Source organism: Lactuca saligna, chromosome 6 (genome assembly GCF_052625555.1).
Source record: "Lactuca saligna cultivar CGN05327 chromosome 6, ASM5262555v1, whole genome shotgun sequence".
NCBI lineage: Eukaryota > Viridiplantae > Streptophyta > Magnoliopsida > Asterales > Asteraceae > Lactuca > Lactuca saligna.
This window is the reverse complement of record NC_136422.1, coordinates 131,613,304-131,685,392: the sequence shown is the minus strand read 5'-3', so window position 1 is coordinate 131,685,392 and position 72,089 is coordinate 131,613,304. Positions and strand designations below refer to the sequence as shown.

Genomic DNA, 72,089 nt, shown 5'->3' with positions numbered 1-72,089 from the left:
GATCAGTCGATTTTTAACCAAAACAGTCTAAATGAGAATTTAAGATCTCGTTAATAGGAGCTCAATGATAAAAATACAGTAAAAAAACAAAGTTCGTATGCAAAAGATATGGACGAAACTTAGTCCCCACACTTCAAGCTCATGGCAAATTCAATACAGATTTGTAAATTCGAGATAGAACGAGAATTAGCCGATGGAGTCTAAATGAAAGTTGTAGTACTCATAAATACCAACATGTGGATATAAAGAACATTGAGAATAGAGCTCGTATGTTAAATATATAGAAAAAAAAAAACTTGGTCCCTACTCTTCGAGCGCGATAAATTCAATACAGTTTTGTAAATCTGAGATAGAATGAGAATTATCTGACGGCGTCTAAATGAAAGTTGTAGTACTCATAAATAAAAACGCGTGTATATAAATAACGTCAAAAATGGAGTTTGTATGAAAGAGTTATAATTTTTAATAGCACATTTATGTATTAAAATAAAGCGTAAATCATATATACGTCTACATATATATATATATATATATATATATATATATATATATATATATATATATATATATATATATATATGTCATTATAAAGGTATCGATAATGCGGTCGTTATAAGACTAATGTTGAGTACTTTTGACATTAGTTTAGAAAAAATATCATTAAATCTATTTAAAATAGTATCATAAATGGGTGTTTAGTCATTTAAGTAAATATAGAGGGTGGTTTTTGAAAATTCAATTACTATAAATAAGAGCCTATAGACTCTCATATTTCTTGCACGATTCTCTTGATTCAAGAATCTTTCTCTTCTTATCCCCCGAGCATTTAGGTCCCTCATGATTCAACTTCTTTTGCTGTAATTTTTTAGTATAGTAAGGTGACCGCAGAAGCGCTGCAAGAATTTTTTTTTATAAAGATTCTGCGACAAAGTTTTGCCCCTGCAGAGCTCGGCTCGTAGCTAAGTAAGTTATGCTACCTTACTATAAATATAGCATAAAATATCATTATTATAAACCTATAAATAAAATGTAACAGTGATTCAAAGTCGTTATATTGATTGATCTACTTACAGGGATGATGTCTAGGCTGTGATTTAGTGAGGTGTTTAAAGTGGGATTTCCAAATAGTATACTTCGTATACTAAACGGACCCTACCTCTGATATGATCCTACCTGGTTTTCCTTACTTAATAGATCATTAAGTAGACTTTGAGTTAATGATGAATCTACACTAATAATTAGACGCAATAAAGATTATACTAAAACTTAGCGATAATAATGCTAGGTTATGTCGAAGGAAAATAGAATCATTAAAAGCGAAGCACAGCCGGAGTTTGAAATCATCACTTTAACAAGTGAGTGCATAGTCCCTTTCATGAACATGATTTTAATACAAGTATTAATTAAGGTATTAAATATCTATTAAAGAGTTAAATATTTGTTAAATAATTTATGTGTAAGTGCATAGTCCCTATGAACGTGATTTTAATACAGTATTAATTAAAGTATTAAATATCTATTAAATAGTTAAATATTTTTTAAAGAGTTTATGTGTGAGTGCATAGTCCCTTTCATGAACATTATTTTAATACAAGTATTGATTGAAGTATTAAAATATGTTTATGTGCGGGTTATTTGATGTTGCCTGAAATATGTGTTAAGAAACATACCTGATTATATATGATGATTTAGGATAAAGAGTAAACCTAAATCAATTATGGGGAATATTGGGTAGTATCTTCTTATTAGTACGAGTGAGTTATACACAGAGAATAAAAATTTAAAATATGTCATTGATCCGAGAGCTTGGATTAGACATAGTCATTATCCCTAATCCGAGAGTATGGATTGGACATTGTCAATTGACATTAATCCGGGAGTATGGATTAAGACATAGTCAGATGTCATTAATCCGGGAGTATGGACTAAGACATAGTCAGTTGTCCTTAGTCTGGGAGTATGGATTGGACATAGTTATTTGACATTCTTTTGGGAGTATGGATTTAGACATTTTTCCCTAGTCTGAGAGTACAGAATAGGCACATGTATTGATCCGAGAGCGGACTAGATCCGGGAGTATGGATGAAGTAAAGAGATAAATTTTAAGGTCCGGTAGTATGGATAGTGTCGTTGTGAGGATCGACGGGGTAGGGTAAGATTTACTTTTATATATATATATATATATATATATATATATATATATATATATATATATATATATATATATATATATATATATATATGGTGAAATTGTATATTTTGTGAGTTCTCAGTTATATATATTTGATATAACATTGTGGGATTGAAACCCCTATGAACTCACCAGATTTTCCAACTGACCCACTCAGTTTATTTCTATCACATGTGTCGCTACGAAGCTACATTAATGAGATGTAGATCACTAGTGTAAATGAATGTAAAGTCTGTTTATGCTGATGTTTATGTATTAATGATGACATCCCAATGTTTTAAAAAGGAATAAAATACATTTCTTCATAAATGATTTGATAATATATTTATCGTGTTTTTCTGGGAACAAATTCCGCAACATATTTATTTAAAAGATACTCAAATTTTCAAAATAAAGCATAAACAAATCGGTATATTATGGCCGTGAAAATAGGGATGTCACATTGCTGGCCCTTCGACCTTTAGTCGAATCCCTTGTGTTTCTTCCCAAAAACTGTAACATACACATTTTGAAATTTTGTATTATTATTAGTAAAAGTGAATAAAATTGAGTATTGAGTTCTAATAGCAAGTTTTTACTAGAAATGAAGTAAAACTATGTTTAGAATCACTCATAAAATATTGGAAGTCTTATGAGATACCAATTGATAGCCAAATAATGAAAATTTAGCGAAAATATAAACTTTGAAATAAGTAAACTTTTATTATTTTATGTTGTAAATCATCTCGCTAGAAACTTGTAGGCGAAACCTCGTAGAAATCCGAGTTATAACGAATAAGTTATGACCAACCGAAGATTCGCGATAAAACTGACACGATGCCGAATGACGTAAAAAGTGAGTTTTTGATAAACTACTTTTTAGCCTTAGTGATTTAAATGAAAGTCTTAGTATTCGTTAAACCAATAAATTCGATAAAAAGAACGCCAAAATCTAACTTCGTATGAGGAAGTTATGATTTTTCGAAGTTTTAACTTAGCAGTAGACAGCTAAAAACTCGAATTTTAGATCGATCGATATTTGACCAATACATCCTAAATGAGAGTCGAAGGTCTCGTCATTTGTAGTACAACGGTAAAAAAAAGTCTGATGAAAACGGATGTCGAATGAAGAAGTTATGAATTTTTAACGGATTTTCCTGTCCCGGTCTGTTAAAAATAATAATATTAAAACTAAATTGAAAATTAGCCGACAAAGTCTAAACGAAAGTTGTAGAGCGTAATTTGAGGTACGCGTGCATATAAAGAACGTCAAAAACGGAGCTTGTATGCGAAAGTTATGGATTTTAGAAGTTCGGGGCTCAATTTCCGAGAAATTTCGCATGAATAGTGCCAGCCTCGCGAGAACTCACCTCGTGTCCGACACGCATCGCAGTTCGATTCGCCCAGAGCATCGGTCCAATACGTGTCCGACATTCGCCTCGCAGCCGAGTCCGCTTCGTGTCCTCTTCTGATTCGCCGAAGCCGAGGTCCAGTAAGAACTAGACATGTCTCGCATCGGTGGCCAATCCGACGCGAGACACATCTCGCCTACCTCTCGCATACGAAGCCACGTCCGAGCCTCGCAGCATCGTCGTGGCCCTCGCACTTCCTGTCGCGTGTCCGAAGCTTGCATGAGCTAGGTCTCCTCTCCGAACCCGAGCTTCGCTACGACGTGGAGCTTCCTCAGCCAAGCAATCCTCGGTCTCGCACCCTATAAAAGGGAGACCAGCGAGACTTGCCAACTAACTTTGAATTTTTGACACTTTTCACCCCTTTTCCATATTTTCTTCATTTTGACTTTCCCCAAAGCCCCGGTATCAATTTTAGCACCCGAAACGCGTCTCGGAGCTCCCGAGAAGCCCGGAAATTTTATTTTTTCGGTTTTGAAGCCCTACCTTCGCAGGGACCGGTTTTCAATTAAGCTCTTGGTTTTCAACATAGAAAGTCATATTTAAAGCCGAAATGTTGTTCAAATTACTATTTTAACCCCCGGTTAATTTATGGTGAGTTCAATATATAGGAACAATTGTATGTTATGTGTTATATGTGCTATGTGCTTCTCAGTGTTATTATTCCGAGTTATTTTTCCATGTTATTTTTATTCTGCTATTTTGATAGCAAAAGTAATACCTTTGACCATGTGATCAGTGAAAAGACTTAGATTCACATTGGTAATGGTACGAAGCCTCTGGCCATGTAGAGCATGTTCCGTAAGTGAATGACTTATATTTAAATGGCATTGGCAGAAGATTAAACAAAGTGTGAAAACCTGAAATCTACTGAAATTTTAAACAGGGCGTGAAAACCTGAAATTTACTGAAATGTTAAACAGGGCGTGAAAACCTGAAATCTACCGAAATGCTAAACAGGGCGTGAAAACCTGTAATATATCATATTGATAATCAGAAATTATATGTCTTCTAAGCCATTTGGGCCAAAACTTTATTGATGCATATCAAGTATTGAAATCATTATGTCTCATTGGTCGTAAATCTTTGAATCAAATCTTGAGTTGATATTGAAAGCCTGGCATATGATATGCATATGCTATTGTTTTTCTTGCTCCCTTTTTGCTTCTGACATATTAGTATATATAAGACATAAGATTATATTATATCTATTTATTGAATTCACTAAGCGTTATCGATTATTACTCTCAATGTTTAACAATTGCAGGTGATGAGTATCCAATATAGTCTTATACTGCTGAAAGATTTAGAATGGTTAATACTATTTCTCTGTATTTTAATGTTCATGTATGTATATGAATAGTAGATTCCGGGGTAGACATGAAATGTAATAAAACTTAGTCGGTTTGTATCCAATCTTTTGTAATCACTTTATCAATATAAAATATTGTTTTATAAATATGCATGTAGCATGTTTTGAGGAAGTAACATAAGAATAATGTTAGAATAGTATGAAAGTTTGGGTCTTTCATAAATACGAAAGTTGGGTTCTTTCAATCATGGTATCAGAGCAATGGTTTAACTGAACTAAATATCACGGATTAGTATTTAGACTTAAACTGTTAGAAGCTCAATATATGTGCTGATTCATAATAATTATATGGATACAAACAATATGAAATATTTAAGTGGGGGATTGCGTAGTGATAAACCCTAGTATTCTAAGATATTAAGTTACTTCATAATTTTAAGAAAATTAGTTTAAGTGAACTAGAAATTTTAAGAATTTCTAAACTTAAACAAGAATTATTAAGTAAAGATGATACGATATATTTTATGTTGAATACCTAATGGAGGCAAGCACTAGAATATTAAGAGGAGATATGCCTTATATTCTATTATGTGCTAAATGATAGATGAATATAGAGAGGAGATATGCTTTATATTCTATTATGTGTTATTATTTGAGAAAGCTTAAGGTCTGTTGTCGACCTTGGTTTAGAAAATTTTAAGAATTTTCATAATAGAATTTTTCGAAGTGATAAAGAGACTTATGATAGTTGAAATTGATAAGTTTATAAATAAACGATCGCGAGATATCGTAAAATAATAAATATGAATTATTATCGTAATAAGTGTATAAATACCAATAGAGTGGTAATATAAATTTAAATTATGTTTGATATATAATAACATCTTTGGAAGAAAGATGTGCGTTTGAAACACGTTTGGGCAAGATAAATGTGTTGGTACAAATACACAAAGTTGTTCTACCGTTATTTAGATTGAAGAAGTGATTGTTTAATAGAGTCAAAAGAATCGAAGATGGTGATAAGTACTTCGGCAGTATCACAATGAATGTTGTGCAAGATTTAGAAGAATTAAATGAAGATCAAAAGAAAGGCTAATGAAGTTTTCAGACTCAATAGGCCAAGACTTTGTGATGTAGTATGTAGTTCGAGTAGTAACCCTATAAAAGATGTTCAAACTTAGTATTTAATAATACTAAGTGATGATTGACTTCTATACCATCCTTACAGAAGTTCCATTGTGTGTTAAGCCGACTTTAACATACAAGATTGGGATGGTGAATTGAGTCATTTAGTGGTAAATGGTTAAGCACCTTACTTGTTTAAGTAAGGTAGAATGCTTAATTGAAGAAGAAATACACCCATAATATCGTATGAGAAGACATGTTGTAGTTAGGAATGACAGAGAACCAAGTTGAAGCTAGTAGAGCTTGCTGAGATGCAGCTAAGATGCAGACTTCTTAGGATAGACTCCTATAAAGTACACTTAGACTTAATCAGATACAAGAATAACGATGTCAAGGAAGAATAATGAAATGAACAAAAGTGCATGATGGATTTCATGAGTTAGAAGATGATGCAGGTAGTAGAAGACCGTTTGTCTCCATCCTGCTAAAGTAAATTTTGGAATAGTGTGTCTTGTAGAGTAGACACTATTCAAGAAAGAATTAATATGAAGAAATGGAAGTAAAATTTCTATCGACCTATGGAAAAGTATTAGGATATATTAAATTGAGCATATACATCAGAAGAATTCTAAAAAGCGAGTATAGGTAATCCAATATATGTTTGATAGAAACGTGAAAACCCTAGTTGAGTCTAGGAGAAACTGTTGTACGTATTTGATTGAACATATTCATGTGTGATAAGTTGCTTTGTGAAAACTTTTGAATGGTGACTCGGGAACTGCGAGACAATACTTGGGACGAGTATGAGTAGGTGTGAATAGTAGTAGAGGCCTATACTACTGGAAGCACAGGACTCACACTTGGATCAGGAAAAGTCACAAGGTTACCAAGAAGCTAGTAAATGATTCTGTTTTATTCATGTGTGTCGTTACCTTCGATTCGGTAATGACTAAGAAGACAAGTATTGTTCAACTCTTAAAGAATCGAGTCCGATTAGTACAAATCCACGAAAGGAGTTAATTGGTTCATAGAACCATGTCTTATATAGTGACAAAACTTCAGTAGGAATACTGAACAAGTAAATGGTCGAGATAGTCGATAGAAATATAACAATATTCATTAAAAAAATTGAGCAATCATTAGCCAAAGATGTGACTTGCTATGTGGTGTTACTGGCCACAAGTAATGTATCCGCCCTACTCTTACTAGTCAAATGGCGGCGAGTCAAGTTTCCGTTCAACAATCAAAGAGTACTCCAACTAAAAAGGAGGAGGTGTCAAAAGCTAAAAGATGTGTATATCCGAAAGCATGAATTAGATATACGTGATGCTATTCTTTCTATTCTTAAGCATCCACGTGTTGATCAAACTCTTTTTGTTTTCGCTATTCTATCAGCTTGATTTATTCAATCTGATTCTAATACAAGAGTTTGGATCGTTATGTGTCTTGTGTGAGATAAAATCAAAGGTCATTAGAATATGACCATTCGAGTTGTTGTTATAGCAAAAGTAAAGACCTTATCTTGGGTTTAGTCTATAAACCAAGAAGAAGCAGGAGTTTGCAATGAAAATTGAGTTTTAACTCAAACATTAGGATCGAATGTTCAATAGAGAATGAAGAGCGGGTGCAAATTTGAACACCGCCAGTAACTAGGAAGTTTGAAGAATTTGACAATCGTTTGGCAAACTAAAAGTTAAAAATCGTACATTTTAGATTACCACAAAGGAAGTAAGTTAAAACTCGAATGTTGTGACTAGTAATTTTCTTGTAAACTCTAGATCTACTCACATCTTATTTGATTTCAATGCCTCAGATTCTTCTGTACCTTATAAATTCACATATTCTTTTCAAAATTGCTTGTTACGCAATTATCCAATAATTTCATATAGATAACATAGGAAATATATCATTACTTGCTGATAAAACATATAGAGTTAGTGTTATAGGAATTGAAAGTTATAATCTTCCTGCTAACCTAATTCTTATCTTTGATATTATTCTCGACATGGATTGGTTGTTAAAGAACCATGCAGAGCTCTTGTGCTACAAAGAGATGATATGCATCCTTATCGAAAGGGAGGATTCTATTTATGTCTGCGGTGAAAATAATAAATTTCTTTCTTAAAAACTCGTAAATGATGTCGAAGGGATATTCTACTTATCTGGCTTATACAATTAATACCTTGAAATAGGAGAAGAAAACTGTGAATGATAACCTTTGGATAATTATCGACCGGCTGATGAAGAGTGAATATAGTCTTGCCACACGTGAAATGACTCCATTGGAGAAATACGCGTAAGTTACTTAGACGAAATCATCGTGAGACATAGTGTGCCACTAAAGATTTCTTTTTCCCGATCGTGATACTCGCTTCACTTTACACTTTTGGGCGAGTATGAAGAATGAATTGGGATCTCGAATTACTCCCAGCACAACTTATCATCCTCAGACAAATGAACAGAAGAAGAGAGCAATCCAAATAGTAGAAAATATACTGAAGGTATATAAAGTACTATATTAGCATAAACGTCACACTCAAATATGTTGGCGTGACGTAGGACAAAAGATCTTTGGAGGATCTGAAATGATTCAATACATCACTAATAAGATACAAATTTTTCGAGAAAGAATGAAAGCGGCCCAGGATCGACAAATGTCCTATGCAGAAAAGAGGAGATGACCCATAGAATTTCGGGTGGATGATTTACTAATACTGAAGGTATTTCATGAAAAGGCGTTATTCTACTTTGTAAGAAAGAACAGTTAGTAAGCAAGCTTACTACTTGGAATTGCCTGAAGATTTGACAGATATTCATGAAGTGTTTCATCACTTCATGTGAGCTATCTGTGTAAGGGTTAATCATATATGATGAAATGATTCTATTATCCGAGGTGAAAGTGGATAATAAATTAAGTAGAAGAGATCGTAAATGAAAGAACGACTAATCTACGTAATAAAGAAGTGAAGTTGGTGCTTCTCAAGTGGAAACACCATTAAGGCTCAAATTATACTTGAGAAAAATAAGAATGAAATAAGAGTGAAGTATCCCTAATTATTTTAATCATTATGATTTCAGGTACGAAATCCTCAAAATGAGGAGGTATTTGTAACATACACATTCTGAAATTTTGTATTGTTATTATTAAAAGTGAATAAAATTAAGTATTGAGTTCTAACAGCTAGTTTTTACTAGAAATGAAGTAAAACTATGTTTAGAATCACTCATAAAATATTGGAAGTCTTATGAGATTCCAATTAATAGCCAAATAATGAAAATTTAGCGAAAATATAAAATTTGAAATAAGTAAAATTTTATTATTTGATGTTGTAAATCATCTCGTTAGAAACTTGTAGGCGAAAACCTCGTCGAAATCCGAGTTATAACGAAGAACTTATGACCAATCGAAGATCCGCAATAAAACCGACACGATGCCGAATGACGTAAAAAGTGAGTTTTTGATAAACCAATTTTTAGCCCTAGTGATCTAAATGAAAGTTGTAGTATTCGTTAAAACGAGAAATTCGATAAAAAGAACGCCAAAATCAGACTTCGTATGAGGAAGTTATGATTTTTCGAAGTTTCAACTTAGCAGTAGACAGCTAAAGACTCGAATTTTAGATCGAGCGATATTTGACTAATACATCCTAAACGAAAATCGAAGGTCTCGTCATTTTTAGTACAACGGTAAAAAAAAGTCTAACGAAAATAGATGTTGGATGAAGAAGTTATGAATTTTTAACGGATTTTCCTGTCCCGGTCTGTTAAAAATAATAATATTAAAAATAAATTCAAAATTAGCCGACGAAGTCTAAACAAAAGTTGTAGAGCGTAATTTTAGCTATGCGTGCATATAAAGAACGTCAAAAACGGAGCTCGTATGCAAAAGTTATGGATTTTAGAAGTTCGGGGCTCAATTTCCGAGAAATTTCGCATGAATAGTGCCAGCCTCGCGAGATCTCGCCTCGTGTCCGACACACATCACAGTTCGATTCGCCCAGAGCATCAGTCCAATACGCGTCCGACATTCGCCTCGCAGCCGAGTCCGCTTCGTGTCCTCTTCTGATTCGCCGAGGCCGAGGTCCAGTAAGAACTAGACACATCTCGCATCGGTGGCCAATCCAACGCGAGACACGTCTCGCCTACCTCTCGCATACGAAGCCACGTCCGAGCCTCGCAGCGGCCTCGTGGCCCTCGCACTTCCTGCCGCGTGTCCGAAGCTCGCATGAGCCACGTCTCCCCTCTGGATCCGAGCTTCGTAGCTACGACGTGGAGCTTCCTCAGCCAAGCAATCCTCGATCTCGCACCCTATAAAAGGGAGACCGGCGAAACTTGCCAACTAACTTTGAATTTTTGACACTTTTCACCTATTTTTACATTTTTTTCTTCATTTTGACTTTCCCCGAAGCCCCGGTATCAATTTTAGCACCCAAAACACGTCCCGAAGCTCCAGAGAAGCCCAAAAATTTTATCTTTTCGGTTTTGAAGCCCTACCTTCGCAGAGCCCGGTTTTCAACATAGAAAGTCATATTTAAAGCCGAAATGTTGTTCAAATTACTATTTTAACCCCCGGTTAATTTAAGGTGAGTTCAATATATAGGAACAATTGTATATTATGTGTTATATGTGCTATGTGCTTCTCAGTGTTATTATTTCGAGTTATTTTTTCGTGTTATTTTTATTCTGCTATTTTGATAGCAAAAGTAATACCTTTGACCATGTGATCAGTGAAAAGACTTAGATTCACATTGGTAATGGTACTAAGCCTTTGGCCATGTAGAGCATGTTCCGTAAGTGAATGACTTATATTTAAATGGCATTCCCAGAAGATTAAACATGGCGTGAAAACCTGAAATCTACTGAAATGTTAAACAGGGCGTGAAAACCTGAAATCTACCGAAATGCTAAACAGGGCGTGAAAACCAGAAATATATCATATTGATAATCAGAAATTATATGTCTTATGTGCCAATTGGGCCAAAACTTTATTGATGCATATCAAGTATTGAAATCATTATGTCTCATTGATCGTAAATCTTTGAATTAAATCTTGAGTTGATATTGAAAGTCTGACATATGATACGCATATTCTATTGTTTTTCTTGTTCCCTTTTTGCTCCTGTCATATTAGTATATATAAGGCATAAGATTATATTGTATCTATTTATTGAATTCACTAAGCGTTATCGCTTATTACTCTCAATGTTTAACAATTGCAGGTGATGAGTATCCAATATAGTTTTATACTACTGAAAGATTTAGAATAGTTAATACTTTTTTCTGTATTTTAATGTTCATGTATGTATATGAATAGTAGATTCCTGGGTAGACATGAAATGTAATAAAACTTAGTCCGTTTGTATACAATCTTTTGTAATCACTTTATCAATATAAAATATTGTTTTATAAACATGCATGTAGCATGGTTTGATGAAGTAACTTAAGAATAATGTTAGAATAGTATGAAAGTTTGGGTCTTTCATAAATACAAAAGTTGAGATCTTTCAAAAACCCTAGTCGTCTGCCCAATCTCCGCCTTCCTCTTCCTGATGTGCTATATATCAATCTCCCTCTCTTGTTCCATTGTTATCATATCATCCAAGGTCAGGCATGCTGAGTAGCTGACATATTTCTGAATGTCAGCTCTAAGCATATCAAGGTACTGGATTTTCTTCATCTCCTCATCACCCGCGTATTGAGGCACAAACAAAGTCCTCCCCCTGAATTTGGCGGTAATCTACGCCACTGTCTCAGTAGTCTATCTCATATCCAAAAACTCCCTGGCCAACTATTGAACCTCCACAGTTAGCACAAACTCTGCTCGAAATCTGGTCACAAAATCCAACGATGTCATAGACTCAATTGATGGGGCTCCCAAAGTATCACTGACTACCTCCTACCAGTCTCTAGCCCACTCTCTCAAACAACTAGCAGCAAACCTGACCTTCGACCACTCAGGGTAGAAGCTCATCACCTACACAGACTAATTGTCTACGATCCATCGTCTTGCCATAATAGGGTCATTCACCCTACTGAAGTATGGTGCTCTGTATCCCTTAAAATCCTTGAAGGAGAGTGTGCGAGTCCCTGACTTATCAGGTATCATGTCATTCTCGAATTCCGTAAGATGATCCTCCATCAGCTCAATGATACCCTCCTTGATTGACCCGGAAATCACCGGGGTGGCCTCAAGGATGGCTCTCGTAATCTTAGATGCAATGAACTCGTGCAATCTATCGTCAACTAGCTCGGAACCTGTACCCAAACCTGACCCAGACCCATAAACCTCCTGCTCCATGACATGTCATCACCATTCTGGAAAAAAAAAATCACACAATCATCAGAGTCATACATAATATCGAGAGACCTCACACACACTACAAGTTCCCTGGTTTAATCTCTGCTCTCCTTAATTCGAGTACGGATCATCTACTTTCAGTAGTACGGGCCCATACTACCTTCAACATCTATCCGTACTTTCTTCAAGGATTTCCTTGACTCCACCAAGTCCCTTTCAGTACTACTGCTCTCAACACTAATCTCATCCTAAGCTTGCCTTAGGGTAGTCTCCAACCCACTCTCCGCCATCAGCTGCATAAGAAGTCCCTGCTACATTTCCCTAACTAGCTCGTGAATACCATTACATATTACTAAGACCAGATAATTCTTCGAACAAGAGGTCTCTCCCTACAACGGTTAGACTCAAACGAGAGCGGTGAACTAGGGCTAAACCTAACCTTCTGAAATTATTTAGTCCTCGTAACATGTAACTTAACATATTCGTTTACTAGTTAGTTAAAGGTAACTAGAACTCCTAAGAGCACAAAGCAAGAAGCATTCGGGCATTGAGTAACCAAAACCACGCATATCCTAATCAGGCCATCATATCACTGACTGATCAGTACTAGCATCCAGTTTAATAAGTAGATATAGCGGCATATAAGGCATCTTTCTAGATCCTTAGCCCTAATCTAGCATGCAATTCTCCTACACATATAGTAGGCATATAAGGCATCCTTCTTATATCCTTATCCTTATTCTCGGATGCGGTTCTTATAATCCTATCATATATCATAGAAAACATGTGTGGTATCTTGGGGAAACTTACTTGAGCTTGGATGATCGCATGCATCACACTCCTTGTTCTTTCTAAAAAAAGAATTATAAATTTTATTTTTCTTGTGAAAACCTTTCAAACCCTCGATTTGAGTGCAGACACACTCGAGAGTGTACCCGAATCGCTCAAACCAAGGCTTTGATACCAACTTATAACATCCCAAAATTTAAGACCAAAAATTTCATTTTTAAACTATAATTCTAAAACCAATTGTCTGAAAACATTCATAGTATCAAATCATATCAAAATCAATGTATCAATAGTCAAAACATGTCATGATAAAACAACATCAGAGTATAACTCCCAAAGATATCGTGTGCGGAAATCATGGTGTGATGCGCTGCAATCATGTCGTCTCCTTTCCTTTTGAAGAATAAGTACCTGAAACCAAAACTGAAAACCATAAGCACAAAGCTTAGTGAGTTCCCCTATCATAACATATACCATACAATAACATACTGCCTAGCATATTCGGGTGATGGCCTACCCATTCGGTCTCTTTCAACCAGTAACTGCCTAGTATATTTGGGTGTTGGCCTACCCCATCGGTCCTTTCAACCGGCTACGGGGACTATTTCACCCCTACCACTACCACGTAATAATATAGCATACGAGCACATAAATCTCAACAGATAGTGTCATGCCAGACAATTATCACAAAGACAATCATCTCTACTATAAACAGCTACTAATGGGCCAACATTGGTGCTTGCGACCCACTTATACTAGGAAGGTGACTCGCCTCAAATGTTGTAAAGTAGCTGAACAGTCCCCAGCTCTGAAATCAAGCCCACTCAAACTCTTACACATAAAAGATTTCCTTTAATTACCCTTACATACTCATAACCACTTAAGGGTCAAATTTGTTCAAAGTCGAAGTCAAAGTCAAAATCATCACCCCAGTCAAAGTCAAAGTTAACATTCCGAGTTGACCAAACTCGCCGAACTTCTCTTCAACTCGTCGAGTTTCCATAATCATTAAATCGCGATTCAACTCGTCGAGTTCCTCCTATCAATAGAATCGGGACTTTCCAAATCAACTCGTCGAGTCTGTACTTGAACTCGTCAAGTCCTTTATCTTAACAGAATCGGGACACTTCGACTCAACACGCCGAGTTCCTCTATGAACTCGCCGAGTTCTTCAGTCTGTTAAGCATTCTTAATGCATTGAGCCATTATTCTTCAAATCTAAGTCTCAGATTCTATATTTGGGCTAAATACACATCTAGGAGGGTAACGTTTCTGACATTAGCCATTAAAACCCATCCTAAAAGTGTAACGACCAAAATTTTCAACAAATTTTAACTTTTCAAAACAACCCAATTACTTTAAGTTTTTACAAAAAGGTTTTCAATACATTTATTATCAGAGTATTCCCAGAAACATAACATAAAACATAAACACGAGGAGCGGTACGATCACGCCTTCTCTTTGCCACGGTCTCCTGAAGAACCTGAAAAAAATTAAACCGCAACTGTAAGCCCGAAAGCTTAGTGAGATACCCCCAAAATACCAACCACATATAACATGTCATATCATAACTGATCACAGAACAGCCATGCACATCGGGTCTACTGGGTGACTGGTCCGCCGTATCGGGCCTTCAGTCGGCCTGGTCCACTCTCCGAGCCTCGGCACGTCTGGTGCGCCCTCGTGGGGCCTACAGCCTATCCGGACCGCTCGTTGGGCCTTCGGAACAACCGGTCCGCCATGGGTATCTTGGCCTACAGCACAAAGCAGGACCCACCTCAACCCAACTCCAGTCCAAACAACCATGTGCACATAAACATACAATCATATAACATTTCATAGTCAACAAGCCGATCAAACAGATCACATAACATATCATCATCCTAACCAGGATACCGACCTAACCGGTCACTAGCATATACCATCCTAGCTACCAGGATGCAAACATATCAAAGCAATAACATAACAACAAATACCCGGATCTCAATCCGATAAAGGGCCGGCCTTGGTGCCTTACACCCTGTTGATATAGTGAGGATAACTCACCCCGCGATTGCCGATACTTTGAACTGAAGAAGCAGATTCTCGAATCACCAACTCACCGCAAATCCCGAACTAGCCCACATAGAACAAATAACCATTAGGCCAAGCATACATCCACTTATCGGGCCAAGGCCAAAGTCCAAATCTTATACAAAGTCCAATATTGGCCCAATTTACCAAATTGGGCCCACCTCACCAAACGGTCCTAGATCCAAGGTCCATAACAATAATTGGGCCCAAAATATCCTATCCATAAATTTCAAGTCATGGCCCATAAACCAACAACCCACAAATGGACCAAACTCTAAGGCCCAACATGAAAGTCCAATCAGGGGGAGTACGTTGGGCGTACCCTCCTTGGTACATGGGGCGTACACGTTGAATCATAGTTGAGGATCGGGGCACTGGCCCGCTACGCGGGGCGTAACCTTGCCACTCATTAAGACCACATAACTTCTTAATGGCTTAGGCTCTTAAGCCCAAACTTCAGATCCTTAGGCCAAACATGCCTAAGATTCATAAAGTCTCAAACTTTATCACTTGGGATGTCCAAAAGCTCTTAATCCAAGGTCTTAATCTATTAAGACCTATATTTCTCACACATGGAACAACTACAGCCCTTGGGACCTCATTTTTCTCACTCAAGACCTCTCCAAAGGTCTGAAAGGATAGATAATCTCGGCTAACACAAAGCATGAATCAAGATGAGGACTTTTGGGACAAGAAAGATGCTAAAACTTCACAACACTTAGATCTATGAAAAATAATTGGCAAGCAAGAAGCTTTATACCTCAAATAAGCTCCAAAGGATGATATCTTTCCAGATCTATAAGCTCCAATCGTTCCTCTCCTTCTTTGACAACTTCTCCTTCCTTCTTCTAGCTTCTCTTTTGCCTAAATGAGCTTTCCAAGACCAAACACACCCAACAATGGAGGGAATACAGGTTTCTAGGGTTTCTGAGGTTAAGGGTGAGCTTATGGAGGCTAGGGTATGAACCAACATGTTCCTTATATAGTGGTTGACCCTAAAATTAGGGTTTGGGGTTTCTGAGAGTACGCTGGGCGTACTCACCCTTGCCCCCCGCGTTTTTCCTTTACTACGTTGGGCATACATCCAGCTGACGATGGGCGTACCCAGCCAACTTCAAGTATGCATGCCATGCATGCATGGGATCTTTTTCTCTAGTTACTCCTAAGGAGCTATGATTGCTATTACCTTCGAAACGCCGCAACTCCTCAACTCTAAACCCACTCTCACTAAACTTTACATTCACCCGAGGGTGGTGAGAAGCCTTATGCTTCTAACAACATACACCAGTCCGAAACCTTCTCGGATAAAACCCATTTCCCGAAAAAGGACCAGAATTACCCTTCCTCTTAAATCTCAGGGACTTATAATTAAATACTTTAAGAACGGGGTGTTACAATTCTCCCCCACTTAAATTAGGCTTCGTCCTCGAAGCGTGCGACAACTCTACTCCAGAACTACCCCCGCAACGCACCACCTGGCATTCACCGAACCAGGTTCCTCAAGACTCGACCATCGAAATCCGAAACCCAACTTTACCTTTCTTGCTGACAGGATGACACATGCTTCAGCCTCAGAGCAACTCCCACGAGTTCTCCACCGCAATCTCATAACCACACTGAACTGGCCCTGGTGTCCTCAGGTTAGGAAAAACCCGATACACTGATGACACTTCCAAACATCCTTCAGGATGAATTTCCACCACATAAAACAAGGTCTAACTGGAAATCTGAGATTCCATCCATGCATTCCTGCCGAGCCTCAGCAACCATCCAACCCGGATGTGATCCCATACCACTGCCGCAATCACGTTGCTCAATAACCATAATTGGACCACCCCAATCATAACTCTGCATTGCTGCTTTCACTTCCGTGAACCTACTCTCCGTCTCGGAGCTACATTCCTCTTTCTTTCCTTATCAAGGAAATCCACTTGGCCGCCTTGCCACTACGACAAGTGCCACAGTGCTCGCCCAACGCTACACCACTCCCTTATAGAATAACTGCTAACCATGCAACACACATGCTCAGAATCTGTTCACAAGGACTCTCGAGTCCATGCACCATCTCCACCGATCAAGATCAATACCCGGGGCCAGACCTTCTAATGCTAACACATCACGACATACTCAACCCATTTCCTCGAACCGGTCTAATAATACCTGCAGAGTCTTCAGCATGACTGGACCACCTTACCAGGCCTTCAGCCAATCTGGACCACTCTCAAAACCTTCAGCCAATCTGGACCGCCCTCCAGGGCCTTCAGTCTGGCTGGACCGTCCTCCGATCCTTCGGTCTGACTGGTACGCCTACCGGCCTTCAGTCTATCCAGACCGCTCGACTAGCATTCATCACTCCGAGTTATCTCTCCGAGAAATCCTCCCATGCATACTGTTCTAGCCCTCTAGGGGTTCCGAACTCTATCTCCATCATACATACTCGGTCCCGGCCTGATCCCAGGCCCTCCACAATCAAATGCCATAGGTCTGTATCCCACCCCGCACGCCTTCCACTTACTCATACCAGCCTGCTCTCGGCTGACACAAACATTGCTGAATCCCATGCAGCTAAACGACCTCCCAAACTCGTCGATCTCCCGGAGAATTCTCCAATTCTCCCCCACTTAGAGCACTGACTATCAACCACCGGTCGCCATTGTCGACCTTCCTCAACAAACCTTCCACAAACACTTACACGCGAACCGATTCCCACCAACACGAGCAACCTTCACAAAAAATCACATTTCCACACTGACCATCCCGCTCGAAAGAAACTCAATCTGCAGCTAACCACTCCTTACAATGCAGATGCTACCCAATATTCAAACCAGATGCTACCTAATATTCAAACCAGATGCCAGATTTCCACTAATAACCCCCATGAAAGATAACCAACGAGATTCCCAAAACTAAACCCATAACCATACCAACCCTCAAAGAACAACGAAAATCCAACCAAAGACCACACAACAAGACTAGCAGATAACAATACTCCACAATAATCACAAGATAACAAGATATCAAGAAAGGAACATACCTGCAGCTACATCCGACACTACTTTGACCTCTGCTGTAAGCTGAAAAGCACGACCCTGAGCCCTTGGGGGCTCCGCTCCACCCTGACCTCCACCCGTGATCCTCAAGGTGGCCGGTGCTGGAGCCTGCACCGGTCATGCAGCAAGCTGTGGACATTGACCCTCAAGTGCCCAACCTGATGACAATGATAACAGATCCTCAAATCCCGACCCGGGGCTTCCTGCTGATAATCCCTCGCATAGTGTCCCTCCTTCCCGCACTTGCGGCATACACCACCGGACCTACAAACTCCGATGTGACCCCTCCCACACTTCCCACAAGTGTGGCTGCTCAGATCTCCCACCCTGGAATCAACGGTCTTGGACCGTTTCGATGCCGGCTGCGACTGCACCGGAACCTGCCTCAACTCACGCAACTGCAACTCAATCTCTAACTCACGCCACCTAGCGGCCTCCTACAACTCCAACAAAGTCTCGCACCTCTGCGTAGACACAAACTGTCTGATATCTCTCTTGAGCATACTCAGATATCGGGACATCTGAGCCTGCTCCGAAGCAAACTCGGGGCAAAACATCACCCTCTCAGTGAACATCTTGGTGATCTCCGTCACCGACTCCGAATCCTACTTCAGCTCAAGGAACTCCTGAGCCAATCTCTCCCTCTCAACCCGTGGAACATAACGAGTGCTGAACATCTCTCTGAACTGGTCCCATGAAACCGCAGCCCTCTGTGCATCCGAATATGACCCCGTGGTCAATCTCCACCAATCCTTTGCCCCGAGCCTCAACAGGTTCAGAGCACACCTCACCCTCTGATCAGCAGGGCATGAACACATGAAGAAACACCCGTCCACGTCCGATAACCATCTCATAGCAACAATCGGGTCCTGAACTCCATCAAAGGTGGGAGGCTTCGTATTATCGAAGTCCCGATACAGAAAACCTCAACCGGCTCCTCCCCCTACCGCTGCTACTGCCGCGGCAGCTGTCTCAGTGAGAGCTGCATAACGCTCATCAAAATACTCCACCATGGCGGTTTTGATCGACCCAAACAGTTCTGGCAACTCGGCCCGGAACAACGCAGCAACCTCATCATGCAGAATCTCGTGAATCCTCGCATCTAACTCGCACGTGCTCATCTGACCGATAACCTCGGGCGGTACTGACCCGCCCGGAACTCCCTCTCCTACTCCCGATCCTAACCCGGATCCACTCCCAGCATGCCTCGAAATCTCCATACTGAAAATAAACCACAAAATCTCAGACATTTCCCACTATCACGGGAACCAACTCTCAACCCAACCCTAGAGGTCATGGTTCCCCTGATACGCGTATGGGTCCTATGCTTTTAGTAGTACGTGCCCATACTACCTTCCACGCCTACCCATATTTGTATGAAGTACTACCACAACACCCAAGTGACAAATATACATAACAAGCGCTCAATCCTCACTCCTAGAGGAACACTGGAAATCTCATATAGAAGGAAACCCTAGGCTAGCAGGCATCATAAAACAAGCAACATTATCATGAAATCCTGAAGATCCCTAGCCTAGTACTAGCATGTTGTTCTATCAAAGCTCGAAAACAAATATCATGTATGGTATTTTGGGGTTACTTACTGGCTCCGGCTGATCGTACCTCCGCGTCCTCTTTTTACTTAATTTGAAAACCATTTTAAATTCTCTTTTAAAAACTCTCCTTGATTTGAGACTCGGTTCACACGAATGTTCCTCCAATTCACTCAAACCAAGGCTCTGATACCAACTTGTAACGACCAAAATTTTCAACAAATTTTAACTTTTCAACACAACCCAATTACTTTAAGTTTTTACAAAAATATTTTCAATACATTTATTATCAGAGTATTCCCAGAAACATAACATAAAACATAAACACGAGGAGCGGTACGATCACGCCTTCGCCTTGCCACGGTCTCCTGAAGAACCTGAAAAACATTAAACCAAAACTGTAAGCCCGAAAGCTTAGTGAGATACCCCCAAAATACCAACCACATATACCATACACATATAACATCTCATATCATAACCGATCACAGAACAACCATGCACATCGGGTCTACTGGGTGACTGGTCCGCCGTATCGGGCCTTCAGTCGGCCTGGTCCACTCTCCGAGCCTCGGCACGTCTGGTGCGCCCTCGTGGGGCCTACAGCCTATCCAGACCGCTCGTTGGGCCTTCGGAACAACCGGTCCGCCATGGGTATCTTGGCCTACAGCACAAAGCAGGACCCGCCTCAACCCAACTCCAGTCCAAACAACCATGTGCACATAAACATACAATCATATAACATTTCATAGTCAACAAGCCGATCAAACAGATCACATAACATATCATCATCCTAACCAGGATACCGACCTAACCGGTCACTAGCATATACCATCCTAGCTACCAGGATGCAAACATATCAAAGCAATAACATAACAACAAATACCCGGATCTCAATCCGATAAAGGGCCGACCTTGGTGCCTTAGACCCTGTTGATATAGTGAGGATAACTCACCTTGTGTTTGCCGATACTTTGAACTGAAGAAGCAGATTCTCGAATCACCAACTCACCGCAAATCCCGAACTAGCCCAGATAGCACAAATACCCATTAGGCCAAGCATACATCCACTTATCAGGACAAGGCCAAAGTCTAAATCTTATACAAAGTCCAATATTGGCCCAATTTACCAAATTGGGCCCACCTCACCAAACGGTCCTAGATCCAAGGTCCATAACAATAATTGGGCCCAAAATATCCTATCCATAAATTTCAAGTCATGGCCCATAAACCAACAACCCACAAGTGGCCCAAACTCTAAGGCCCAACATGAAAGTCCAATCAGGGGGGAGTACACTGGGCGTACCCTCCTTGGTACGGGGGGCGTACACGCTGAATCATAGTTGAGGATCGGGGCACTGGCCCGCTACGCGGGGCGTAACCTTGCCACTCATTAATACCACATAACTTCTTAATGGCTTAGGCTCTTAAGCCCAAACTTCAGATCCTTATGCCAAACATGCCTAAGATTCATAAAGTCTCAAACTTTATCACTTGGGATGTCCAAAAGCTCTTACTCCAAGGTCTTAATCTATTAAGACCTATATTTCTCACACATGGAACAACTACAGCCCTTGGGACCTCATTTTTCTCACTCAAGACCTCTCCAAAGGTCTGAAAGGACAGATAATCTCGGCCAACACAAAGCATGAATCAATATGAGGACTTTTAGGACAAGAAAGATGCTAAAACTTCACAACACTTAGATCTATGCAAGATAATTGGCAAGCAAGAAGCTTTATACCTCAAATAAGCTCCAAAGGATGATATCTTTCCAGATCTATAAGCTCCAATCGTTCCTCTCCTTCTTTGACAACTTTTCCTTTCTTCTAGCTTCTCTTTTGCCTAAATGAGCTTTCCAAGACCAAACACACCCAACAATGGAGGGAATACGGGTTTCTAGGGTTTCTGAGGTTAAGGATGAGCTTATGGAGGCTAAGGTATGAACCAACATGTTCCTTATATAGTGGCTGACCCTAAAATTAGGGTTTATGGTTTCTAAGAGTACGCTGGGCGTACTTCTAGTACGTTGGGCGTACTCACCCTTGCCCCCCGCGTTTTTCCTTTACTACGTTGGGTGTACGTCCAGTTTACGCTGGGCGTACCCAGCCAACTTCAAGTATGCATGCCATGCATGCATGGGATCTTTTTCTCTAGTTACTCCTAAGGAGCTATGATTGCTATTACCTTCGAAACGCTGCAACTCGTCAACTCTAAACTGGCTCTCACTAAACTTTACATTCACCCGAGGGTGGCGAGAAGCCCTGTGCTTCTAACAATATACACTAGTCCGAAACATTCTCGGATAAAACCCATTTCCCATAAAAGGACCAACACTGCCCTTTCTCTTAAATCTCAGGGACTCATAATTAAATACTTTAAGAACAAGGTGTTACAAAAAGAAATGAGCTCTAACCCTAACTCAAAATGGCTTATATCCAACTCCAAAAGCCATCAAAACTTCAAGATAGACCATAATGTCATAGATCTAGACCCTAGGGATGATTTTGTCACGTAAAGTTCCAATCTTTACTTGCATGCATGACCTACTTGGCTCAAAAGACCAAAAAGATGGTCTAAAAGTTGCATGGGACTTCCATGGCCATAAAGTTGGCACCTTAATGCCATTAAGTCCCCTCAAGACCTGAGATCTGAAGGGTTTATCCACATAGGACGTCCAAATCCTAACAACCAATATACTTAGACCAAAACATGAAGAAACCATCCTAAAGCTAGATCTAAGCATGTTATAGACAAGGTAGGAGCTTTATACATCAGATGAACCAGAAATGAAGCCCAACTTCTGGATCTACTCTCCTTCTACACCTCCTTGGCTCAAAAGACCAAAAAGATGGTCTAAAAGTTGCATGGGACTTCCATGGCCATAAAGTTGGCACCTTTATGCCATGAAGTCCCCTCAAGACCCAGGATCTGAAGGGTTTGTCCACATAGGACGTCCAAATCCTAAAAACCAATATACTTAGACCAAAACATGAAGAAAGCATCCTAAAGCTAGATCTAAGCATGTTATAGACAAGGTAGGAGGTTTATACATCAGATGAACCAGAAATGAAACCCAACTTCTGGATCTACTCTCCTTCTACACCTCCTTGCTCCATCTTCAAGTACCTTTTTCTACAAAATCACCAAGAATGCACAAAAGTTGGCTCAAAACTCTCAAAAGTGAATTAGGGTTTCGAGGCAAGGGTTTAAGACAATGGAGGTTGGAAATGAGGTCAGCTTATGGGGGTTAATGTATTTAAATAGGGTGCAAAACTATGAAAATTAGGGTTTCATTCTGCCAGCCTACTTATTGAGGTAAGTTTTCTCAACTCTTCGAGTAGGCTTCTTAACCTGCGTCCCAATCCATCTCTACTCGACGAGTTTGGGGCCTCCAACTCATTGAGTTTCTATACAAAAATGAATAAATTATGATTTTAAATACATACCAGAAACCAAGTGTTACAGGAGGCCTGGAAGTTAATGGAGAATATGGAACCTTTGAGACACCAACAAGGTGTCATCTTGATTTAAGATGCTAGTCTTGTAAGAAAACTCTTAACTCTTAAGCTTGAAGTTCATAACCAAATTATGAACTTCAAGAGAGTATAAAATCAAGTAATATCTTCAAGAGGATGAACAAAATGGAGAGAGTATGCATACTCTCTCCAACTCATGGATTTGTGTCCAAAAAAGAGAAAAAATGAAAGTCTCATGAAGCTAGTATTTATAGCATGAAGAAAAAGCCCATAAGTCCCTAACCATTTAGCACTTTAGACAAACATATCTCCCATGATTGTAAGACTAGCCATGCTTTCATTTCTTTTTATTAAACAATTATGAAAGCCATGCTTTTATTTAAATAATCAAAAGGTATATCTTGTTTTTGTAATACTTTATTCCCATACTTGTTCCCTAGATTAAAATAAGCTACAAACCGTACCTTTGTTTCTTCTTCCTCAATTTCGAAACTAAGAAGTCAAAAGAGTAAAAAAAAACTTTATATTTTAAAAACAAAGTTTATAAAATATAAACTTTAACTTTTTGGTAAAATACAAAAGAATTTATATAGTCCAAAATATTGTGCATAACTTATTAATTCATACCATATGAATTATGTAATGTTACTTGTTAATGAAAAGTATTATTTCCTAGAAATAAATTATTTTCAATTTAATTATAAGAGTTTATTTGAATATTTATTACAATCAATTTCTAATAAATAATCAATTATATCAAGTTGTTGTTAGTGTGACTCATTAGTATCATATATCAATTAGCAATATCACTTTAATATGATTCTTGAGCATACTAGATCTTTCAAATATCATGTTGAATTTTGAACACGAACACGACTAGTGCTTTTAATTTGACATGAATATGAATTTAAGTTTTAATTTTATCAATTTAATTTTATGTTGTTTATTTTTATTGTATTGTGTTATTGAATGTCACCCTATATTTAATACATATCCAAACTTCACATCTTGATAAGATCGATATTGTTTTATAAGCGGTATACACATGTCAACGATGATTAGCTTCGTCTAAAGTCATTTAATTATATTTGCATCTCTTTGTTAAATAAAATATAACAAAATAATATATGTATATTAGTGAAATACAAAATTACATAAATGGTCCATAGGTTTTACCAAAGGTCACGGATCAGTCTGCTAATTTTTTTGATAAACCCGGTATGTATGGTTTCTAAAGCTTACATGGAAAGTCCTTTAGAATTTAAAATGACTTCTTTGCCTTTTGTTATATTCTTTTATGTTTTTTCTTTTCTAATTATAACTTAAAAAGAAAAGAAATTAAAATACCTCCACCCAACCCCACTTCTTTCTTCTTATTCTATCTCTTATCTCTCTCTCTCTCTCTCTCTCTCTCTCTTTCTCTCTCTCCCTCTCTCTCTCTCTCAAACACATAGATGAACACCACCATAATCCTTAAAATAGTAAACTTGTTCTAAATAATGGGTTCTTAAATCGATGTATAGGAACGGAAGAAAGAACATTCATGGTTACTTCAAATCTAGTTGCAGATGGGTGGATGAATCAGGCAATCAACGCCACCAAATGGGTTAAATCCCATTTGAACATTGCTTGAATCAACTGTCACCAATTGGTGGAAGATGACCGATGTCGATGGTTGTGAGATGATGGTGATGAATTGGTGCTAATACTAGTGGGGCCATGGTGATAAATAGGGAATCATATGTGGAAATCTATGTGTGTTGCATGTAATAGATCAGAAGGTTGGGGTTAGTGGTGGGCTCATCTAATAAAAACAAATTCAGTTACACAAAAAGATATTGGGCTAACGATATTCTCATCGGCTATCTTCCACTAAATCATTATGTTTCCGTTGTTGCATCGCTATTGTAAACCCTAAACAGCTAAGATCTTTAAAACTCGAGCATCTATTGAATTCGAACCCATTATTTGTAATTTATCATATAATTTAGCACGATCTTCAACGTTATCTACTTCAACATCCTCATATTCATTTGATTTGATGAGAGCAACCTTTTCCCAAAGCTCGTTAAGCTCTTTGTTTGAAGAAACAACTGCTTCAATGGTGGTTCTCATTATTGACTATTTATTGATCTACCAATTCGACGTCTATGTTTTTAGGTCTAGGAATGTTCTCCCATTTCAAAAGCATTAAAAGCGTTGATTTCCTCTTTCCATTGGGTCTGATCAATCCGTACCTTTCTCCATGAGATATTTTCACAGATGTATTCTCGAACAACTCTTTCCCACAAACAAGAACAGATAAATCATTGGTTGTCATGTCTTTTATGTAACGCCCGCAAATCTTGGCTAGTCAATTTAGAGACAATAAGCATCAAAAATGATTTTTTGATGGAAGATTATTTAGAAGTATTAATCTTAACCAAGTTGTAGCATATGTTACAAGGGTTCAGTACATATAAAGAACGCTGAAATCCGAGTTATAACAAAGAAGTTATGACCCATCGAAGTTTTTCAGCAAAACCGGTACGGCACTAGGAGACGTAAATAGTGAATTTACAATAAAGGACTTTTTAGCCTTAGTAATCTAAACAAAAGTTGTAGAATATGTTAAACTGAGAGAATCCATAAAATGAACACCCAAATCTGACTTCGTATGAGTAAGTTATGAATTTTCTAACATTTGGCATAGCAGTGCACGACCCAAAATTCGAATTTTAGTTCGAGCGGTTTTTGGCCTACGCGACCTAAACGAGAGTTGAATATCTCATTAATAGGAACTCAACGGTAAAAATACATACGAAAAAGGAGTCTGTATGTAAAAGTTATGAATTTTACGTGGACATTTAACAGTATAATCTCCTCCTACTGTTAAATTTAAGATCGGTCGAGAATTAGCCGACGGAGTCTAAATGAAAGTTTTAGATCTTGTTTTTACCTATGCACAGATATAAAAATTTCTAGAGTAGAGATCGTATGTTAAAGATATGGACGAAACTTAGTCCCTACTCTTCGAGCGCGATAAATTTGATACAGTTTTGTAAACTTGAGATAGAATGAGAATTAGCTGATGGCGTCTAAATGAAAGTTTTAGTACTCGTAAATACCAACGCGAGGATATAAAGAACGTCAAAAATGGAGTTTGTATGAACGAGTTACAAATAATAATAGCATATTTATGTATTAAAATAAAGTATAAATCATATATACGTACACACACACACACACACACACACATATATATATATATATATATGTATATCATTAGAAAGGTATCGACGATACGGTTATTATAAGACTAGTGTTGAGTAATTTCGAAATTAGTTTAGTACAAATATCGTTAAATCTATTTAAAATAGTATTATGATGGGGTGTTTAGTCGTTTATATAACTATAAGGCCATAAAGTAATTATGGATGGTAGTTTTTTGTAAATTCAATTACTATAAATAAGAGGCTTGGGCTCTCATATTTCTTGCACCATCCTCTTGATTCAAGAGTCTTTCTCATCTTATCCCCCCGAGTATTTCGGTCCCTCATGATTCGACTTCTCTTTCTGTAGTTTTAGTATAGTAAGGTGAGCACTGAAGCGTTGCACGAATCTTTCTCAGAAAGATTCAGCGATGAAGTTCTGCCCGTGCAGAGCCAGACTCCTAGCTAAAACCTCAATGTAAGTAAGTTATGCTTACACTATTTTAATATAGCTTATATTTAAATTTAGTATTGTTATTCTGAACTTATAATAAATATTTGAGCTATTATTATACAAGTGTCGTTATAATATCTTTTTAACTACTCACGGTATGGAAAATATGGTTTAAAGGGCTGCATAGGGTTGTTGGATTTCAGAAGTGCTATATGCCAAAATGGTCCTGCCCTCCGGTGTTTTATGTCTGGCCCCTGTCTGTACATAGTGGTTGGAAAGTATTGTTTAAACGTTTATGTAATAATAATAATAATAATAATAATAATAATAATAATAATAATAATAATAATAATAATAATAATAATAATAATAATAATTAGTCATGGTAAATATTAGACTAAAATCTACTAGTAATACTAGGTTTCATCGAAGAAAATTATTTTAAAGTAAACAAAACGCTATTCGAGTACCGAGTCACCGCCTTATCAAGTGAGTGCATGGTCCCTTTCATCTTACACATAGATATGAAGTATTTAATATAAATTACGTGTTGTGAGTGCATAGTTACTTTCATCTTACACATAGATATGAAGTATTTATATAAATTACGTGTTATGTGTGCATATAACATGTATACTTGCTATTTATATTGGATGAACGATTTTATACATGTTTTAAATAATTTAAATTGTATATGTATTTTATATTTACAAATATGTTGGATAAAACATGGGTAGATGAATGATGAGAGATGAAGGATGATATGAGTGAACATTGATAGCTATAGACTTAGTGTCTAATAAATAACATCAGCAGCTATGGACTTAGTGTCTATTGGATAAACGTTAGTAGCTATGGACTTATTACCTCTTAGATATATGTTGGTAGCTATGGACTTAGTACCTGTTAGATAAACGTTGTTAGGTATGACTTAGTACCTATTAGATAAACACTGGTAGCTATGGATTTAGTACCCGATGAATGAACTTTAGTAGCTATGGAATTAGTGCTTTATGAATGAGCATTGACAGCTATGGACTTAGTGTCTTTCGTATAAACCCTAGAAGCAATGGACTTCGGTTTGAAGGAATATAGGATAAATAATTCTTAGGGTAGACCCTTAAGAATAAAGAAGATATTAGGGATGGGTAATTTAGATAATTGTTTGATGATGAAACATAATAATTATATTATTGTGGGTTGAAAATCTTATGTACTCACCAGGTTTTCCAACCTGACCCACTCAAATTATTTATATCACAGGTGTTGATATGAAGTCACATTACACTGAGAGATTAAGGAGATATAAATCACTAGTGATAATGAATGTAAGTTTTGTTTATGTATTGACGATGACATCCCAAATGTTTTAAAATGAATAAAAATACTTTTCTTCGGAAATGCCTTGATAACGTATTTATCATGTTTTACTTGGAACAAATTCCGCAACATTTTTATTAAAAAAAGTTACTCTGATTTTTATAAAAAGCATAAATAAAATCAGTCTGTTCTGGCCGTGAAAATGGGGATGTCATATTTTACATTAACATTTGCTTCATCTTCACCATCAAGAATGGAAGCCCGAACACCAATCACCATTATAATGCATCTGGATTGTCTTTTAGAGCTTCGTCTTTCGCTTGTTCTACAATTGAGCAACAAGTAGGGGTTGGGGTTACTCTCTTGTGTTATGCAATATCATCCTATAATTTCCTCTTACTTATCCTCATAGTAAATGGTGACAAGTGGATTAAAATATTATTAAGAAAAATTAAATGTGACACATGGCCATAGTAAATGGTGACAAGTGGATTAAAATATTATTAAGAAAAATTAAATGTGACACATGGCATCATTTAACATGGGTAGGAGGATAGTAGGAAGATATTGTAGGAGGATATTTAGTGGGATTTTCTATAAGACCATCTCCAACCCACTTCCATTTTTTTCCTGAAAAATGGAGTAAAAAATGGGATAAATATTGTTTCATCTCCAACCTTACTCCATTTTTTACTCTATTTTTACCTCCAAAAAGTATATTCCATTCTTTTAACTTATATAAATTGTTAAATACACCCCTTCTATTAATTTGGTTTTAACAAATACATAATCTATATTTTTTTCATTACAATAATATTAAATAAATAATATTATATTTATAATACGTAATTATAAGCCTTTGTAAAATACATTATTGTGTTTTAAAATTTCAATATGTATTTAAATTTTAATATGAAAATTTATATGTATAATTAATCAATATAATTTAATATATAACACAATATTATAAGTATTAAATATCACATTTAAATAATAATTAGTAGGTAAAAAACCAAAAATTTATAAATATATAAAAAGTGACTAAAACTGATAACCTAAAGTTCATCCCCATTTTGGGGGAAATGAATAGTATAACACCAAATATGATTTTATACTATTCATTTCCTCCAAAATGAGGGAAGAAATGGGGTAAGATTGGAGAGGAATGGGGCAAGAAATGAAGAAATAATAGAGAATGGAAGTGGGTTGGATATGCTGTAAGTACCACCCTCATTTTCCAATTCCACCATTCTGATTTTATTTTTTGTCTTTTGTTGTTTTTTTCCTATTTTGTTTTTTTGTTATTTTTAATTCTTTTTATTATTATTATTATTATTATTATTATTATTATTATTATTATTATATTTTAGTATTATTGTTGTTATAAATTCTGCATATAATTTTAGCATTCGGACGATATTATAAATTCGAACGGTTATATAAAATCGGTTTTTAAATATTTTTTTATATTTTAATATTAATATTTTTATTTTTATTATTATTAAAAATTACAAACGACATTTTATAAATCGAACATTATAAATTTGAACGACTATATAAAATCGGAACAAAAGCAAAGTTTGTCCCTATTAATTATGGATATTAATTGGTAAGATATTCCAATTGTGTGGTGCTTTATACGGATTGAAAACATTTAGTCGAGCACTATACAAAGTTTCTGATTTTTATATAACAATTCGAATTTATAATGTCTGATTTATAAAATGTTGCTCGAAATTTGTAACAACAATAATATTAATATTAAAATATAAAAAAAATATTTAAAAACCAATTTTATATAGCTGTTCGAATTTATATTGTCGTTCGGATGTTAAAATTTTGTACGAAATTTATAACAATAATAATAATAATAATAATAATAATAATAATAATAATAATATAAATTTAAAAAGAGTTAAAAAACAAAACAAAAAAAAGCAACAAAAGACAAAAAAGAAAAAAAAATGTTAACTCAAATGTCAAAATTTTAATTTTATTGATTTTAAGGGGGTAAAATGGTTAATGAGGGTACTTATAGCACAACCCTATTTAATTTCTCTTGAGAGATTGATCACGATAGAAAGATTGATTACAAATGAGAGTTGATATCATAAAGAGAAAAAGAGAGATTATAACCGAGAGAGGGAGAAGGAGAGAGAGAGAGATCATTATTGAGTAATAGATCATTATTAAGAAAGTGATTATTATTAGAATTGATAAGAGGATATAAGAATACCACTAAATGTTGTAACTTATTTGTTACATATTAGTGATGATTACTTGATTATGATATATGTGATTTATGTGATTATGTTATTGTAGTTGTTGTTCACTATACCATGAGGCTTACGTTTTTTGTGATGATTATTTTGCAGGTAGATTATTGTGACGTTCAGCTCAATCTTGTACTTGAGACCAATACAATCTTTATGATAACTTTTTGTATACCAGAGTGCTAGTGTACACCAAAAGTACCTATAAATTTTAAACGAGAAACGAAAATTTTAGGGTGTACTTGATATGAAAACTAGGGCGTTACATTAATACCCTCTGAAACTCTCGAAACCATAACTATTAGTCTAAATTGTAGGTAACTTAATCTCGTCTACGGTTTGGTTGACTATTTTTGGCTATCAAGTGAAACACTTTAGCAATTTTGGCTACATTAGTAATTTTGTCTGATTCCACATCTTTACGATTTTCTTCTTGACTTATCTTGAATAAATTTTCTCTTGGTTCACAGGGTGTCAGAATGCCTTTATGAATACGGAATACCTAGGATATATTCTATTTAAAATGTAATACCCAAACTTATATTTGTATCCATTCACTCAGAAAAGAGAATTTGATGCCTTTCCTGACAAAATATCATTGAATATTGGTGATCGATCAAGAACATCAATGTCATTGTTGGAATCTACAACCCCCAAAAAAAACATGTCAAATCCACAAATCTTGGGAACCATCAACCTATAATACCAATAAAGGCATTTTATGATGACCACTTGCAAATTGCCCCCTCTATGCATGTGGATAATTCCCCAATATCAATGTATGAAATCAATGCTTCCAACCATACCAGGAAAACCATGTCTCTCTTTATGTGTCGTGTATAGCTGTATATAATTCAACGAATGCTTCAACAAATAAACGCCACCTAATGTTTCAACACCACTTTTTGACAATGTATACAGATTTTCTCTTGTAGTTATTTCAGACATTCTCATATAATTGTTAATAGAATTGGGTGACTCCTTGTAAACCATTAGCCGAATTGACGCAAATTATTTCTACAATCTTGTGAATCATCGCCTACCTCTAGCATCATATCTCAATTCAAAAAAGCTATACGTAAACATATATTCAATATGTAAAAATATGTATTTATTTTGCATAAAAATATTTAACATATATAAATATGAAAGAAATGAAACCTGATTTCCAAGACGTTGACTATTCGAATAAACACATTTCTACTCAAACGAAACCTTTTTTGAAATTATTTTCCACAAAGTAATCATGATATAGATGTTTGTGTCCCTCCTCATGATTTTTGTTTAACCTCACGTTTTTCTAGTTAGTAGAGGAGCTACATTTTCTTCTAGTACTCATTAGTTTAGTACTTATACATTACGATGATGAACATATCATTATCATCCGAAGACAAGTCAAATAGATGCATAATAAAAAGAATTCGAACATTTGTATAAAAATATAAGAGTTGTGTGTAAAAAATGAATGTGTATTGTGTTATATATATATATATATATATATATATATATATATATATATATATATATATATATATATATATACATACGCGCACTAGGTGTGTAAGACTCGTGTACTATACAGGTTGATTAAAAATAGTTAAACATCAAATATTTAAGTATTAAACATTTTTTAATGTAAAATTTTGAAATAAATACAAACGAAATGATGAATAACTAATTACATCAATCTATACCAATAAAAATACTATTGACGTATTTAAATAATTATGTTGAATATCATAATGTAAACATTAAATATTTTATTAAAGTAAACTTTCAAAAAAATGCAAACTAAAAGATGAATACATATCTAATTCAATCTACACTAACCTTATAAAAACAGTATTAAAACTATACTTATTTATTTAAGCAATCGGACACAACACATACACATATACAAAAAGTGTTGTGCATGCCTGTTTATTTATGGTTGTGTGTATACAATGATGTAAAACAAAACTCATGTGACATGGAAATGTTAAATATCATATTCATGGATGTAACATACTTTTAAAGAACGGTGCTTTGATATGTAAAATTAAAGTGCTTTGATATGTAAAATTAAACAAAATTATACGAAATCATCAAATATGAAAAAATATTAATGTCAAAATCTCCTTTGTAACTCCCTAAATGGCTAACTCTACCTCCCAAATAGGCTATTGTGCGTGTACTTATATGAACCACCAAATTTATATATGAAAAATATTTATTTTAATGTAATAAGATGATCCACAATAAACTATGTATATATGTAACTCTCCCATATGAAACAATTTGATAACACTTCAAAGATCAAATGTACAACCACCAAAATCAAAACAACCAAGTAAAAGAAAACATAAACTACCCTTAGAAAGCCAATTAATCACCATAATTACATTCATAACATCCATCCCTAGACCATATATGCTGACCACTCTTTAAAAAATTTCATTATGGCGTATATGTATTAACTATCAAACCAATGAAATATTTATAAGAAATCAAGAAACAAAAGCTTTTAAAGCCTTCTACTCCAATTATTGTTATGTATCAAGAGATAAATTTGAACCGAAAATTTTCAAATCTAAAAATCATCAAGTGAGTGTTCACATGTGTTCTGTGACAATCTAGAACCTCGTATGCCTCTCTGTTGTTTTGGATGATAGGCTAAGATTTGAAATTCTGGAATCATAAAAAGGGACCAGACAACACCATGATCACAACGTCATATAGGCTAATACTTTTAAGCTCCAGACCAATTTGTAGCAGAAACAGAGAGGTAAGTGATAATCTGAAAGAGTTTTTAGTCGACTACATGGATTTGAATATTCAAATTTTGAATTAGTATTAGTATTATTCACATGTGATTTAGTTTCCAATACTGAGGAAGATAAAAGGGGATTGTGTGCCGAAAGGAAATGGAAAGCAGAGAAAAATCAGGGAAAAAACTATAAATTGAATCTATTCATTTATATAGTATTAAATATAATTAGTATTGTTAGTTATCATTTTATTAAAATTGAAAAACACAAAAAAAAATGACAAACGGAAAATAATTAGTTCAAAATTATAAGAAATTAGCATGTGGCAAATTAAAGTAAAAGAGGACATATGACAAAAAAATATTCATTTATTAGCTAGGATTAGGATATATTTTTTTGGAAACGGCAAATATATTAAAATAGGTAACCCTCCTCTAGCAAGGAATTTTTATTATTATTCCAATTTGACCTTTCCAAGCGATCATATGATTTGAATTCACACGTTAAGATATACGTTGAGATTGCAATGAGGCTTAGGTTATGTTTGGCGGACTAGCTGAAAAACTAACTGTTAGTTGAAAAGCTAGATGATGGCTGAAAAGCTAGCTGTTAAATAAAAAGTTAGCTGATAACTGAAAAGCTAGCTGATAAAAAATAACGTTTGGTAAAACTAGTTGAAAAGCTAGCTGAAATATATAAAATTATATAAAATGACATGTAAGCATAAGTGTTTTTATAATTAATTAAGTGGTGTATTTGTAAAATTTAAAAAAAGCTCATAAAAAGCTAATCTAAATAGTTTTTCAAAAAGCTAGCTTATCAGCTACTTTTTGCTTACCAAATATGACAACATAAAAAAACTCAAAAAATAAGCTAATTTATCAGCTAGTTGTGGTGCGCCAAACACAACCTCAACACAACATGATTGAGTGATGTTCCTCGACCCTCTCACTATTGAGTTTGTCCAAGTCAACATCTCAACTATATTGAGAGGCTCACACCGTACATCCTTAACATTTTTAATGCATGGAAGTTCAAAGAGATTTTCTTTGTTGGGTTTTATTTTGAATCTTGGACATAAGACTTTAAAAATCATACATATTAACCATTTCTAATGAAAATTAGTCTGTTTATATTTTATAAGTATCTATTCTAGCTGATTTTGATTTTTTTTTTCAATTTTGCCAAAAAAAATATTATATTAACAAAAATATTTAGAATAATCATGGGCTTGAGTATATTCATGAATTGCCGACCAAAGATTCATGCGGTTTTTGTCATAAAAAGTATTTTCATGTTAGAAAAAGTAACATTGCAAGCTTACGGATCCTTTTTCGTAAATAGATAATTGTCTTGTGAAAAAATATATATATAAACATATGATCATAAGAAATATAACTAACATCCAAATATGGAAATTGAATTCCTAAACCTAAGTCCGACATTAGATGAAGAACAAATCATGATTAAAGATCAATCATGGTGGTTATGATTTTTTGACATATAAACAATTTATGTTTTAAACCTTATAAAACATAAAATTATTATGTATTACAAAAAAAATATTAATACATACGATATCAAGTCCCCTCACAAAAATAAAATAAAATAATAAGAAACACGCCCGGACCACCCATTTTTAATGATCGTTATTATTCTTTTATTTTGTCATATGAATATTTTCCAAATAAAAACTAAAAACCAACCCAAATTGAAATTTTGATAGGTAGATTTCTTGAAAAAAATTTACGGTTTTGTTCCTTGAACTATGGAATTTTGGTCATTAAGAACTTGAATTCGTTAAAGTGTTGCATTCAACTATCATATTCAAAAATTGGGTTAATGAACTAGAAAGGTAGCAAACTTTGATCTTTGTTCTCAATAAAGTAATTGTGTTTTTTTTTTCATACACATTTAACTATTAAACTTGTTTGACCTTTTCAAAATAAGTTAATATGACTGATAATTAACTGTAACATTACCCTATTATGAACACATCAAACAAGTTACTGGTCAAATGTGTACGAAAAAAACATGATTACCCAAATATGAACAAAAACCAAAGTTCCTAACCCATTTTGGTAATATTGGGTTCTTTATGTTCAATGCAAATAGTCATAAGATCCATTGATATGACATGAAATTGGATTGTCCCGTCTTTGTGTATGAGGAGATGGTTAAGTCTTGAGTCAACCCAGTTTAGGCCCAACTAGTTAGGGGGTAGGTTGTATAAGCTTAAAGGGTTAGGTTGTATATGTTTTAGAGACCTAGCAACATAGCCTAGCCCATGAATAGCTGAGACTGAACTTGGTTAGACCAAGCCTAATCTAATTGTTCATTGACTGTCGGAGCCTGATCCCAGTGCACAGTCCCTGAGACGGTTCTTGTCTAATATTACCAAAACGGGTAAGAAACTTTGGTTTTTGTTAATATTTAAGTAATCATGTTTTTTCCGTACACATTTGATCAATAAACTTGTTTGACTTGTTCATAATAGGGTAATATTGCCGTAATTACCGGTCATATTACCCTAATTTGAACAGGTCAAACAAGTTTAATGATCAGATGCGAACTAAAAAAACATGATCACCTAAATGTAGATAAATACCAAAGTTCGTTACCTTTCTAGATCATTAACCCTCAAAACTTGTAGGACAAAAGTTCTAAACTTGGCAATAAATTCATAAAGAAGACAAACAATTTTGGCCAAACATTATTATGGTTAAATAATATTGTTTATGTTATGATCCTCGATCTTGGATTTACTTATAATCGATTTTTCTTAAGCCTAAAGTACACTTGAAAAACACTAAATAAACTATTATATCTTGTTACAAATTTGATATGAATTATTTTACAAATTTTCAACTTTTTTTTTACAACATAAAATCTTTTAATTTAGGTTTTTGTTTTAATCTTTTTACAATTTCTTTTAAAATAACTTTTACAATTCTCGTTATATATTTTTAACGAATGTTATTTTTTACGAATTAATCTAAACATTATTTACAAATTTTACACAACTTTTTTTTTTTAATTTGCTTTTTTTAATCGGACAACTTCTTTTACATCTTCTTTTACAATTTTGCTTTTCTAGAATTTCACATCTTACTTTTTTTCAATTTGGTTCAAGTAGGAGATACCTAAATTAAATCATATACCATTAACCTGAACCAAATTCAACAAAATAGACATTTTTCTGATGTAAAACATGTTAGTTAATTTAAGTATCTCTCCTACTTAAATATCCTCGATCATACTAATTAATATTCCTCCCTGTTCACATGCCCTATTTTAACCAAAGTTAAAAAAAGATTCATCATTTCAACATCTACTTAATTACGTTTGACCTCGTGATCTCAAAAAGACAACGACTCAACATGTGGACCATAATCTCACAACAAAAATCAAAATTTAGCATCATAAACCTTCAATCCTCATCATATAAAAACATCTACACCCATGACACTTTTTCACCATATTATCTTCTTTTTCATTGATCACTTGATACTTTCATAACAAAAAAAGATGTGGAGATTAAAAACAGCAGAAGGAGGCAATGATCCGTATCTCTTTTCCACAAACAACTTTATTGGGAGACAAACATGGGAGTTTGACCCGAACCATGGAACCCCAGAAGACCGAGCCGCTGTCGAACAGGCTCGAACCGATTTCTGGAACCATCGGCACCGGGTTAAGCCCAGTAGTGATGTCCTTTGGCGCATGCAGGTTGAAAGAAAATTCTAAAATCATTAATACTTGTTTTGGTATTGTTTACTAAATATGTGGATAATATTTATATAATGTGTGTAGTTTTTGAAAGAGAAAGAATTCAAACAGACAATAGCCCAGGTGAAAATAGAAGATTCCGAAGAGATATCATATGAAAAAGCTACGACCACACTGAGGAGGTGTGTCAGCTTTTTTGCAGCTTTGCAGGCCAGTGATGGTCACTGGCCTGCTGAAAATGCGGGCCCACTCTATTTCATGCAGCCGTTGGTTATCTGTTTGTATATTACTGGTCATCTTAATGTTGTTTTCCCCGAAGAATATCGAAAAGAAATTCTACGGTATTTATATTGTCATCAGGTATGTTTTTTTTTTTTTTTTTTTTAAATTGGATCAAATGTAAGAATTAGCAATGTATACCTTCATTTCCTTTTGCGTTAAAGCAGTTTCTTTTCAATTTTTTCTTCTTAGAGCATTATACCGTGAAAAATCTATTTTATAAATAGCATTTCATTTTGGAATTAATACATTATACTTTACAAAATCACCCTAATTATATAGCAGTGGAAACTGTTTTTCATTTGGATGATGATCATAAACTAGGCAAATTTATAAAACTACAATGTTGCTATTTATTTCATTTAATTACCTCTTTTCAATTCTAAAATGTATATATGGAATTGACAGAATGAAGATGGCGGATGGGGATTTCACATAGAGGGACATAGCACGATGTTTGGGACAACTTTAAGTTACATTTGCATGCGGCTTTTGGGTGAAGGTCTGGATGGTGGTCTGAATGGGGCATGCACCAAAGCCCGCAAATGGATCTTGGATCATGGCACTGTCACCACCATCCCATCGTGGGGCAAAACATGGCTTTCTGTAAGATATTTAAGTTTTTCTTTTTTCATTTTGTATGTATATTTAATATTTATATATTCTTTAGTTTCTATATATATATGTTACAAACTTATAAAAATATTATTTGTTTTAGATACTTGGTGTGTGCGAGTGGGCAGGAACCAACCCTATGCCACCGGAGTTCTGGCTCCTTCCCTCTTTTCTTCCAATGTATCCAGGTTAGTGTCTGACTTCTTCTGACTTAATAGGCTTAATGGATACATCATATATGACCTGATTCATTCAGATATAAGGTAGATTCGCAATCTTGTTTCTTGTATATTTAGTTATTTATATAAAACTAATACTATATATATTTTTAACTTTTAATATAAATGCAGCGAAGATGTGGTGCTATTGTCGGCTGGTATACATGCCGATGTCGTATCTCTATGGAAAAAGATTTGTGGGTCCCATTACTCCTTTAATTCTACAACTTAGAGATGAACTTTACTTACAACCCTACAATGAAATCAACTGGAAGAGTATAAGGCATTTGTGTGCAAAGGTGAAATTTTTACTACAAATATATGAAAGAAATAGCAAATGTACTTTTATTTATTTGTGTATTATAGCACCCCCTACTTTCATTTCTTTCTATTACATTTTGTTTCCAAAATGCTTGCCTGATTTTCTAATTATAAGCCTAAAGTATTCATCTAACTTATGATTTCAGGAAGATTTATACTATCCTCATCCATTACTACAAGATTTAATGTGGGATAGTCTCAACATTTTCACAGAGCCTTTACTAAATCGTTGGCCATTAAATAAATTGAGACAGAAAGCACTTGATACAACAATGAATCATATCCATTATGAAGATGAAAATAGCCGATATATCACAATTGGTTCAGTGGAAAAGGTCAGTTAATCTAACAACTTAATCAACCACACACCACCACATACATACACAATAAGAATAATCAAACAACAATGCTTTCTTTATAAGGAAAAATATTGTAATACTAAGAATGAAAGTAGGATACTATGATACACATAAATAGAAAGAAGGATTGAGAAAGACAAGTGCTAAATATTTCACCTTTGTGTATAGGCGTTGTGTATGCTTGCATGCTGGGTTGAAGATCCAAATGGTGTTTGTTTCAAAAAACATCTTGCAAGAATCCCGGATTATCTTTGGGTTGCTGAAGATGGAATGAAAATGCAGGTTATATAAAATTAAAATCCAACTTTAAAAAAAAAACATAATTTTTATAATTCTAAAAGTTGATTGTTATAATTTATATGAAATAGAGCTTTGGTAGCCAAGAATGGGATGCTGGTTTTGCCATTCAAGCTCTACTGGCTGCTGATCTTACAGAAGAAATCGGTTCGACTTTAATGAAAGGACATGAATTCATTAAAGCTTCACAGGTTTCTAATTAAAACTCATAACACATTTTTGTAACTTTTTTACTTGATTACTTATTCTTTAATTCTTGTTTTAGGTTAAAGATAATCCTTCTGGAGACTTTAAAAGCATGCATAGACATATCTCTAAAGGGTCATGGACTTTCTCAGATCAAGATCATGGATGGCAAGTTTCTGATTGTACTGCTGAAGGATTAAAGGTGTAATACAATATTTCTAGATGTCCAAAATTGAAAATATTCAAAAGGGTTGTCTTAACTCTTAGTTATAATCAAATTACTATCTTGTCCTCAGTGTTGTCTACTATTCTCAACAATGCCACCAGAAATTGTTGGTGAAAAAATGAAACCTGAGCAACTGAATGATGCTGTCAATGTAATACTTTCGTTACAGGTTAGTGTACATATACATATTTGATCTTATTTCCATTTCTTGGAAACTAATTAAAATAAAATCATTTTAATAATAAATTAATTTGATCTTGATGATGATATAGAGCAAAAACGGTGGGCTAGCTGCATGGGAACCAGCTGGATCATCAGAATGGTTGGAGATTCTGAATCCTACAGAGTTCTTTGCTGACATTGTCATTGAGCATGAGTAAGATTGTTTCTTTTCTAAACTGAATGAAAGTAAATGACAATTTTACCCTTACGAAATGTCTTAACTAGGTATGTTGAGTGCACATCATCAGCAATCCAAGCACTCGTTTTGTTTAAGAAGTTATACCCTGGACATAGAAGGAAAGAGATAGAGACTTTCCTTACACATGCAAGTGGATACTTGGAGAAAATACAAATGCAAGATGGATCATGGTTTGTTTTTGTTTTTTGTGTTTTTTTCATTATAATAAGACTTATTTTCTTTGTTTTAAACATGAGAAACTTATGGGTAGTGTTAATTAGGTATGGAAATTGGGGTGTGTGTTTTACATATGGTACTTGGTTTGCTCTTGGAGGATTGACAGCTGTCAATAAGACATTTGAAAATTGTCACGCAATTCGAAAAGGTGTTAAATTTTTACTTGAAACTCAGTTGGAAGATGGTGGTTGGGGAGAAAGCTATAAATCATGTCCTGAAAAGGTAACACTAAAGTTGATGTATAAATCATAATCACGTAACATAAAGTTGTTTCAAGAATAATAATAATGATAACATAATACGATAAGTTAAATAATCATTTGTTGATGAATGAATAGAAATACGTACCCCTTGAAGGAGGTCGATCGAATTTGGTACATACTGCATGGGCTATGATGGGGTTGATTCATTCTAGACAGGTTAGTTTTTTTTTTTTTTTTTGTGTGTGTGTGTGTTTTTAATTCTATATATAATTATAATGTTCGTTTTTTTATGTATGTAGTTTGTAATATTTGAATGGATTTGTTTAAAATATATAGATGGAGAGAGATGTGACACCTTTACACAAAGCAGCCAAGTTATTGATCAATTCCCAGTTGGAAAATGGTGATTTTCCACAACAGGTGACAAAAAAATGAAGTTAAATTAAATTTAAAAAATGGGAAAATAGCAGTAAATGATGAAAACAAGTGTTACGTTACTTTTTTTTCAGGAAATAGCTGGAGTGTTCATGAAGAACTGCATGCTGCACTATGCTCTATACAGGAATATATACCCGATGTGGGCTCTTGCTGATTATCGCAAGCTCGTTCTCAAAGGCATCTAAGTGGGCAAATCAGTCATTTCAATGTGTATATATATAAAGAATAAGTTACATTAATAAACTAAGAAAACAAATTATTATTAATTCTCTTCATTATTTATCGGTATATATAAGCAAAGGTTCATGTGTTCAAGAAAGAGGAAGGATGCTAAAGAGGGAATATAAGGTGGTCAAGAGAGAAATGTAAAGACTAAAGAGCCCTTGTCTTTTTTTGTTAATTCTGTTTATTTTGTTTTGTTCCTCAGTTCAATTTATGTAATGGTCCCTAAATAAATATATGAGTTATCATGAAATAATATGTGTGTTTTGTACTTCATGAATAATAAAGTTTCCAAAGAAATTACTCTCGTAAAGATTGAATGAAAATGGACAATTTTATGATATTTTCATAGATGACATCATTTCATCTGCAAAAAGACCACATAATACTTGAAGCATGAATTTTAGGGTACTTGAAGCATGAATTTTAGGGACGACATGTGTGAAATTGACGACTATTTTGATGAATGAGCTAATTTTCTATTATTTGATTTTTTTTTTCTCTTCAAAATAATATAATGTTTAATATTAACCTTTTAAATATAGTATAAAAATTATTAGGGATCCCAAAGTATTATTTCACTTATTTCTAACATACATTTCTTTATATTTAACTTTATAAGTTAGAAATGTCATAAATTACCAAAATGATGGCTAATGCGTCATTTCCTAGAACCAGAGGGGTTCCATCTTCACATTAAATAAATCTAAAGGGTCTGCTACTCTCCTTTTGCTATGATCCTAAAATAAGAACTCCATCACTCATCAGCCCATCTCCTTTCTACATCTTGATCTTCTTCACACGCCAATATACAAAATGAAGGTCGGTTGATTTTGTTCTTGACTTTTGTTTTCCATCGGTTGTAAGGAGTAAAATGAATAAAAGCATCTTTCTTATTTCAGGTTTGAAGAAGATTCATACTTGTACCCTAAATCAAAGAAACTAGTTTGCACTTCCAGGTAAATCTGATCACTCTCCCGTTTCCGAAATAATTTCTCGTTATTCATCTGAAGAGAAAAATCGATTGGTTTGACGGGGGTTTTGAATAACGCGTTCAAGGTGTTCGATGAATTGCCTGTTCACTACTCATTGAATTCAATAAATTGGATGCCTTTCAAGCAATTATCAACACTCAGCGATTTTTCTTCAAAGTAGATTTATCTGTTCATCTGATATTATCTCTGCTTCCAGTTGTTTCATGGACTATCATCTGAAATTGGGAATCGTATTGTCTCTGCTTGTTGGTATTATCGATTCCACACATTCCTCTTCATATTCTTCTGAGGTGAGAGAATTCTATTTCCTTCCATTTTCATATATAATTCGTCTTTAATTGCTCCTCTTTATCAGTTGGGAAGCCATAGATACATCACAGAAGCATACTTTCATAAACACAACACCATAATCGATCACCTTTTCCAAGATTTCATAACCAATAACCTCCCTCATGGATCCTGTGAAATGCTTCAAACTAAACACAATTTCATCCCAAAACTATCACTTTTAGGGCGAAATTTAATCGGTGAAGGTTCTCACAGGCGTCTAACTTCTTCCATTAAAATCAAAATCCATCAAGAAATTTCATCTAATCTCCCATCACTCTCCTGTAATGCCATAGTTATTGAAAGACTCCCCTCTGGAGTATTCGCTGACCCATTCGAGCTTCAACATCTTACTCAACGTGGTGGTAAATTACACTCATACCCTTCAACTAACTCTTGTACTCAAAAAGCTAAACCATGTTCTTTTTCTCTTCTTTTTTTGCAGTGTTTACTGATGCTTCTGCATTCGGGGACACTGATCTAGAATCACCTACCATAAGGGCAAATCGGTCAATTATTGAAATTCACATGGATTTGAACCCTAAAAACAAGAACAATTGGGATCTCAAGATTCAGCTTCCATTACATGCGCGTTATGCAGTATGTGAATCTAAAATTCTAAACACATTTGTGTTTTTTTACATCAATTGATTGAATTACATTTATTTTTTTTATTTTTTTTTTCAGCCTTTGGGTGAATATGGTTATACAAGAATCGAATTTGGGTCTCCTGATTTGTTTCTACAATGCACTATTGAAGGGGACCCACATAACAAAAGCTGTTTAATTTCAACCAATGACAATGATGTCAGTCTTACGTCATCAAATGTTGCTTCTATTTTATGGGAAGTACCTTCAGGAATTGTGGAACATACAAAAATTGTCTCTATGATTACTTTTATTTCAGCTTTTGTATCTGCTTTCTCAATTTTCATTGCATGTGTTTATTATCCAAACACTGAAAGCTACATTAATTTTAAACAATCTTAATATGTTACAAGTTTCATTACATCAAAACTTTTTCAGTTTTATTTCTTTATATCTTTAGCAATTAGCAACACCTTCTTGCGATAATCAGCTAGGGCCCACATTGGGTATATATTCCTGTACAATGCATAGTGCAACATGCAGTTCTTCATAAAGACTCCAGTTATTTCCTGTATTATGTAAACAAAAACGATAAATGTAACATCTTTTTTTTTTTTTTTTCGTTTAATTTTACTTGATTCAACTTTTTTTTTTGTTACCTGTTGTGGAAAATCACCGTTTTCTAACTGGGAATTGATCAATAACTTAGCTGCTTTGTGTAGGGGTGTTGAATCTGTTTCCATCTATATATATGTTTTGAACAAATTAATTAATGTATTACAAACTACAAAAGAAAATGAATATTATAATTGAATTTGGAATTTAGAATTTAGAATAAAAATAAAAAAGTGACCTGTTGAGAATGAATCAATCCCATCATAGCCCATGCAGTATGCACCAAGTTAGATCTGCCTCCTTCAAGGGGTATGTATTTCTGTTTATAAAGCAACAAAAAGATTATTCATTTTATTATTATTATTATTTTTTAAAACAAGTTTTTATCTCATATTCTCATTGAATTATTACCTTTTCTGGACATGATTTGTAGCTTTCACCCCAACCACCATCTTCAAGCTGTGTTTCAAGTAAAAATTTGACAGCTTTTCGAATTGAGTGACAATTTTCAAATGTTTTATTGACAGCTGTCAATCCTCCAAGAGCAAACCAAGTACCATATGTAAAACACACACCCCAGTTTCCATACCTAATATACACAAATTCCCTCATCTGTTAAAAACTACAAAAAAGTTGATTTTAATTAAAAAACAAAAAAGAAAAAAACAAAAACAAAAAACAAACCATGATCCCTCTTGCATTTGTATTTTCTCCAAGTAAGGAAACCTTCTATTTCTTTTCTTCTATGTTGAGGGTATAACTTTTTAAACAAAACTAGTGCTTGCATTGCTGATGATGTGCACTCAACATACCTAGTCAAGACATTTTGTAAGTCTCTTGAAGGGTAAAATGGTCATTTACGTCTTTGTTAATACAAAGACATAGTAGTTTAAAATAAGATATTGAAATGGTAACGTATGTAGTAATCTTACTCGTGTTCAATGACAATGTGAGCAAAGAACTCCGTAGGATTGAAAATCTATGATGAAGGAGTATAAAATATAAAATCAAATCTTTTGTAACTTAACAATATATATATATATATATATATATATATATATATATATATATATATATATATATATATATATATATATATATATATATATTTTGTTAAAATACCTCCAACCATTCTGATGATCCTGATGGTTCCCATGATGCCACCCCACCATTTTTGCTCTATAATATTATCGTCACAATCAAGTTAAAATGTTTAGAAATTAAATTAAAATGTGTATTGAAGAATCCAGATATTTGTGTCTATTTTTATTTTAGGAATGAAATAGACCTGTAGAGAAAGTATTATGTTGACAGCATCTTGCAGTTTCTCTGGTTTCATTTTTTCACCAACAATTTCCGGTGGCATTGTTGAGAGTAGGAGACAACACTGGGGGCAAAACAGTAATTTGACCATAAGAACAAACGCGATTTATTAAATTACGATTATGGGCTTCTCACATCATACCTTCAATGCTTCAGCAGTAGTGTCTGAACCTTGCCATCCATGATCTTGATCTGAAAAAGTCCACGACCCTTTTGAAATATGTCTGTGCATTTTCTTAAATTCTCCAGAAGGATTATCTTTAACCTAAAACAATAAATAATGATTAAACAATCCAGTAGAAAAAAGTAAAAAATGTTTTTTAAGAGTTTTAAAGACCTGTGAAGCTTTAATAAATTCATGTCCTTTCATCAAAGTAGTCCCAATTTCTTCTGTAAGATCAGTAGCTAATAAAGCTTGGATGGATAAACTAGCATCCCACCCTTGACTTCCAAAACTCTGTTTCAAATTTATAACAATCAATTTCTAGAATTATAAAATTTATTATGTTTAGATTTTTATATAACCTGCATTTTCATTCCATCTTCAGCAACCCAGAGATAATCAGGGATTCTTGCAAGATGCTTTTTGAAACAAGCACCATTTGGATCTTCAACCCAACATGCAAGCATACACAACGCCTACATAAAGGATTGTAGTTTGAAATAATTGAGTAGATTTTTCAAATATAATTGAGCTATTAGATATTTAGATTATGAGATTATGTAACCTTTACAACTGAACCAATGGTGATATATCGACTATTCTCATCTTCATAATGGATATGTTTCATTGTTGTCTCCAATGCTTTCTTTCTTAATTTATTAAATGGCCAACGATTTAATAAAGGCTCAGTGCAAATATATAAACTATCCCACATTAAATCTTGTAGCAACGGATGAGGATAGTATAAATCTTCCTGAAATAATAAGTTTCTGCAAAAGGGTAAGTAAGTATTACGCAAACTAAACTTTTTATAAATAGTAAAAAATGCCACCTTTGCACACAAATGCCTTATACTCTTCCAATTGATTTCATTGTAGGGTTGTGAGTAAAGTTCATCTCTAAGTTGTAGAATCAAAGGAGTGATAGGACCTACAAATCTTTTTCCATAGAGATACGACATTGGCATGTATACAAGCCGACAATAGCACCATAGTTTCGCTGCATTTGTCCATTAAGCCAAGCCCATTAAGCCCAATAAGTCAAAAAGAAACAGACAGTATTCACTATTCACTAACCTGGATACATAGGAAGAAAAGAAGGGAGGATCCAGAACTCTGGAGGCATAGGGTTAGTTCCTGCCCACTCGCACACACCAAGTATCTAAAACAAATAATATTGTATAAGTTTGTTACATATGTATAGAAACTAAAGAATATATAATATATATACAAAAAGAAAAAAGAAAAACTTAAATATCTTACAGAAAGCCATGTTTTACCCCACGATGGGATAGTGGTGACACTGCCATGATCCAAGATCCATTTGCGGGCTTTGGTGCATGCCCCATTCAGACCACCATCCAGACCTTCTCCCAAAAGCCGCATGCAAATGTAACTTAAAGTAGTTCCAAACATCGTGCTATGTCCTTCTATGTGAAACCCCCATCCCGCATCTTCATTCTATAAGCAATAGTAATGTACTTCTATTGATTTGCTTGTTATATCATCATAGTTTCATTTCTTCTTAAGTAGATGTCTTAATCAAAAAAAAATGGAAATACAATATGCTAATGAAAGTACATTGTTATTTCTTGCATACGTTCCGATTTAAAAATAGTTGTACCTGATGGCAATATAAATACCGTAGAATTTCTTTACGGTATTCTTCTCGAAAAACAATGTCAAGATGACCGGTAATATACAGACAGATAACCAACGGTTGTATGAAATACAGTGGGCCTGCATTTTCAGCAGGCCAGTGACCATCACTGGCCTGCAAGGCTGCGAAAAAGCTGACACACCTCTTCAGTGTGGTTGTAGCTTTTTCACACGATATCTCTTCAGAATCCTCTATTTTCACCTGAGGTATCGTTTGTTTGAATTCCTTCTCTTTCAAAAACTACACATTATATAAATAAATATTATCCGCATATTTTATAAACAATTAAACAAATATCAATGAGTTTAAATTTTTGTTCAACCTGCATGCGCCAAAGGATGTCACTACTCGGCTTGACCCGGTGTCGATGGTTCCAGAACTCGGTTTGAGCCTGTTTGACCGCGGCTCGGTCTTCTGGGGTTCCATGGTTCGGGTCAAACTCCCATATTTGTCTCCCAATAAAGTTGTTTGTGGAATAGAGATACGGATCATTGCCTCTTTCTGCTATCTTTAATCTCCACATTTTTTTTTTGTCATGAAAGTATTAAGTGAATGAAAATGAGAAGGAAATATGGTGAAAAGTGTGGTAGGGTGTTGTGTTTTTATATTGAGAAATGTGAATTTATGAACATAATTCTATGATTACTAAGTTATGGGATTACTTCTTAAAGTGATACACGATTTTATATCAGTAGATAGTATATTAGGTATGGTGGAACCATTACTTTATTCTAATTTGAATTATTTGATTTTTTGGTCACGCAATCCATACATGAAGTTTAATTGGAATTATTCAACTATTGCAATCACTATACACAATACGCAGGTAAAGTATCTTTTTACAAAATTCATGCTGTTTAATTTCTATCCACAAGGATACTTACTTCCATTAATCACCAATCAATGACTTTTTGAGTTATTTGATTTTTTGGTCACGCAATCCATACATGCAATCCAATTTGAATTACTCAACTATTACAATCACCATACACAATCAATGAGTGCACTCAAATTCTCATATCTCATAGTCAAAATTATGGAATCCATTCACCACTAACAAGTTAAACCTAAGACTAGGATTGGGAATTAGTGGTCATGTTTCCATCCTTCCATCCATTGGTCCACATCACATGAGTCAGTTTTTCTCTTTCTTCCCGCTCTATCTTCCAACCATCCTTTGTCTTCTTATTCATTTTCATTTCTTGCTTGGGTGGTTGTCTTTCATAACCTACCAAAGTTGATTACCTCAATATCCATAACATGTGTACAAACTGCATAACACTACTAGAAACAGGGATTTCAGAGACGGACCAATCCGTCGCTAAAGAACGTTTGCGACGGATCATCGGCAGACATACTCCATAGGCGGTTAAAGTGTGGCTAATGACTTACAGATGGATTTAGCGACGGATTACTTATTCCTTGCGACGGCCTTAGCAACGGAATATCCGTCGCAAATACGTCACTTAACGTGTTTATTTAGGACATTGGCGACAAAACTCAGTAACATTATTCCCGTCGTTGATCCCTCGCAAAACGCTATCTCTGTTTTTTTATATTCTGTCGCTGATCCCTAGCTAATATGTAAATGTCTTTTTTTTTTTCTTTTTTTTTTGGATTACATATCTAAAACAAAAAGAATACCAAAAACATCAAATAATTATACAATCCTAATCCATTATCATTTAAATCCATAAGCATTAAATAAATATACAATCTAAAACAAACATTAACATTGAAATACTAAAGTTAAACATTGATTGATATTTGATTTCATAATATAATGTAGCAAAATTCTCAATTTCCTATCATATTTTGCATTTCATCATACATCTTCTCCATTCCTACATATCTTGAATCCAAAAGAATGATTGGAATGGAATTGGATTCCGATTCCTATTAAATCCCATGGATTACTGTTTTCAGGTTCAACTTTCTGAGTGTCAATTTCAGGTTCACCATTCCATTTGATCCTGCTTTGTTAAAAGAATGGAGACTGGTTTTTGATCCTCTGTGAAAGAAACAAAAAGATGAGTAATTTGAAAGAAAAAAAAAAAATGTATAAAAGTATACCACATTTTTAAATATACAAACCTAAGCTCCAGAAACAGTCATCAATTTTAACAGACTTGTACAAGTCCCCCTATATTTATATATAAAAAAAGGTATATTAATGAAGTTCATATTTCATAAAACAATAAAAGTACCTGCCATCAATCGTTTCAAGGAGCTTGTTTTGATATTTTCTGCCCAAAACCTACATGTAAATAGAGTCATTAACTTCCATGGATTCTTCACTCTTATAGAAGACAACAAAATGTGTCAGATATAAGAGAAATTGACAAAGCTTGGTGCTAAGATGAATATTGAATTAAGCCAATTGAACACTTCTGCAAACCTTTGGATCACCTTGGTCAGGTAAGGCGGTGAAGCTGGAAGAGTTGGTGAGGCTGATTGCCTCTCCAAGTGGTTACAACGGATCCAATAGTTCTCACCATGGTCTTCAAAGAGATTATGGCACGTTCCAAGGATGGGTCACCCGTTGACCATTCACTTGGAATTTCATTAGTTGAGTTTTCCAATTAGTGGTAATTGCCTCCAGTTTCTCCAACCACTGGATTCCCAGAATTACATCACAACTTTCAAGTGTGAGGGGAAGGAAGTCTTCCTTGATTCCCAGGCCCGATCCTTGCACTTGTAACAGAATTCCTTGGCACCTTCCTTGACCGGAAACCGTCTTTCCGGTTCCCAGTGACACCCCAAAGCTGTTGGGTTTTCTATTGGGTTTTTTAGCCCATGAGGAAAGCCGACTTTTTTGGCCCATGTATATATATATATATATATGTGTTACATGCCCTAATTCCAAAAACACACAAAAATTCTCAACCACCAAGAGCAATAGTGAGAGCAAAAGAGAGAAATCTATGGTTTCTTCAATTTCCGTTTTTCTGGACACACCTTCAGTGTTCCTTCGTTTCCCGCAGATCCAACGGTCCGTTTTCTCTCATTTTTGGACAGCAGCTTCCAAACATCGAGGCCTTGAGATCCAACGGTTGAATTGTCGAGATCAGCTCCAGAGACTCGGGAATCTTCGCTTCTGTTTGCTGCTGGAAATCAGGAACGTTTTTTGGTGATATTTTTTTTTTGTTTTTGTTTATTTGATTCCATATGCTTGATGTGATTTAGTTCCAAGTATATAATGTTATTGTATGCCTCTAGTACATCTAGAGAAGACTTTGTATTGCTCTAATATTAGTGATAGTGGATTTGAAGCGGCTCTAGTAGTCCCGTGGTTTTACTCTCTTTTCTTGAGAGGTTTCCACGCTAAAATTCCGGTGTCTTTATTGGTTAATTACTTATTGTTTTTGGGTTGATTATATTGATCATATAACTTGCATTGGGGCTGATTTGTTGCAAGTGAAACAATCCTATTTGTTTGCATCCTAAAAGGTTCTTTCAAGACAGGAATAGTTTAGTCAAACGAAGTATTATTCCGCATTGTTATTTACCGTTGTGGCTGCGTTTTTCCCATCAAATTGGTATCAGAGTCTGGTTCTTGTTATTAGGTTACTTGTTTGAACAATAGAAGCTAATACAAATAGGATTGTAAATTTGAATGGTTCTAATTATCAAGTTTGAAGAAGCAAGATGGAAGACCTTTATGTGAAGGATTATTATATGCATGTGTTTAATACTGAAAAACCCGATGATAAAACAGATGCAGAGTGGAATATTTTGCATAGAAAAGCATGTGGGTATATTCGACAATGGGTTGATGATAATGTTTTGAACCATATTAGCGCGGAAACTCATGCTCGTACTTTATGGAACAAGCTTGAGCAGTTGTATGCTCGGAAGACCGGGAACAATAAATTGTTCCTGATTAAACAGTTGATTGGCTTGAAGTACCATGATGGAAATCCTATTAGTGATCATTTGAATTCTTTCCAGGGAATTATTAATCAGCTTGCAGGAATGGGTATCAAGTTTCAAGATGAGTTACAAGGTTTATGGCTCCTTGGCACTTTACCAGATTCTTGGAAAAAATTTAGGACATCCTTGTCCAACTCTGCACCAGATGGTATTATCACCATGGAATTGGCTAAAGGCGGTGTTTTAAATGAAGAGATGAGATGAAAGTCACAAGGTTCATCTTCACATTCAGATGTCTTGGTCACAGAAAACAAGGGGACAAGTCAAAGTAGAGGTCCGAATAACAAAGGGAAGCATCGCAGTAAATCTAAAGGAAAATTTGCTGACTATGAGTGCAATCATTGTGGTAGAAAAGGGCACACAATACAATTCTGCAGACAGTTGAAAAGGAAGAACAAGAAGGCAAATTACAACAATCAAAAGAACAACCACAACAAAAAATGATGGTGGTAATTATACTGCTAAAGTTAACACTGCTACCGAAGAGTTCTTTATTTGTTGTGATTATGATATGGTCAATCTTGCACATGATGATTCAAGTTGGGTTGACAGTGGTGCTACTTGTCATGTGACATCACAAAGGGATTTTTACACATCTTACACTCCTGGTGATTTTGGGAATGTTAAGATAGGTAATAATGGGTTATCAAAGATTGTTGGAGTCGGAGATATTTGTTTGAAGTTTGAGACTCGGATGGAGTTGGTTTTACACAATGTAAAACATGTTCCAGATATTAGACTTAGTTTGATCTCTGCTGGCTTACTTAATGATGACGGTTACCATAGTACCTTTGGTGGTGGCATTTGAAAACTCACTCATGGTTCTTTGATTGTGGCAAGAGGTGAAAGAAGCTCAAAGTTATACATGACACATCCGAAGATCTCTAAAGAATCGATCCATGCATCGATACATTATGACATGACCGATTTGTGGCATAAGAGACTTGGTCAAATTAGTGAAAAGGGGATGTCTTTGTTGTTAAAGAAAAATGTGTTTGGTGTTCATGATGTGAATTTGAAGAGATGTTCTCATTGTCTGGCAGGTAAGCAAAATAGAGTTTCCTTTAAGAGTCATCCTCCTTCCAGGAAGGAGAATATACTTGATCTGGTACATTCCAATGTATGTGGTCCCATGAAGACTAGGACACTTGGGGGTTGCTTGTATTTTGTCACATTCATCGATGACTATTCAAAGAATGTATGGGTTTATACTTTGAAGACTAAAGATCAAGTATTGGATGTGTTTAAGCAGTTTCATGTCTTGGTTGAGAAACAAACTGGGAAGAAATTGAAGTGTGTTCGGATAGATAATGGCGGTGAATACATTGGTCCTTTTGATGCTTATTGTAGAGAGCAAGGTATTCGGCACTAAACGACTCCTCCAAAGACACCATAGTTGAACGGTTTAGCAGAACGGATGAATAGAACATTGGGTGAAAGAGTTAGATGTTTGCTTTCACATGCAGGATTACCTGATTCTTTTGGGGGAGAAGCTTTGAATACATCGGTACATGTTATTAATCTTACTCCTTGTGTTCCTTTGTCTTTTGATGTTCATAATAGGGTTTGGAGTGGAAAAGATGTTTCGTATCGTCATTTACGGGTCTTTGGATGCAAGGCTTTTGTGCATATTCCCAAAGATGAAAGATCAAAGCTTGAAGTGAAGATCAAGCCATGTATATTCCTTGGTTATGGTCAAGATGAATTCGGTTACAGGTTATATGATCCAGTTCTGAAGAAACTCGTAAGGAATCGTGATGTTGTATTTGTTGAAGATCAGAGTTTAAAAGATATTGAGAAGACAAAGATAGTTCCTCAATCTAATGATGATCGTGTTGATTGGATCCGGTTCCCCCTCAACATTTTGAGCGGGGTTGGATGAGGATTTTTCATCCAGAGTTATCGGTACCTGATATACCACCATTTGTCCCACTTAGGCGGTCTACGAGAGATCGTCATCCTTCCACCCGTTATTCTGCTGATGAGTATGTTTTAGTCACTGATGGGGGAGAACCTGGTTATTATGCAGAAGTTATGGAAGATGATCATAAAAGAGAGTGGGTTGAAGCTATGCAAGATGAGTTGAATTCCTTGCATGAAAACAATACATTTGAGTTGGTGAAGTTGCCTAAAGGCAAGAGAGCTTTGAAAAACAAGTGGGTCTACAAAGTGAAGACTGAAGAGCATACCTCACGGCCTAGGTACAAGGCTAGATTGGTGGTCAAAGGGTTCAGTCAAAGAAAGGGTATTGATTTTGATGAGATTTCTCTTGGGTCGTGAAGATGGGTTCCATTCGGGTGATTCTTGGTTTGGTTGCTAGCCTTGATCTTGAGATTGAACAAATGGATGTCAAGATAGCTTTCCTTCATGGTGACTTGGACAAGGAAATCTATATGGAGCAACCTGAAAGTTTTCAGGTTAAAGGCAAAGAAGACCATGTGTGTAGGCTTCAAAAAAGTCTTTATGGGTTGAAGCAAGCACCAAGGCAATGGTACAAGAAATTTGAGTCAGTCATGGGTGAGCAAGGCTACCACAAGACCACTTCAGATCACTGTGTGGGTTCTTCCAGAGGTTTGGTGATGATGATTTCATCATTTTGTTGCTTTATGTTGATTGTTGGCAAGAATGCAGAGAGAATTGTTCAGCTGAAGAAACAATTGAGCAAGTCTTTTGCTATGAAAGACTTGGGGCTGGCAAAACAGATTCTTGGCAGTCGGATTACTAGAGATAGAGCTTCAAAGAAGTTGCATATGTCACAAGAGCAATACATTGAGAAGGTGCTTTGCAGATTCAACATGGATAAAGCTAAAGTAGTTAGTTCGCCTCTAACTACCAACTTTAAGCTGACTGATAGAGATTGCCCTTCTACTAAGAAGGAGATTGAAGAGATGGATAGAGTTCCATATGCTTCAGCCGTTGGGAGTTTGATGTATGCCATGGTATGTACAAGGCCAGATATTTCCCATGCAGTTGGTGTTGTTAGTCATTTTCTATCAAATCCGGGAAAGAAGCATTGGGAAGCAGTTAAATGGATTTTCAGATATCTACGTGGTACTTCCAAATTGGGTATAACATTTGGAAATGAAGCACCTATGCTTGTTGGTTATACAGATTCTGATATGGCGGGAAATAAGGACAACATGAAATCCACTTCTAGATATATGATGACTTTTGCAGGGGGAGCTGTGTCATGGTAGTCACGACTGCAAAAGTGTGTTGCTTTGTCCACCACTAAGGTTGAGTATATGGCAACAACAGAAGCATGCAAAGAGTTATTATGGCTAAAAAGATTTATGCAAGAGCTTGGACTTATACAAAAACGCTACGTGGTTCTTTGTGATAATCAAAGTGTCATTCACCTTGCTAAGAATTCTATGTTTCATAAAAGAACAAAACATATCGATGTGAGGTATCATTGGATTAGAGATGCTCTTGTTTAACTACTTGGATTAGAGATGCTCTTGAAGACAACTTGTTTAAACATATCGATGTGAGGTATCATTGGATTATGAGTGGCTCCTGGATCAACAAGAACCACCACTTCTGTGTCTGCCAAAGTGCCCCTGAGTTTAAGTGTTTTTGGATTTGTCATCCTCAGGACCGAATTCAAACAAATTCCAGACAATATCGTGGTTGCCTTGTCCGAGGTGACCAATTCCTCTATTCTAAGTTCTTCTTCCTCCTCTTCTTCTTCTTGCATCAATAACACACCCAACTCCTCTTTGCATTTATGCCCCGGATTCCATTTTTCATCACAGCGATAGCACAACGCTTTTTCCTTCTTGCTTTGTAATTCCTTGTCAGATAATCTCCTAACTTCTCCTGACCCTCGATGGCTCACTGTGTTGCTTGTAGGTGTATAGAATTGAGAGGATGAAGTGCTTTTAGGAGAGTAAATGGTCGTTTCGATCGGAGTGATTAAAGGTGAACCTAATATCGTTCCTGATGTTGCCGATCGAAGACTGATTCCTCCACTCAAGGTTTGAAGTTTCTTAGGTTGAAGATGTTGAGAACGTAATTTTTCTTCAGCCTTGATGGCCAGGGCCATCGCATGGTCAACAGACCTAGGTTCTAGCATCCAAACCTCAAACCTAATGTCACTTTGGAGCCCATTAATGAATTAGCCCATCGTAATGTCATCAGGTAAAATACAAAGCGAGGCAAGTAGTTCGATAAAGGAACGTTGATCGTCCAAAACTGACCCGGTTTGGATCAACGACAACCATTGTTCATAGATCGTACTTTCGTTTCTAGGTCGAAATTGTTGAAGATAGAACGACTTCAATTCATCCCAACATGTTATTGGTCTTCGTTTGTGCTCCTATTGAAACCAGAGAAGAGCGTCACCTTCTAGGGCAACCATCGCCGCCTCCATCTTGTCCGATTCAACCAGTTTATAGAAGTTAAAGTACCTTTCGGCCCTCAATATCCACCCATCTGGATTTCCTCCGTCGAACAATGGCATATCAAGCTTTTGAAACCTCTAGTTGGTTCCGATTCCGTTCTCACCTCCAGTCGGACGACCGGTTCCACCAGCGTCGCCCCCTTCCGTGTTGTTTCTGGAACCTCCATTGGATTCTATAATGCCCACTACCCTTGGGGTCTCCACTAGTTCACCACTGGCCTATCCTGGTCGTCTCTAGTTTATCGCACGCAAGACTTCTGCACATTTTTTATCCATCTTCAACTGAAGAGAAGCCATGGAAACAGCTTGATGTTGGATCTGATTTCCTTGGGTCTCCAATCGATCATACAAGTGACCCAGTTCTTTTTCGAGTGACTCCATCCTCTTGAGCGGGGCTCCTCCCCTTTCCTTCCCTCCTACCATAGTTTCAGGTGACTGCTCTAACACCAATTTGTTATGAACTCTCTCACAAATATTAAGAAATGGAATGACAGTCAAATGATCGATATTGTATTAATTCTCAGTTCATAACAAGAACAATGAAAAAGAAGGATAGATATAGCTATTCGAGATGTTATGGTCTCCTAAATAGAAGAAACTTCTAATTATTTCTACTTATTTCAATAAGGATATACCCTTCCTAATATATAGAATGCCATGACAGAGAATGATCCTAATTCCCAAATTGTCGTTGTTGTCCCACCAATCTTGCAGTGCTTTCGTGAGTGTCTGTGGTCCCCTCCATAAATGGAATCTCTTTAGTCCTCTTTCTCTAATAGGTGAATTGCACCGATGGGTGCACCACACTACCTTGCCTTCAAAAATCTGTTTCATCAATCATCATGTCAGGATATCAACCGCTGTTAATCAGCATTTCAAAATAGTAAACTAATACACCAAGAACAAGCTCAAAAGGGGTTAATTATGACCTTAACATCATGTAGTAAGGAAAGCTTATACTTCTCTCCTCGAAGTAGTATTCAATATCCCCTTGTCGAATCAGTTCAAATCTAAAAAAAAATCCGTATGCTAATTTATATAATCTAGAACATAGAAATTAGAGTTAAGATGATAACCAATATGAAAACCCTAGGAAAATCAAAATTAAAGAGATAAAGAAGGTAGAGATTAGAAAACGAGTAGTCATATGAGCTAGAAATGAAAGAGAAGTAAGAGATCTACATGGAAATTGTTGGGTATTTGGTGTTGCGTCTTGGGCTCGTCTCTTAGCCCCATTTTGTATCCAGTATGGGCTTGTCCATCCGTGACTTGTTTGTTAGGGTTTGTGTATTAATAGATGCTTGCATGCATCTTTTCCAGCACTGATAGATCGTTTTTTACGTGTGATTTAGAAGATCTCTTTTGTAACCCTAAAATCCTCTACAGCGGAAGTTCTTAATCGAGCTCTGCTGAGGATTGAACGTTCTAATCATTCGACTCATTCAGATCCATACTTGTGTATTGTTTCATTGTTTTACGTTCATTATCTACCTGTTACAAAGATCTAATCGATCAAAGAGTTAATAAATCTCATCAATTGGTATCAGAGCAGGAGGCTGTGTAATTCATACACATCTCTTCTATGAAAGAAGTTATTAGGGTTTATTCCGCATTAACTGATATTTATTGAGCCATCACTGCATAATTGACGTATCTCTTTACTTATTCGTTTTGCCCTAATATTATATATTACAAGTCTGATCTTTCAAACAGGTTAAACGATCAAGCATGGACGATTCTCAATCTAATCCTATCAACATCTCAAACAGTATTGGATCAACAACAAAGATTCCTATTCTTTACGCTCAAGATTACGAAGTTTGGGCGCATCACTTTGAAGACTACGTCATCGGATCTGAAGACAATGGGTATCTTGTATGGGAAGCTATTGTGTCAGGACCATTCGCTCACTCAGGAACATCCAGAATTATTAAAACTCAGAAAGAGTATAATGATTTGCTAAAAGATGTTAAAGATGTAGCACAAGACGAAAAGGAAAAGTTTCAGTGCAACATTAAAGCTTTGAGACTGATTCGATTCGCTCTTCAATCTGATACATTTAGATTGGTAAGTTCTTGCAGTACCGCTAAAGAAATCTGGGATAGGCTGCGAGAGCTATATTCCACAGATGAAGATTTGGAGCATTTTATTCAGACCTTGCTCTTGTCTGAGTTTGGTGAATTTAAACAGAATTCTGATGAAACTATTACTCAGATGTTCAATCGCTTCAATCATCTTCTTAGCAAGATGATCAAACACGATATAGAAAGGAAGCTGATTGAACAGAAAGTCACCTTTCTAAATGGCTTAAGATCTGAATGGAGATCTGTTGTGTCTACGGTCAAAGCTCACGAGCAGTTCAAGTCTTATTCGTTGGCAAAGCTGGTGGGAATTTGGAAATCCCAAGAAAAGATTGTCATGCAAGAGAAGAATGTAGTCTCAAGTTTGGGATCCTTGGCCCTCCTATCTAAAAGCAAAAATGGGGCTAAGAGACAAGCCCAAGACGCAACACCAAATACCCAATAATCTCCCCCTTTGCGTCAATAGGGGCGAGACCTCACTCCAACTTGCTTGCACCTGAGGCACTGGCTTTCTTCACAGTTTTGAATAGGAAGGGAATTATAGCAAGAAGTGTTTGTCGGAAGTGAATGTACCAATTGATCATATCGTTGAAGTATTTCTCATCACTCTCCGAGTTCTGTTTGCATCGATTGATGATACCCAGAACATGCTCCAAGCAGGAAGTGGTGTAAAGATGTTTGTCAGCCAAAGCAAATAAGCATTTCTGACCTTCTGCCCTGGTGAACATGACTGAGTTTCGTTTTGGATCAATCTTTCCCATCTGCATTCTGTTTAAATCACTTGCAGAACCGACTGGAGTGATAGTGGGCTTCTTCCTAAGAACATTTGCAACTTCTTGATCCAGCTTGGCAACCTCCAAAATATAAAACACCAACATTCTCTTGAAATGATCTATGATCGGACCATATTCCACTTCATTAACAAAAAGAATGTTGTGCAAGATCAGCTAGAGAGATAGAATGCTCGGTTTTGTCGGATCCCCTTAAGACCTTGAATCTGATATTGGTAAAGTTACCCTCCCGAACAGGTTTGAGAACCCGAACGTTGATGATCTTTTGTGCGCTCCACGTCTGATACTGAGGTTGAGCTGTCCTCAGATAGAAGTCTACAAGCTCCCTATCAACCTTCGGGTGAGGATGAGGAACTTCAGCTATGTGGGCGAATGCATGGAAGATAAAAGCTTTTCTGGTCAAGGGCATGTCAAATTGGAAATCCACCGAATTACCCCGGTCCAAGGAGATCACTGGTTCAAGCCAAAGAGTGCAGGGGGACTCGATAGCTTCTTTAACAAGCTCTTCAAGAGACCAAGGAGGAAATAGAGTTTTTCTGCTTTCAAGGAGATCCTGAGCCTTTTTTATCTTCCTCTCTTTGGCTTCAGTCTCTCTGGCAATACGAGCATTTTCATCAAGCTCCTTCTCTCTGGCCTGTTTCTTCAGTAGGCTGACAATCGGTTCTTGGTCCTCACTTTCATCACTGTCATCGATGATTTGTTTGTCTTTGCTTTGAGCACTCAAACCTGATGCAGGAACAGTTGTTGTTTTGAGCACCCACAACTACTTCCATACCACCACCAATCTTCACTGAAGCCACCAAAACCACCACCAGTGAGATTCCAACCAACGTATCTGATACGGGGGTTCGAACTTCACAACCCGAACCTACTTCCGTACCCGAACCCACTTCCCCTACCGAACCATCCGCCACACCCTTATCTCCCACTCCCTCTGCTGAAACCGAAACCTTTTTGGGAGGGGAGGATATGATCTTTGATTCCATCTACTACAGCCCTTACCAAGTCCAAAGTGATGATGATGATGATGATGCTCCAGTTACCAAAAAGCACATCAAGGAACTCCACGAGAAGATTGATAATCTTGTGGCTTCTTCCTCTACCTCAAAATCTCACATTTCGGAGGCCGCCATTCAGGGGATGGTGGAATCTCTCACCAAAGCACATGAAGCCTCCACTAGCTCAGCTGCTGCTGCTGCTATTGACAAATCTACAAAGGCTAGTGCTGCGGCGATCGAAAAAGTCGAAAAACTATTTCAAGATGCTCAGATTTGGCTGGAGTCTTTGCAGGCGGCATCCGAAACCAATACCAAGAAGATTCGCAAGGGTGTGGAGAAGCTGGTCCATTCTCTCGAAACAGAAAAAGACCACTTTGCCAGCTTCTGTCAGAACCTCAAAGAAGACAATCAGTCTTTTCAGTCTTCGGTTGCGGATCGTCTTCTCAACTTTCAAGCAACTCTTGCCGCCGATTCTACTACAAAGGATGAGCTTGCTCGTAAATCTTTCGAACTTCATCTTGCAATTCATCAGCTCTCCCAAGCCGAGAAGGAGATCGATTCTCTTCGGTCTGAGAAAGTTGTGGTTAGGAGTTGTGTTTCGGATGTTCATGGGGCTCTATCCAACATCATCGAAGCCCATGATCCGATTCTTAACTACTCGGTGAGGCGCACTCTTGCAGAGAAGCTTGCTCCTGCCCTTGCCTTGCTTAGCCGCATTGAAGGGATTTCTGAGCAGGAGGAACATCCGAAACAAAGGGGAGAAGGGAAGCCCACAGCTCAATCAAAACCCCCTCTGATTTCCAAAGCTCAATCACTCCCAGTTTCTTCACTAGTTCCTCCGAGAGCACCCAAACCAACAACTGTTCCTGCATCAGGTTTGAATGCTCAAAGCAAAGACAAACAAATCATCGATGACAGTGATGAAAGTGAGGACCAAGAACCGATTGCCAGCCTACTGAAGAAACAAGCCAGAGAGAAGGAGCTTGATGAAAATGCTCGTATTGCCAAAGAGACTGAAGCCAAAGAGAGGAAGATAAAGGAGGCTTACGATCTCCTTGAAAGTAGAAAAACTCCATTTCCTCCTTGGACTCTTGAAGAGCTTGTTAAAGAAGCTATCGAGTCCCCCTGCACTCTTTGGCTTAAACCAGTGATCTCCTTGGACCGAGGTAATTCGGTGGATTCCCAATTTGACATGCCCTTGACCAGAAAAGCTTTTATCTTCCATGCATTCGCCCACATAGCTGAAGTTCCTCATCCTCACCCGAAGGTTGATAGGGAGCTTGTAGACTTCTATCTGAGGACAGCTCAACCTCAGTATCAAACGTGGAGCGCACAGCAGATCATCAACGTTCGGGTTCTCAAACCTGTTCGGGAGGGTAACTTCACCAATATCAGATTCAAGGTCTTAAGGGGATCCGACAAAACCGAGCATTCCATCTCTCTAGCTGATCTTCCCAACTTAAATCCTCATGACTGGATAATCTTGCACAACATTCTTTTTGTTAATGAAGTGGAATATGGTCCGATCATAGATCATTTCAAGAGAATGTTGGTGTGTTATATTTTGGAGGTTGCCAAGCTGGATCAAGAAGTTGCAAATGTTCTTAGGAAGAAGCCCACTATCACTCCAGTCGGTTCTGCAAGTGATTTAAACAGAATGCAGATGGGAAAGATTGATCCAAAACGAAACTCAGTCATGTTCACCAGGGCAGAAGGTCAGAAATGCTTATTTGCTTTGGCTGACAAACATCTTTACACCACTTCCTGCTTGGAGCATGTTCTGGGTATCATCAATCGATGCAAACAGAACTCGGAGAGTGATAAGAAATACTTCAACGATATGATCAATTGATACATTCACTTCCGACAAACACTTCTTGCTATAATTCCCTGCCTATTCAAAACTGTGAAGAAAGCCAGTGTCGCAGGTGCAAGCAAGTTGGAGTGAGGTCTCGCCCCTATTGACGCAAAGGGGGAGATTGTTGGGTATTTGGTGTTGCGTCTTGGGCTCATCTCTTAGCCCCATTTTGTATCCGGTATGGGCTTGTCCATCCGTGACTTGTTTGTTAGGGTTTGTGTATTAATAGATGCTTGCATGCATCTTTTCCAGCACTGATAGATCGTTTTTTACGTGTGATTTAGAAGATCTCTTTTGTAACCCTAAAATCCTCTACAGCGGAAGTTCTTAATCGAGCTCTGCTGAGGATTGAACGTTCTAATCATTCGACTCATTCAGATCCATACTTGTGTATTGTTTCATTGTTTTACGTTCATTATCTACCTGTTACAAAGATCTAATCGATCAAAGAGTTAATAAATCTCATCAGAAATGCAACTTACACACTATTAGAAATTAACCAGAATTGGAAGCTGATGAAGAATACTTTAGATTTTCTCGAGTTTACGCTATCTGAAGCAGCAATGGATGAACCAATAGATCGAATCAGATCGAATGGCTTTGATAGGGAAACGAGTGAGTCAATAAGGAAGGAGGATGGACCGAGTGGAAAGCCAATGAGGATGTGATTTCTAAGATTTTCCTTTGACGAGCTTCAAGTGTACTTCAGAGAGCGATGCAGAGAGGGACGATGCATGTGGATGGCGGTGGAGGTGATTTCTTAGGGCGAAGGAGTGGATTTAAGTCAATATTATAGAGGGTTGATTAGGGCTTCGGGAAGAAATCATTTACACCGTACTCCCCAGTTCAACTTAAGGAGAGAAAAGAAAGGAAATGGGTGGAAATGAGAGGAAAGTAAGAGAGATTGATGCTCCAAAGTTTCATTCATTAAAGGAAGGAAGTGAAAGGAAATGGAAGGATCACTTTCCCTCCTAACTTTCCTTTCGATTTGGGAGGAATTGAAAAGAAAGAATAAAATGTTTAAATTTTCTTCCATTTCACTCCAACTCGGGAGCACAAAAGACAAATTTGTTTTCCTTTCTTTTCTCTTCTTTTCTCTCCTTACTTTCTTTTCTCTCCTCTTCTTTTCTTTGCTTCAACTCGGGAGCGGGGTGTTAGGGCTTGGGAAGAAATCAGAGGGAATGAAAATAGAAGGAGGGAACGAAAAAGAAAGAAAAGCGGGAATGAAAAATAGCATGAGGGAAGTAAAAAAATATATTGAAAAAAGAGGCGTCTGATTTTCTACGAGGGATTGGCGAGGCCCAAGAAAAAAAAAGGCTTGTGATTTTAAGCAATATGCCGTTCCCTAGCTAAAAGGAGTTAATTTGCGATAGAATAGCAACAGACTGTTTCGATAAATTCTTAACATTCGGTCGCTAATCGTTTGGTAATACCTCTCAAATTTTGTATAAGCTTTTTTGGTCCATATATTTATGTTTTCCATCGCTGATCTCTCGATATTTCGTCACTGATTAGCTATAGATTGAATCCGTCACTGAAGGTCAGGTTTCTAGTAGTGTAAATGCATACAAAGTATATAAATGTGTTGTGTTCTAGCCCTTTTTGTGAGGCTATTATTGCTGACAAAAAGAAACCTAAGGTGGCAAAGATTTCATATCCTCGATGGATGAACACATTAAATGGAGAGGCTGAAATGGTGGTTGGGTTTTAGTAAAATTAGAGTGTTTCTAGCATCAGTTGTAATGCATTCAAAACTCAAAGAGCATTTAATGCATTAAAAAAACATTAAATGGAGAGACTGAAATGGTTACTCGATTGATAATATACTCAAGTAGCCCGAGCTTGACTCGAATTGAACCAAGTCGGATTCAAGTATTTTTTGAGTCGGTCTCGAGTATCTCACGAGCTAAGCTCGACTCAATTACATCTCTAACTTTGACAAATGACTTATTAGGTAAATAAATTAAAAATAAGAACACTCTAACTAAAAATAGTAAACAATGTGAATGGTTACTTTGGTAGGGGTGTGTTCTTGGGAATAAGAACATGTAATTATATTGACCATTATAAATGATTGTTATTCCCAGTGGGAGGGAAGTGAGCTCCACTAATATAAAATTGTTATCGACTTCTTTGTCATCATCATTTCGAGTAAACTTAGAGGCCAATATTGCAGCCCTACACACGACAATCTCGTCCCCATTCAGGTTTTTGTAAAGTTGTTTACTATTAAAAAAATCCTCCATCATTTTTTGTAGGTTTGGGGTCCTGCTAGAACAACCGACAAGAACCATATCATCAACTTCATGTTTCTTCGTGTTGGTTTCCTTTAAACATTTTCCAAGCAACTTAATGTATTTCTTAAAGTATTTAGAGTTTATTTGATCAAATTTAGCCTTGTTATTTGTAGCTGTAAAATCATTACCATCAAGCAAACCATGAATGTCTACTATAGTTGAAGTGGAAGAGGACAACACACTTTGCTCTCTCACAGATAGTTTTAAGCCTCACCATGGCTTTCACATGACCTACCAGGTTCTTATTGTGTTTCTTTTTCAAGTCCTTAACAATATTATCTATAAGTCCATTGCCAAAATCTTCTCCACCCAAGTCCCCTCCAAAAGTTTTGAGATTAATCTTATTTTTCTCACAGATATCAACTTCCAAAGAAACTACATGGGTGGTGGTACTTTTGATGTAGATGTCTTTCAAGTTGATGTCGGTGAAGAAAATAAGATTAAGGTCAAAGCTTTTAGAAGGGATGCCAACTTGTGCGGAGAGCTTTTCAAGAATGGAATAATAGACATTTTAGCTAAAGGCTTGAAAAAAAACAAAATAAGATTCTGATAGTTGATGTGAAAGCCATGACGAGGATCAAAATTGTATGTGAGCAAAATTTGTTGTCCTCTACCACTTCTATAATAGACGTTAATGGTTTGTTTGATGGTAATGATTTTACAGCTACAATTAACAATGCTAAATTTAATCAAATAAACTCTAAATACTTTGAGAAATGCATTAAGTTGGTTAGAAAATTGTCTAAAAGAAACCAACATGGAGAAGCATGAAGTTGATGATATGGTTCTTATTGGCGTTCGAGTAAGATGCCAAAGCTTCAGAAAAATGGCGGAGGATTCTTTAATGGTAAACAATTTTCCAAAAGTTTGAATGGGGATGAGGCTATCACGTGTGGGATGCAATATTAGCCTCTAAGCTTACTCGAAGTGATAATGACAAAGAAGTCCATAACAATTTTGTGTTACTAGAGCTTACTTCCCTCCTACTGGGAATAAAAATAAATAACTAAGTGTTTTGATTAGTTTATCCGATGTCACAATGCTATAAGCTGATAAGCTATTTTTAGTGTTTGGCAAAAAAAAATCTGTTTATATATGTAAAATTACCAAAAAAGGCTTCCTTTTATATTATGACTTATTTTGATGTATTGCCATCAACAAGATTATCATTGTTGTTGTCTATAACCTAAACTACATTCAAGTATCATATAAGCATCTTAAGAATATCATTCAAAACAATATGCATGTTCCTGTTATGAACACAAGGTGTATGATCCTATTATAAACAGTAGCAATTGAACAGATACACCATTGCAGTCACACCTGTACAGATTAATTGAATATAGAGATAAATTAGGATATTAGAAAATACTACAAAAAATAATTGGCTAATGTTGTTTCTGTTGCAGCCATAACACGATTTTGATTTCACACATAAATCAAAAATTTTGCAGAAATCACATAGATTTGGATTTCAATAGACTCATATGATAACGATTTCAACTAAAATAAGGGGAAAAAGGAAAATCGATAGCAGGCAAAATGCAGTTGAACGAAAGCAGGATGAAGAAAATCGCACCTGAATCGAATCTGTGGGGTGCGACGGTATCCGGCGGCGAGCAATCGGGAATCGAGCCGACGAGAGAAGAATGGAGGCGCGTGCTGTGTGTTTTTCGTGTCTGGTGTCGCAGCATATCAACAAAAACATTTTTATTAGTTTTAGGGGTATATTGGTCAATTCCTAAATGTAATGAAATAAGCGTTTTTTTCCAAAATGTTACCATACATAAAATTTATCAACTCATATGTCATGTCATCTTTAATATCATTAGATTTATGTAAGAAATGGTGTGCAAATATTATAACATGTTAATAGATATAAAGAGAGTGAGATAATGGTGTGCAAATGTTATAACATGTTAATAGATATAAAGAGAGTTAGAGAGTGAGATAATGGCTTTTGATTGGTTGATTCTCATGTTATTTCTCGTGGTCATGGTAACATTTATTAACATAACACCAAATAACCTGAGAGGGAAGTGTGTTCCGGTGTTATGATGTCGTTATGGAAGCTGTCAAATCAGCATAACGCCTTATGGCGTTGCCCATATCGAGTAGACTTAGTGTAGACAACTTATTAAAATAGACTTAACCTATTTTTAAAAAATTGTCATCCAAATATAGGGATGAGTATAGATGGTACCCGGCTGTTTCTATGAAGTTAGAACCGGAACCGATTTAGGAGGTTCTTAAATTTTTGGAACTGATTTCGGAATCGGCGGTTTCAATTCCGAGAGCGAGTAAAAAAATAATAAGTTACAACGGCAAAAAAATTACAATATAAGTTACAACAAAAAAAAAATCATTTTAAAAGATAATTCAAGATCCAATTAAATAGTGTCAACATATATCCAATTGGATAATCTCAACATATCTTAGTCATCAATGTTGTTATAATAAATTCTTTTAAGTATTAAGTATTTTTAAATTTTAATATTTTGGAACCGATTCCAGCGGTTACCCGACAGGTAACGGTTCCTAAAAATTGAAAACCAAAACGCGGTTCCCACTTTTAGGAATCTGAACCGGAACTAGTGACATCGGTTTTAATTCCAGAACCACGGTTTCGAGGCAATTCCAGTTCTAAAAACGGATATTCATTATATATACGTATCCTTATCCAAACACTCTTTTTTGGTTTATATCGATGTGAAACCGGTAATAAATCAAAAAACTTCTTAAATAAACTTAGTCAAACACTCCCTAACTTGCAAAAAAAAACATAGAAAAGATTCTTCAATGATAACTCAAGAAACAATTAACATGGAACAAACCCTATTCAATCACTTGGGAAATAACGAATCACATCGCGGGTAAACATACTTTTCAAGCGTCAATTTTCAAAATCAAATGAAAGAATCGAATAAAAGACATCGCCACTCTGTTCACTAGCTAGCCAAGTCATCTTTCTCATTTGCCCTTTGACGCTTTCTTCCTCTCGGTTGCTCCGCCACTTCCTCGTTACAATGATATCGCCTCTCTTTTCACCGGCTGCATCCGACCACCACTTTCACCCTGCACCGACAGTTGTCGTCGCCCTCCCCATCGACCATTGCCACCATTGTTACCTACCATATTGACCACCGCTACCTCCCCTTTCCTTTATTCTCGATCTCCACATGACAACTAGGACTAAAAGGGAGATACAGTTTTAATTTGTATACGTTAAATCCTTATTGCATCTTTTTAAATAAGTCATTCAACTTGCTATTGTACACATTTAATCCTTATGACCTATGGATCAGATTTAAAACTAGAAAACCGCACCAAAACCGGAACCATTGAACTGGAATATGCTAAATCGGTCCGGGTTTTGGGTTTAAATAATAGCCTTATCCGGTTTTCGGGTATTCCGGGTTTATGCTAAGAAATACTCGGAATGTAAAGATTTTTTAATTTAGTATATAATTATTGTGATTTTAAGTCATTGATCGGTTAAAGGTATTGAAATATTCACAAAACCATGTTTCGTGTTTAATGCACATGCTACAAATTGTAAGAATAATCTTAATTAATATACTATAGCTAAAACACCAGAAACTTGTGTTTGAAAAATAAAAACAGCCATGACACTTAAATAGCTAAAAATTTCTTATTTTATTAATCAAGACAAAAGAAAGTTTACACCTTTGAACCCTTGATCACATTTCATAAAATAGAATCCATCTTTTCCAGGATTCTTTCCACCAGGATTATTATTAACATAAAGGAGTAAGTAAGCTCCATCTTAAACTTTTTACCATTTTACCCTTCTATATCTGTTTGCGCCTCTCCAACATCTAAACCACCCACCATTGAATCCCAACAAAACCCCAGGTGCAAATGGAGGCTAAATTCGTAATTTTGTACAGAGTTGAAAGCTCAAGAGGGGTTGATTTCAAACTTTATAATTCAAATTATTATGATTCTTTCTTTTTGGTTATAAGTGTAGGAGTAACAGATGCAATCCCAATGAGAAACAATGTTACTATTGAATGGATGTCATATAGGTCTCCAATTGACTGTAATTCTCCAAGAGTTATTCCTGCCTATAAAATAATTAATACAAAAAAAAAGAGCATTGTAATCTCAAATTTGCAAAGAAAGTTTATAAATAATACCTTAACTGTGACATAAGCAGCTGGAATGAGCCCAATAGAAGTCGCCATTAAAAATGTATGATAAGGCACATTGACTATTGGTGAAGCAACATTTATGAACATATTAGGCAAAGTTGGAGTCAACCTTAAGAACAACATGTAGTTCAATAACCCATCTTGCCTTTTAGCCACCTAATTATTTAAAAAAGAAAAAATCATCAATCATGACTTAATATGGTAAGCTATATATACAGTAAGCTAACCTGATCTTGAAAGAAAACCAATTTATCGGGCCATAGAGACAAGATAAGGGGTCGCCCGATCAATTTGGATAGAAAGTAGCAAGAAGAAGCACCAGCTGTAGCAGCGAAGACGACGAGAGCTACACCTCTTAAAACCCCAAAAAGGGATCCAGCGAGAAGCGACATGAAAACAGTTCCTGGGATCATAAAAGTTTGCATGAAGATGTATACAGTGCAATACCCCACTAGGACTTGAACTGTGTAGTCGCTTGTATATCTCTCGAGATGATTTCTGGCAAAAATCGAGAAAGGAGATTGATAATGAGATGATCGGTTGTGTAAAGCTACGAAATTGTTTTTGAATTCGAGGACAAAGATTCAAAATTTCAAATCAATATGATGATAATTGATATCTTCTGTTTGTTGATTGCAAAAGATTTTGCCGATTAATGGAGGGTTACGTGTTTGCTAATCGGAAATAAAACAGGGGATATGAAGAAGAATTATGAATTGTTGAAAATTAAAAGGATCTAAAATCGTAACACGTAATAGATTTGACTTGTTGAAAGGGGAAAGTAAGTACCTGAGGATATGAAGATCTTCAAGTGTTTTTGGAAGCTTGAGAAAGCTGTAATCAGAATCCGGCAAGGTGAGGTAAACTCCGAGGAGACCAACGGCGAATGCGAAAACAACACCGGCTGCACCCGCCATCTCCCAAGCCGTTAATGGAAATTTTGATGACATTTCTAATGATTTCATCTTACTTTCATCATTTTTATCATCGTTCACTATTGAAGGTGAGAATGAAGACGAAGAGCTTGTTTCAATCTGTTCTTGTTTCATCTAATCCAATTTTTATTGCTTTTCTTGCCCGTAATGGAGACTTTTGGGTTGGATAAATAAATGGGATTTTAGGGAAACTTTAGCACTGCATTTAAGGCACGAAATTGGGAGATGGAGAACCCAAATACGTTTCTTCTTGGATTAGCTTGTGAGGCAATTCTGTTGATCGTTATATGACGATGACGATGACGAATTGGGGAATTTCCCATTTTGTGGTTTCTCTCTCCTTTTGGTGAGATTATCATTGAGATTTGGGAATATTCGATGCAATTGATTAGGGTTTGACATTGGGCGATTACTACGTTGAATATCCTTTTGGTTCCATTATTTACATTACAAAAAATTCCAATTTAGTGGAATGTTTTTCACATTCTGGAGGGATAATTATACGGTTCTTTTCTATTCATGGATTTTAGAAACAAATTGATAATGATGGCCCTTTTTATATATAGAGTGTAATTATGGTCTATATGGATACATTATATATCTATTATAATTCTTTTGCAATAAATAAAATATTAATGAGTTATCCCCTTTATCCCATGAGGTGCACATCATCCCCCGTTAAAAGGAATTTCGTCCCGAAATTTGCGTTTTGCCTGGGACTTCAAGAAATTGGAAAGAGATGTGAGTATTTTTATTTCATTTGATCATCGCGTTCCCAAGTGAATTCTGATCCTCATTTAGCATTCCAACGAACCTTCACAATGGGAATACGACTCTGCTTTGTTCTTTTGATCTCTCGATCCATGATTTTAATCGGTTCTTCCACGAAGTTGAGATTCTCGTTAACTTCGATTTCCTCAAGTGGTATTACGAGGGTCTCATCGGATAGGCACTTTTTCAAGTTTGATACGTGGAAGGTAGGGTGTACGTTATTAAGCTCTTGTGGTAGTCGGAGTTTGTACGCCACGGGACCAATCCTGGCAAGGATTTCGAACGGCCCGATGTACCTAGGGTTTAGCTTCCCATGTTTACCAAAACGCATCATACCCTTCCATGGTGAGACTTTTAATAGCACACGGTCTCCCACCTGAAACTCCAATGGTTTGCGTCGTTTATCGGCATAACTCTTTTGTCGGTCACAAGATGCTTTTAGTCTTTCTCGTATTTGAAGGATCTTTTCTGTGGTTTCCCTTATGATTTAAGGACCGGTGACCGCGCTGTTTGGGACTTGTCCCTTGACTAGTTGAGTGTCCCCCACTTCTGCCCAACACATAGGTGATCTACATTTACGACCATACAGAGCTTCGAACGGAGCGGCCTTGATGCTGGTATGATAGCTATTATTGTAAGAGAATTCGATGAGTGGTAAGTGGGTATCCCATGCTTTACCAAAATCTATTATACAAGCTCTTAGCATGTCTTCAAGTGTTTGAATGGTTCTTTCACTCTGTCCGTCAGTCTGCGGGTGGTAGGCTGTACTCATGTCCAGCCGAGTCCCCAGAGATTTTTGTAAAGACTGCCAAAATCGTGAAGTGAATCTACTATCTTTGTCAAAGATAATGGATATCGGCGCTCCATGCAGTCGTACAATCTCTTCAATGTAGGTCCTGGTCAGTTTCCCCATCTTGTCAGTCTCCTTGATTGGCGGAAAGTGCGCGGATTTGGTCAACCTGTCGACGATTACCCAAATGGTATCCAGTCCGCTCATCGTCTTGGGTAACTTAGTTATGAAGTCCATAGTTATCCATTCTCATTTCCACTCAGGTATATCAGGTTGTTATAGTAGTCCTAAGGGTTTTTGGTATTCTACCTTGACCTTGGCATAAGTCCGATACTTGCCCACATGTGTAGTGATGTCAGCTTTCCTATTCGTCCACTGATGTTACTTTTTGAGATCCAGATACATCTTGCTCGAGCCTGGATGAAGGGAGTAGCGAGTTTTCATGTGCTTCTTTCATGACATTATTTTTGAATCTATCAACCTCGATGTCCAGATTCGGTTCATGAGATAACTTGCCCCGCCGCTCTTGCCTTCTAGGTTCTTATGATTGGTAATGATTGTACATCTTGTGTCATAGAGGTGATGTCTCTAGATCTCTAGGGCGAATACTACCGCTCCTAGTTTGAGGTCATGTGTAACCTAGTCGATCCCGTATGTCTTTAGCTATCTTAAGTCATAAGTAATGACTTCTCCTCGGAGCGCTGCATAGGGCCTGTTGTAGTGTTTCTCATTTGTCGGTTAGATCGGTGGGGAGCATATAGGTTCCATTTACGCGAATAGATTACTTCGAATGGTAGAACATCTACTCGTACTCCTGGGAAGCCTTGTCCCGAAGCTCCTGGTAGGACTCGTACCTGGTCCTTCTATCATTAGTCCGCGTATACAGGTCGTATGTAATTAAGGTTGGTAGGACGGTTAGACAGGTGACTCTGCCCCAAGTCCACAACTAGATAAGGAACAGGAAGTAGGGCAGAAGCACGCATCCGATGCCCATAGAATCTTAATTACATATTATCCTCATATATACCCTCAGCAGTGATAGGCTAACCGTATTTGTCCCAAGATTCCATGCTTGATATTGACCTGATATACGAGTGATCTCCTGGAAGGGTTTACTAAGAATAAGTTGAAAAGGTTACAGAATGTATAACACACCTCTAGAGAGTGCTTCGGGGGTTTTGTGACGAAGGATGACCCGAGGGTCAGAATTTGGTTTAAGGTTATGAGAGACGAGGGTTTCGATATTCAGCTGGTTAAGTGGAGGATCTTCTCGTAACATATGTAATTGATAAGGTGATGACCCAACCAATCCATATCGAATAACGACACCGGATTTTCTCGATGACGCATGTATCAAGTCGTATTCATAATAGGTATTCGTTAGAGTGGTAGTGCATCCTGTATTTCTTGTTAGTGTTTTCCGTTTTGATCGATGTTATTGTTACTGTAAATGATTTATACCACCGTAGCTAGTGCTGGTAGTATGTGTGTTATGATAGCTTGTAATGATACCTTATATTGTGAACCTCGGCCGATCATTCTGTGATCGATCGATATATGCAAGTCGTATGTCATTTGTCATTGTTGAAATCGACGGGTGAATGGCTTTATCTGAATACCACCACTAGACATGGAACAGGAATTAGGACGGAATTATTCTCTTTTATTCTGTAGTATTTTGATTATAATTAATCCTGATGTATACATCAATTTATCAGAGCTCACCGGTAATGACCCTAAGGTCATATATGAGTGTCTTTGATTTGATTTGAATGAGAGAATGTTTTAACTACTTTCTGAAAGACGGTAATTTTAGCAAACATACCAAATTCATTACAAACAGATGGACCTTAAACGTTGTTGTTTGTTGGAAACACTACAAAAGTCCTAATAAGATTCCTTGTTGCTCCTGTTGGTTTGTTTATCACACTCCTCATGCTCCCCCGTCGTTCTTCTCAGTCGGACAGTCTCTCTTGAAGTGTCCCATCTCATCGCATAGATGGCATAGTGTATTTTCGTCGGTGTTGGTGTTTGAGGCGATGAGTCGGGTTCGGATTCTGCAGGATTGGAAAATGTGTCCATTCTTATTGCAGTTTTTATAGTGCAATGCTCGGCAAGCCACATTGTGTTGGTAGCTACACTTGTTACACTTTGGAATTTTTCCAATATACCACTTGGCTAGTGCTTGAGTAACAGGTGTTGTGGCAAAGGCCGAGACATGTGTTGTGACTGTTGTTGTAATGGCAGGGGTGGCCATGGGTTGTTGTCTTTTAGCGAATCTTTGAGATAGGTTGCGCTTCTTTTTGTTCCAAAACTTTCATTTCTTGCTCTTAGGGTTGTAATGGCAGGGGTGACCATGGGTTGTTGTCTTTCATTTCTTGCTCTTCATTGATGGACACCCGCTGGTGTTCTTGA

General features: G+C 36.3%; 3 protein-coding genes, 1 long non-coding RNA gene and 1 pseudogene across 9 annotated transcripts; 2 read left to right on the top strand and 3 right to left on the bottom strand.

The window, feature by feature from the left end:
* Positions 1–36,702: 36,702 nt before the first annotated feature.
* Positions 36,703–41,241, top strand: LOC145001707 (beta-amyrin synthase 2-like). The gene is made up of 16 exons (XM_078961053.1): positions 36,703–36,969; positions 37,054–37,329; positions 37,657–37,854; positions 37,967–38,051; positions 38,214–38,380; positions 38,549–38,737; positions 38,930–39,043; positions 39,130–39,249; positions 39,324–39,446; positions 39,541–39,639; positions 39,743–39,846; positions 39,918–40,061; positions 40,152–40,329; positions 40,446–40,526; positions 40,647–40,730; positions 40,820–41,241. Exons 1-16 carry the CDS (start codon positions 36,769–36,771, stop codon positions 40,931–40,933), a joined length of 2,277 nt encoding a protein of 758 aa, XP_078817179.1. The 5' UTR covers positions 36,703–36,768; the 3' UTR covers positions 40,934–41,241.
* A 427-nt stretch (positions 41,242–41,668) lies between these two features.
* On the top strand, positions 41,669–43,309 carry LOC145001709 (phosphatidylinositol-glycan biosynthesis class X-like protein). 3 transcript variants are annotated; one of them, XM_078961057.1, is made up of 6 exons: positions 41,669–41,792; positions 41,873–41,929; positions 42,162–42,255; positions 42,321–42,654; positions 42,738–42,892; positions 42,980–43,309. In XM_078961057.1, the coding sequence occupies exons 3-6, from the start codon at positions 42,169–42,171 to the stop codon at positions 43,280–43,282; spliced, it is 879 nt and encodes a 292-aa protein (XP_078817183.1). In that variant the 5' UTR covers positions 41,669–41,792; positions 41,873–41,929; positions 42,162–42,168; the 3' UTR covers positions 43,283–43,309. The 3 variants fall into 3 exon arrangements, with proteins under 3 accessions (XP_078817183.1, XP_078817180.1, XP_078817181.1); XM_078961054.1 differs by having other exon boundaries at positions 41,670–41,792; positions 42,321–42,657; XM_078961055.1 differs by having other exon boundaries at positions 41,670–41,792; positions 42,030–42,255; positions 42,321–42,657.
* Positions 43,291–47,197, bottom strand: LOC145001708 (beta-amyrin synthase 2-like; annotated as a pseudogene). Its single transcript, XR_013661694.1, has 17 exons — positions 46,963–47,197; positions 46,605–46,880; positions 46,244–46,441; positions 46,058–46,142; positions 45,814–45,980; positions 45,547–45,735; positions 45,344–45,457; positions 45,156–45,275; positions 44,961–45,083; positions 44,784–44,882; positions 44,618–44,674; positions 44,428–44,474; positions 44,180–44,307; positions 43,907–44,084; positions 43,734–43,814; positions 43,540–43,623; positions 43,291–43,449 (listed from the first exon to the last, which is right to left on the bottom strand). The product of XR_013661694.1 is annotated as a beta-amyrin synthase 2-like (transcript).
* A 1,134-nt stretch (positions 47,198–48,331) lies between these two features.
* Positions 48,332–64,709, bottom strand: LOC145000347 (uncharacterized). Its single transcript, XR_013661199.1, has 3 exons — positions 64,583–64,709; positions 48,848–48,897; positions 48,332–48,651 (listed from the first exon to the last, which is right to left on the bottom strand). It is a non-coding gene; the product is annotated as an uncharacterized LOC145000347 (long non-coding RNA).
* Positions 64,710–65,827: 1,118 nt separating this feature from the next.
* LOC145001727 (putative membrane protein At4g09580) lies at positions 65,828–68,509 on the bottom strand. 3 transcript variants are annotated; one of them, XM_078961078.1, is made up of 4 exons: positions 67,968–68,509; positions 67,406–67,676; positions 67,164–67,334; positions 65,828–66,195 (listed from the first exon to the last, which is right to left on the bottom strand). In XM_078961078.1, the coding sequence occupies exons 1-4, from the start codon at positions 68,225–68,227 to the stop codon at positions 66,190–66,192; spliced, it is 708 nt and encodes a 235-aa protein (XP_078817204.1). In that variant the 5' UTR covers positions 68,228–68,509; the 3' UTR covers positions 65,828–66,189. The 3 variants fall into 3 exon arrangements, with proteins under 3 accessions (XP_078817204.1, XP_078817205.1, XP_078817203.1); XM_078961079.1 differs by lacking the exon at positions 65,828–66,195 and adding an exon at positions 66,642–67,087; XM_078961077.1 differs by lacking the exon at positions 65,828–66,195 and adding an exon at positions 66,642–67,091 and having other exon boundaries at positions 67,968–68,506.
* Between the last annotated feature and the right edge of the window lie 3,580 nt (positions 68,510–72,089).

What these genes read in the sequence shown, in the direction of transcription:
- LOC145001709 (XM_078961054.1), top strand. Translation starts at nt 42,169, where the DNA reads ATGGACTATCATCTGAAATTGGGAATCGTATTGTCTCTGCTTGTTGGT. An exon ending in CCTCTTCATATTCTTCTGAG is followed by an intron (nt 42,256 to 42,320) that starts GTGAGAGAATTC and finishes CCTCTTTATCAG; the next exon opens with TTGGGAAGCCATAGATACAT. An exon ending in ACATCTTACTCAACGTGGTG is followed by an intron (nt 42,658 to 42,737) that starts GTAAATTACACT and finishes CTTTTTTTGCAG; the next exon opens with TGTTTACTGATGCTTCTGCA.
- LOC145001727 (XM_078961077.1), bottom strand. Translation starts at nt 68,227, where the DNA reads ATGAAACAAGAACAGATTGAAACAAGCTCTTCGTCTTCATTCTCACCT. An exon ending in GAAGATCTTCATATCCTCAG is followed by an intron (nt 67,677 to 67,967) that starts GTACTTACTTTC and finishes GATTTTTGCCAG; the next exon opens with AAATCATCTCGAGAGATATA. An exon ending in CTGCTTATGTCACAGTTAAG is followed by an intron (nt 67,092 to 67,163) that starts GTATTATTTATA and finishes ATTATTTTATAG; the next exon opens with GCAGGAATAACTCTTGGAGA.
- LOC145001707 (XM_078961053.1), top strand. Translation starts at nt 36,769, where the DNA reads ATGTGGAGATTAAAAACAGCAGAAGGAGGCAATGATCCGTATCTCTTT. An exon ending in AATTCATTAAAGCTTCACAG is followed by an intron (nt 39,250 to 39,323) that starts GTTTCTAATTAA and finishes TTCTTGTTTTAG; the next exon opens with GTTAAAGATAATCCTTCTGG. An exon ending in GGTTGATTCATTCTAGACAG is followed by an intron (nt 40,527 to 40,646) that starts GTTAGTTTTTTT and finishes TAAAATATATAG; the next exon opens with ATGGAGAGAGATGTGACACC.